This window comes from Saccostrea echinata, unplaced genomic scaffold (genome assembly GCF_033153115.1).
Source record: "Saccostrea echinata isolate AGI-Se365-2 ecotype Australia unplaced genomic scaffold, CSIRO_AGI_Sech_v1 ptg000056l, whole genome shotgun sequence".
Lineage (NCBI taxonomy): Eukaryota > Metazoa > Mollusca > Bivalvia > Ostreida > Ostreidae > Saccostrea > Saccostrea echinata.
In genome coordinates, this window is record NW_026889805.1 from 2,235,001 (window position 1) to 2,287,799 (window position 52,799).

The 52,799-nt window shown below is 32.5% G+C and overlaps 3 protein-coding genes across 7 annotated transcripts in view; all 3 read right to left on the minus strand.

Moving 5' to 3' along the window:
* Positions 1-1,722: 1,722 nt before the first annotated feature.
* Positions 1,723-26,380, minus strand: LOC133173511 (uncharacterized). The gene is made up of 6 exons (XM_061308492.1): positions 26,299-26,380; positions 17,823-17,861; positions 16,334-16,396; positions 15,907-16,038; positions 15,270-15,305; positions 1,723-2,408 (listed from the first exon to the last, which is right to left on the minus strand). The coding sequence occupies exons 1-6, from the start codon at positions 26,378-26,380 to the stop codon at positions 2,257-2,259; spliced, it is 504 nt and encodes a 167-aa protein (XP_061164476.1). The 3' UTR covers positions 1,723-2,256.
* A 15,790-nt stretch (positions 26,381-42,170) lies between these two features.
* The window catches only part of LOC133173126 (uncharacterized), a 22,038-nt gene continuing 11,409 nt past the window's right edge, over positions 42,171-52,799 (minus strand). For 4 of the 5 annotated variants that reach the window (XM_061308061.1, XM_061308062.1, XM_061308059.1 and 1 more), the window contains 5 exons: positions 49,356-49,394; positions 48,172-48,210; positions 46,825-46,944; positions 43,396-43,431; positions 42,171-42,359 (listed from right to left, as the gene is read on the minus strand). In XM_061308061.1, coding sequence (XP_061164045.1) covers positions 42,202-42,359; positions 43,396-43,431; positions 46,825-46,944; positions 48,172-48,210; positions 49,356-49,394 — 392 coding nt within the window. In that variant the 3' untranslated portion in view covers positions 42,171-42,201. The remainder of the gene's footprint in view (positions 42,360-43,395; positions 43,432-46,824; positions 46,945-48,171; positions 48,211-49,355; positions 49,395-52,799) is intronic. The other variant, XM_061308060.1, reaches the window with a different exon arrangement.
* The window catches only part of LOC133173125 (uncharacterized), a 5,496-nt gene continuing 2,627 nt past the window's right edge, over positions 49,931-52,799 (minus strand). Inside the window, exon 3 of the mRNA XM_061308057.1 lies at positions 49,931-51,718. Within this exon, the coding sequence (XP_061164041.1) occupies positions 50,397-51,718 (1,322 nt within the window). The 3' untranslated portion in view covers positions 49,931-50,396. The remainder of the gene's footprint in view (positions 51,719-52,799) is intronic.

A 52,799-nucleotide genomic window follows, 5' to 3' on the forward strand; every position in this document is an offset into this window, starting at 1 on the left:
TTGTATAATGAAGTATCGCAACTATGTCGCTCCTTGATGACGGAAACGTTTAGCACCTCTCCTGCATATACGTTCCATAGATATTGATTGATTAGTCAGGCAAGCTTTTTGAAAAGCTATTACTTGTAAAAACAATACAACTTGGTTGTTATGACGTCGTTATTGTGACGTCATAAAGGCAGCATTATAGGCGCAGGTAAATGTCATTAGGGCGCCAAAAGTAGAGAATTGAACATATGTACATTGTGATGAAATAGACTGCTAATTTTAAGCTATAATGTTCAATTTACATTTAGTTTAGGTTTAAATAATTTTACAAAGTAATCTTCCTTGGCTCTCCGTAATTGTTCATTATTTTCTAGAACTTTATAAAATGGAAATATTAAAAAGTTTCCATTCGCACATGAATCAAAATGTTCACTGCATGGCGTATTCCTGACAGAAGGAGAGACGTTTACTTTTAAATGTGGTAAAACATTTACCGTAAATGCGAATATGTCATGCAAATCTAAAAATTTAATATACTGTATGACTTGTACTTCATGCGGGGAAAACTACATTGGACAGACCGGTAACAAACTAGCTGACCGCGTAAGAGTCCATAAACAACAAATACGGGACCCTTCTGTCAGGAATACGCCATGCAGTGAACATTTTGATTCATGTGCGAATGGAAACTTTTTAATATTTCCATTTTATAAAGTTTTATAAACTAAATGTAAATTGAACATTATAGCTTAAAATTAGCAGTCTATTTCATCACAATGTACATATGTTCAATTCTCTACTTCTGGCGCCCTAATGACATTTACCTGCGTCTATAATGCTGCTTTTATGACGTCACAATAACGACGTCATAACAACCAAGTTGTATTGTTTTTATAAACTATGTTACACTCTGAAGAGCCTCACGGCGAAAGCGCTTAGTGTAATAATTAAATGTGAACTTGTTTGTTTATCTTGGATTTTATTTTAATTTATTTTAGGAATGACTCTAATTCTTGGCCAAATTATTCAAGTATAACCTGGTTTGTGTCAGTTTACGCTTTATAATCCGCGAAGCGGATTATAAAACAGCGTAAACTGACCCAAACCAGGTTATACTTGAATAATTTGGCCAAGAATTAGAGTCATTCCTTATAATTTAATTTTAAAATCATTGAATAACTATGGCTGTAAAATTTCGTTACTTTTTATTAGTTCAAATTTGCCGCTCAATAATACAATTGTAGTAACGGAAGTAACGGAAGTGATGGGAATCGAGGGGAGGTAAAAACTGATACATAGGCCTAGCAGCCATGTTGTTTGGTTATCGTTTGAAATTAAAGGTACATTTATTAAATATGGAATTTTCCATGAATCCCGAGGACTGGAAATGAGAGGATTGTATGGAAACAGATGATTCAGCTGGTTGTCAAGGGGGTGTGTCCCCATACCAAACCAGATTATACAGAAATAATTTGTGTTCCTTTTTGGATATTAACCAATCAGAGGCTAGAATACAAACAAAATTAAATTATATATATATATATATATATATATATATATATATATATATATATATATATATATATATATATATATATATATATATATATACCGGCGAACAAAGTTAAAATATTTTAGGAATGACTCTAATTCTTGGCCATATTATTCGAGTATAACCTGGTTTGGGTCAGTTTACGCTTTATAATCCGCGAAGCGGATTATAAAACAGCGTAAACTGACCCAAACCAGGTTATACTCGAATAATTTGGCCAAGAATTAGAGTTATTCCTTATAATTTAATTTTAAAATCATTAAATAACTATGGGTGTAAAATTTCGTTACTTTTTATTAGTTCAAATTTGCCGCTCAATAATACAACCATAGTAACGGAAGTAACGGAAGTGATGGGAATCGAGGGGAGGTAAAAACTGATACATAGGCATAGCAGCCATGTTGTTTGCTTACATGTGGTAAGATCGAATTATTGTTTGAAATTAAAGGTGCATTTATTAAATCTGGAATTTTCCATGAATCCCGAGGACTGGAAATGAGAGGATTGTATGGATACAGATGATTCAGCTGGTTGTCAGGGGGGGGGGGGTGTCCCCATACCAAACCAGGTTATACAGAAATAATTTGTGTTCCTTTTTGGATATTAACCAATCAGAGGCTAGTATACAAACAAAATTAAATTATTAAATGTTATTGTTTAAATTAAAAGTAGGGAGAAAATCCATCGGTAATATCACATTCTTTTTCTCAATGTCTCTAAAGCGTAAACAGTCTCCCTCCATACAAAAATTTATCTATACAATACATAGAACAAAGGTTCTTGCTATGTCCATTTTTTAAGGCAAGGTTTTGGCAAAACGAACACACTAAATGGTATGGGAAATCCTGATGTCTGCGTCTATGATTTTCTGCAATAAGAATAATGTTGTTTAGTTAAAGTAAAATATAACCCATTTGAATTCATGAAAATTACACACACATCGTTCTTCACAACTACATCAGAACTCTAGGGATCACTGCTGTTCATAATTTATTTCTTTCTCATGTATTTGATTGGCTTATAAGGTGTCTTGTTTCCCCCGTCTGTCCGTCTGTGAGATTTAAATCTATGAAGTTCAAATAAAGATATTTTTTTCCGTTTTACTGCGCATTTTCATTTTTAGAACATTTCAAGAAATGTTGATATTGACTTTCCCTACATGGACCTCGGTTTCTTAGTTTCATGCAGAGTTCATGTGAGAAATTACTTTTCTACTACCTCTTATACGTTTTCGTGAAGGCAGTCAAACTGTCAGTATAGGCGAGGTTTCACTGTTTTGCATGTTTTATAGCCTGCAAAGCAGAGCGACACTTACGGATCACTTTACTCGGCATCTGTCTGTACTTCCTGTCATCTGTTTTTTTTTTAAATTATTTAGATATTTCGACTTCCTTCGGAAGACAATCCCTTTCCTAATATTATTCCCTTTTCATAGTACATGGGATTTCTCGAAAACTACGGACTGATTTCAAAGATTTTTTCAAGAATGATGCATCATGTTCATATCTCCACACCCTTTCTAATTTTTTTTAGAAATCACTTCTGGTCGCATTTTCTGTCGATTTTCGTATTTAAAATTGTTGTTTTTTTCCAGGAATTTTTTAATCATGAAAGAATCATCCTATTTTCAGGGAAGATAGAATATTTCTCTGGGTTATGCATAACATCTTCTATTTTTGTACCCGTCACTTCCGGTCGACACCGGAAGTGATATTAAATTCAGCGTTTTTTTTTTTAAATGAAGAGTTTTGAATGAAGGTATATAGATCTTATACTGATATGAATGTTCGACAACAAAAACAATCAATTGGAAGTATTTCCGGTGTAACCAGAATAGTTGAATAATGAAGTTTTTTGTACAAAATCATTACATTAGAAATTGTATGGAATAATTTGTAAATGTGGTTTAAGTTTTTTTTTGACCTTTGTGACTTCTGACTTCAACCGGAAGTGATGTCGGAAAGTCCGAATCGAAACCGTAAGTTGTCTTGTCGAGAAATGAATCTTTAATTGGGTACTTTTTTCAGGGATTTGTCTAAATGTTATTCTTATAAGGATTAAAAACTCTGAACACATTATTTTCGACGTCCGTCTAAGGCCTACTCATTGCTTGAATCGAGTATTGCTCGTTATTTTTATTCTTCTTACAGACTGGCCGTCACGGTAGCTCAGTCGGTAAAGCGTTCGCTCCGTGATCGGAAGATCGTGTGTTCGAATCACAGCCGCGGTTGATCTAAGTCGATAAAAAATAGTTAGCAACTGTTCCTTCGCCAGGCGCTCGGTACTTTGAAGTGAAAGTTGCGGGTCCTTCGAATAAGACCTTAAAAACCGAGGCCCCGTGTCAAGGTAGGCATTGGCCCGATAAAGAACCCTCACTGCTCAATGGCCCTGGGTGCCGAGTAAAGGTCTAAATTTGGAGCCCTTCACCAGTGTATGGTGACGTCTCTATATGAGTGAAAAATTCTCGAATGGGACGTAAAACAACATACAATTAATCAATCTTACAGATTGTTTGTCCGTGCGATTTCTGAAAAATGGCTGGAAGTTTTTTCGTGAAATTTTCAGGAGAGATGGAACATAAATTGTTTTTGAAATCATTCGGATTCATACTTCCGGCGACAAGATATATATATATATATATAATCCCCCCAAAAAATGTAATATATTTTTAGCGATAAGTAATTTTAGCAATTTTATAATTTCAAGAGAAAAGCTATAACAACATATACAGAATAAATTTTAGCGATATTAAATTTTAGAGATCTCGGAACCTTCGCTAACAATGCAAAAATTGAAACCTCGCTAAAAATTCTGCCCAGAAAAACGCGCTAAAATATAGTGTCGCCATAGGCAACTTCAATATAAATGAGATTTCGTGAGCGATCGGAAAAAAAAGTATAAGGTTTTAAGCCTTTTTGACCCAAAAATCGAATTCAACGGTTAAAAATTTAGTTTAGAACAAACTTCATTTTTAAACGAAGTTTTTAACCTCGTTCTCTGAAAAAGTAATAAATATTGTTTATTTAGTGAAAAGGAGACAAAAATAATTGTCAAGGAAGCGCGTGCGGCGCATGCTTAGTGCCGTTTCTTTCGTACTTAGCCATTTTTTTCCCTGTAAACAAACCAATGAGATGTCATTTAAGCTGAATTAAGATCTTGCAAAAAAATACAGATGCAACTGAATTTCTAAATTAATCTAAAAGAACAAGACACTAACCCTAATCTCTCGGAGAGAGTATAATTATTATACTTAAAAACAATATATGGCTTCTCCTTACAATCCTATTGCTATTAATGATATAGAAAATGAAATTATTTCTTTCCAAATTGATGACCAACAATTTTTGAGCAATTACTTTTAAGCATAAGAGGGGCTACAATTAGTTATTGTTCAAGAAAGAAAAAAGAAAAGGAAAATAAAGTAAAAAAATTAGAAGAAGAAATATCTCAATTAGAAAGTAATAGAAATACTGATAATTCACCTGAAATTATGGAAAAGTTAGAACATTCAAAAAGAAAATTGGAAGATATACGAAAAGAATACATTAAAGGTCTGTTTGTGAAAACAAAAGTTAAGTGGATAGAAGAAGGGGAAAAGCCGACAAAGTATTTTTTAAGTTTGGTAAAAAGAAATTTTATAAACAAAACAGTAACCAAACTAGTTCAAGATAGCGGTAATATAATAACAGAACAATCTGAAATTTTAACAGAAATTGAAACCTTTTCTAAAAATCTATATGCATGTTGTGATGATAAACTAAGTGATATTGACTTGAAAAGCAAATTTAAATATGGAATATGTTAAAATATTAAATAAGGAATCATGGTATCAGTTAGAAGGTGTAATAACCAAAGCCGAAGCTTTAACAGCATTGAAAAGCATGAAAAATGACAAAAGCCCAGGAAGTGATGGATTTACAGCTGAGTTTTACAAATTTTTTGGGAAAGATATTGGACAGTTCCTTATTAGATCAATTAACTATGGATTTCAAAAGGGAGAATTATCTACCACTCAGAAACAAGGAATTATATCAAATTTACCAAAAGGAGAAAAGTCGAGAGAATATTTAAAAAATTGGCGACCAATATCATTGCTTAATGTTTCATACAAAATTGCTTCTGCATGCATTGCAAATAGAATAAAAGGTGTATTAGATTATCTTATACATGACAATCAAAAAGGTTTTCTTAAGAATAGATTTATTGGTGAAAATACACGCATAATTTATGACATACTTCACAGTGCAAAGACAAGAAATATACCAGGAATTATTTTACTTGTTGATTTTGAGAAGGCTTTTGACTCAGTGTCATGGGAATTTATGTACAAAACACTGAAGTTTTTTAACTTTGGACCTGATCTTATTAGATGGATACATGTATTATTTAATCAAACTCAACTATGTGTAATCCAAAATGGTATATTTTCATCATTTTTCAAAATAGGGAGGGGTTGTCGCCAAGGAGATCCTGTCTCTCCATATATATTTAACCTGTGTGTAGAGATTATGGGATACATGATTAGACAAAATAAAAATATAAAGGGAATAAAAATAGGTGAGGAAAAAATATGTTTACTTCAATATGCAGATGACACAGTAATGTTTTTAGATGGTTCAGAAAAAGCCTAAAAAGTGCTTTAGATCTTCTTTTTCAATTTTCAAAATTTTCAGGACTTAAACCAAATATTACTAAAATAAAAGCTATATGGATAGGTTCTGAAATAAATTCCAGAAACACATTATGCAATGAAATAGGACTTCAGTGGACAGTGGAACCGTTTAAAGTCCTCGGCATTACATACACTGCTGATCTAAAAGATATGGAACAGCTAAATTTTGAGAAATGTTTTCAAAACATTAAAAAGGAAACAATATCATGGTCAAAAAGAAATATGTCTCCATTAGGGAAAGTTACAGTAATAAAGAGTTTACTTTTATCAAAACTTACACATTTGTTTACTGTTCTCCCAAAGCCAAACAAAAAGTGGATTAAAGATTTGGAAAAACATTTTTATAAATTTATATGGAACAATAAAACAGAAAAAATCTCAAGAAAAACAATGCAACTTTCCAAAGAGAATGGTGGTCTTAAAATGACCAATATTGACTGTTTTATTAAATCTTTAAAATTAACTTGGATCAGAAGATTAATATTTACAAAGTCTAGTTGGATCCCACTGTTCACTGAAATAACAAAATGTAATATTGTAAACCTATCCCATTTTGGGCCAGAATATTCAAAAGCTAAAGCAAAGAATACAAAAAATAGCTTTTGGAAAGAAGTACTGTATGTATTTTCAGAATTCTTAAGTCTTATAACATGTAACTCGAACCAAGGAGATATTTTGTTGGAACCTCTGTGGTATAATAATAAAATTATGACTCAAAATAAGTATGTTTTTTCAAGGCCATTGTATGAAAAGGGATTTATTGTAGTTGGTGATTTATTTGACAGTAATGGTAACTCTATATGCTTTGATGATCTTGTTAAAGAATTTTCTTTAAAAGTCCCTTTTACTATATACGAAGGCATAAAAAGGGCAATTTTGCATTCTTGGCCAAATGTTAGAAATGTTGGTATAAATTCTGTCACAAGACCTTATCAGCCAAAATTTGTGGAAATCATCAATAAAGATAAAAAAGGTTCTAAAACAATTTATGATACATATTTGTCATTACATGTATATACTTCACCAAAGTGTGAATCAAAATGGGCTAAAGAACTGCAGTTACAGCAGGATTTTAATTGGAAATTAATTCATAAAAAAACATTATTCAATAACAAAAGACACAAGGCTTTTATGGTTTAATTTTAGAATCATACATAGGATTCTTGGTACAAATAAGTATTTGTTTTTGTCAAAAATGAGAGAAAAAAATCTATGTCAGCAAAATGTTGAATCAATTGTACATATTATCTTTTATCGTCCTAAAGTTAACCCATTGTGGTCTCTTTTAGAAGATTGGATATTTGAAAAAAAAAAAAAAACTGGAAAAATAATAAGATTTGATGTGTGCACAGTTATACTTGGTTCTTCTAAAGAAGACACAATTATTAATCTTATATTGCTACTTATTAAACAGTACATTTTTCAACAATCAAGAAAAAACCAAAATATAACTATCCAAAATATCATTAAATACTTATATGTGCATTATAAATTTGAAGAAAAATAGTATAAATTTAACAATGAACTTCATGTGTATAAAAGAAGATGGATTAACTGGAACCAGATATTTGAAAACATAAACATATAGATAAATTTATGTCATCTACATTATTATTTTAGTATATCTTGTGTATTCATATTTTTTTTTTTTTTATATTTCATGTTTATTCCTAAAAATCTGTATGTAAGCTTTCCAGCCGTGGTGTGTCTGTGTTTGTGTATGTGTATGTATGTATGTTTGTTTATGTCTAAAGTCAATAAAAAAAAAAAAAACAAACTAATCTCTCGGTTGGTATGCGAGGACTAACCCAAATCACTCAGGTGGATGCTAGACTAACCCATGTGCGAGGCCTAAGCCTAATTAGTCGAAAACCTGTGCAAGGACTAACCCTAATCTTTCAAGTGGGTGTAAAACTAACCTTAACCAGTCGAAAAATGTGCAAAACTAACCCTAATCAGTAGAGTGACGTAAATCTTACGTCATAGTGCAATGAACGCGCGGATCTTGCGGATCTGGGGACCGGTAAAGTAAAGTCTACCCAAAGTATTTATAATCAGTGGAGCTTTTATTTGGTATCAAGAAAAAGGGGCTGGTCCTCGAGCTCGAACTAGGGAATCAGAGGGGTTAATATCTTTTTTCAATTATTAACGACTTTATTTTGTTATACCTTACTGAAACAAAAACAATCTTAATGATTTGCAACTATATATGATAATAGTTTGATCATATTTTACGTAATTAAGGATCATAAGCGACCAAAGTGCTAACACCTTTACAAAAATCTCGTATATCTCCAAAAACCTGAACAATTTAAGACCTTCACAATAATGTTAGATAAATCATCAGAATGAAATCTATTGCAGGAATTTTCTTTTAACGGAAATCTCAGTCAATATCATATCTCATCTAATCAAAAAATCGGACGGAATACGTACTCGTTGCTCGCAACGAGATTTCATCTAGTTTTCTATGTAATTATATTCATATTAATGCAATAAGTATTTCAATAGCCAATAACCCATAAATTACTTATTTCTTGCCTTAATCTTCTCATCACTACAAACACCATGTCTTATTCTCTTTTAAAGAATAAAAAGCCTGTAAAACAGTTTATCGTGTGCGATATTAAATAGTTTGTTTGAAATTCTCAAAAGCATTATGAACAATGTCATATAATTTTAACAGACACAAAATATAAATATGAGAAATAAACCAATTTTTTAAAGGAAGATGATCCAACTTTTCAGTATTTAAAACAGACTTTACATTAAAAAAAATATAAAAAGGGGTCTGTAAACATAGTTAATGCATTAACTTGACATTCCTTGTGACTTAGACCCTATCTAAAAACAGTATAACATCTCCTTATAGTCCTTCTTTTAAAGTTTGTAAACAGAATGATGTAGATAATAATAATAAATAAATTATGATTCTCATGATCCTAGTATTCTTTTTTTTAAATTTTGATTTTTGAATTTCACACCTCGACATTTAATTCAACTTAGACAAATGCATGATTTGTTGTTTTTCTCCAATTTTTATATTTTCCTGAAGATGACTGTATATATTAATTCAAAAAAAAATTATCTAGTTATAATTATAATTATTTATGATTATTTTTAAAGTCCCTCATATGTGTATACATATCTTTTTTTTAAAGAAAAGAATGTTATTTCGCAAACAAAGTTATCTCTTAATTACGAAAGCGTATTAGTGCCACTTGGACACCTTTTTATTTTTCATTTTCCACACTTTAATCTGTAAAATTTACACTTTAATCTGTAAATTTTACACTTTAATCTGTAAAATTTTCACATTAATCTGTAAATTTTACACTTAAATCTGTAAAATTTACACATTAAAGTGTAAAATTTACACTTTAATCTGTATAATTTACACTTTTATCTGTTTAATTCACATAAACTATTTGGCAACTTCATACATCTTAAGTAACACGCTATAAAGCTAACAGACCATGATAAAATTTAATTTTGATTTCTTGTTAACAATAAATGTGGAAAATAATTATTTATCAGATAATATATGTATTGATATTAAACAAATAATAAGCAATCTAGTAAGACTGATATAAGTGAGACTTTCATAGAATATTTGAAAGAATTATGAATTCCGTGAAAGTGAAGAGCAAACACACATATCTTCTCATCGATCAATGAATATATATTGATATTGATATCATTATTCGCAAATCATTTTATGCGCTCAGCAGTTCAATTATTGATAGCATAAATTGAATTACATTCTACATGTATTACCAGCAACAATTGAATAACTTATTGAATTGAAAATTTTAAATAATCAATTAAAATATTAATTATAAAAGTATATACATGTATAAATCATTAAAGTATGTGAGTTTATATTAATTCGGAACATGCATTTTAAAATGACCGTAATTTTAACTGTTATATTTTACACCATGATCATAGTCCCATAAACTTGCAATATCAATCTGAACTGCAAATGAAAAGACAAAAATATTCGAGATATATATTTTTAACTGTTCGTCACCCTTTACTATAGTGCTAAATAAATATACTGGATTGAAAGCAGATTCCCGATATTTTGCTAAGGGAAAATTACAAGGCCAATGAGCAAATCGCCCATCCTTAATTATCATATATACATGTATAAACTTTTATGCAAACACTTGTGAACATCTCAGTTTTATACTAATTTTTCAATTCTCATAGGTTTAACACCATCCAACGACCGTTCGATTATTACAGATTACAAAATAAGTTTTTCAGGTTAAAGTGTAAAATTTACACATTAATGTGTAAAATTTACAGATTAAAGTGTAAAATTTACACTTTAAAGTGTAAAATTTACAGATTAAAGTGTAAATTTTACAGATTAATAGCCATTCTCTGTAACCACTTAAACTTTTGTGGCACGCATGGTCATAGATTTTTTTTCAAATTTGGCTGGAATTTAGCACCTCATAAACTACTCCAAAAAATATTGTTAGATCATATGAATGTTGAGTAGTTACCATGGAAACGGTGTCTAAAGTTGATTTTTTCTGAAAATATGCAATTTTTAGGAATGTTATTCAATGAAATGCGGCTACTTCAATTCATGATACTCACAGAAATAAAAAGTATGACATCTGATTTTAAAAGACATTTAAAAACATTGTTGGTATTCAGTCTATAAATATGAGAAATCTATGATTAAAATAGCAGACATTCATTTAAAAATTGAATTATCTCCCTTTGATAATTGTGAGCTCTTTAGTGTGAGAGATAAAAAAAATCATTGGACAAAACTGACTGGAAGTTGTGTACAATTGTCAACATATATCCTGGATTTCAAGTAAAATCAAGTGTTTTTTCTGTTTATTTAATGTGCATACAAATTTTTAACCTCTTTGTTTATTTCCTGGATGCAAAAGAGTAATTTTGATGTGTGAACAATGGCGAAATGTACATGATCACACTATAATGTGAGAGAAGTAGGCTATTGATTTTACCTAAATGATTAGATTCAAGCTTCATTTAAATGATCATACAAAACTGGAAGTTGAAAGTTGGATAAAAAATAGACTTGGCAACAACAAAGTACAGGTGTATCAAGTTTATATTGAATGAAGTGATGTAAATTGATGCCTGTCATTAAAGGGAGGACCATTTGATTTGTTTCGGGGGGGGGGGTGACAGATTTTAGAAACTAATAATCTGTTCTTGAAAATGTTGAAAATAAATAATCTGTCCTCTACTGACAGGAAAATAGACAGGAAAATAAATAATCTATCCTTGATAAGTGCTATACAAACCCCACCCCCACCCAAAGGCACTTAATTCGGTAATAATTTTTTTAACCCATAGTATAATAAGTATTATTATTATACTATGGGTTAAAAAATTATTACCAAAACAAGTGCCACCCCCCCCCCCTTCCCACGAAATAGAGTTTGGGCGTATTCCTTTTTTGGGGGGGGGGGGGGCTCTTCAGACTTTTTTTAAGGTGAAACAGAAAATAAATAATCTGTCCAGGATCATCTTGGAAATAAATAATAAGGATTTCACTACTACGAAAATAAATAATCTGACTAGGAAAAAACAAACGCTCTTTACACCCCCATCTAAAATTAAAGAACGAAAAAGTATATTTTATCTCTATTTAAAGGCTGCATGTAGAAAAAAATCCACACCTAAAAACCAGTTTTTAGTGAAGGATGTAACAGAAAATTCAATCTTTTTAATTCCTCCTACTGTTTGCCTTTATCTGTATCACAAAGAAAGAGAAAAGTTATGTGTGTATATTTCAGATTTTGCTTTTTTATTCAATGATTTTGAAAACATTTAGAAAGAAATTGATAATTTTGCTGAAGCAAGAATTTTCTTTAAAGGAAAGATCTTTACCCAATAAAAAAAAAAGGATAAATTGTTAAGGCCAATAATAAAAATGTTTTGTTTGATTCCTGTCGAACAGTCAAAATTATACTTTCATTTTTTTTTTTGGGGGGGGGGGGGGTGCATAGAAATACAAATTGTCTGAATCTTATTTAAAGTTAACGGTTTATCATTTCTCTAGACTAAGATACATTTAGATTGAACCTTGTAGCAGTAAGATTAATTTTAAATCTGTCTAGCTGTATTTTATTTACAACGAAAACATAAATAAATTTCTGACAAGCCCCCCCCCCCCTTTCTACCAAAAAAAAATCATAAAATTAAATTTAAAAAATCTATACCCCGGGAATGGGGGCAGGGTGGGGTTAATCACTTATGAATGAACCACTTCGGAATCCTTTAATTAAATAACGCTTCTTAACGTTTTACAAGGTTTTTTTTTTTTTTTTTTTTTTTTTTTTTAACATGGTTCCTGGAAGGGGTGGAGTAAGTCCTGGCCATTGGTTACTTTACTATATTCATTTTTTAAAATAAAATGAAAACCGTAGGAATAAGGCAGGGACAGATTATTTATTTTCAACATTTTCAAGGACTAAACTTTTGAAATTATGTTTACATTACACACCATAAGGTGTACGATTCCATCAAGCTTACCAACCAACTCAAATTAAGCAACCAACATGAATTCAAGAAAGCACAAAAACAGATTATCCGGACAGGTTCAGCAGATTTTCACAACCGATTATTATTGATTTAATTTTGGGAAAAAGCAGATATATTATGTGTAAACCCATGCATATTTGGGTTGAAATATTCATCATCAATGTCTCTAAATTTTCAAGTTTTTAAGAATAATATTGCAAAGTAATTTAAAAATGGATTTAGGCTTTTTCTGTCAATTTCTCTGGAAAAAGTCACAGGAAAACATAATTTGATTGTCACTGGAAAAGAGTGGGCTGTTGAATAGGGTCAAAAATGTACATTTTAGATTAAGGACTTAGTCTACAAAAACAACAAAAGAGTTCTTACATGCATGTAGCACAATTCTCTACGTACAAGTCATTCAATATGGTAAGTGTATAGGCTTTCAATATTTTGACTTGGCTACATTTTTATCAATAAATGACCTTTAAAAAACATTCTCATAGCATTTTCACATTATATATGCATCAACCTAAAGGTGAGAATGTAATTTATTTACCAGTTTCAGTATAAAACAGGATACGCTTTCACAATATCCAAGTATAAATGCAATACTAACAAGCTAATTCAGAGAATCTGTGTCCCCTGCTTAAGGAAAAAAGAGCATGTACGGATCTAGAGGGGTGGTGGTCGTAGGATGGTGGGGGTGGGGGACGGGACACTTTCAGAGGAGCGGGCTGGACCATAGGGAGTTATGATATAAAATTTCATTGCAAAAGCTTAAAAGCTTCATGAGATATTGCTCAAATATGAAAGTTTTACACACAAACAGAATGTATAAATTTTTGACATTGACCTTTGACCTTTTGACCTCGAAATCAATAGGGGTCTTCTTTAGTTCATAGGGAGTTGTGGTTTAAAATTTCAATGCAAAAGCTCGAAGGCTTCTCGAGATATCGCACAGAAATAAAGTGTTTAAACATACTGAATTTATGAATTTGTGACCTTGACCTTTGACCTTAAAATCAATGGGAGTCTTTCCTAGGCCACAGGGATTTTTTATGCAAAATTTAATTGCAAAGGCTCAAAGGCTTCTCGAGACATCGGGCCGAAACTAAAGTGTTACAGAAAGACAGACTGACGGACAGATGAACGGTCAGACAGACCCAAATCAATATCCCCCTTTTTCAGTGAAAGCGGTGGACAAAAAGGCAATTTTTATATACCATTGTGACCTTGAACTTTGACCTTCTGTCTGTATTTACCAATTCAGGTGATGCTACATGTAGTTATTGCCCACCAGAATGGTAATTTTGTTTATTCATGCTGTTTAAAACAAAAGTATTAGTTGGGACACAGAAAAAAATGTGCTCAGTTTCCTTAAATTTCTATCTAAATCGAGCCATTTTGACCTTGACCTTTGACCTTTTGTCATGAAAATTGATTTTTCTCTTTGTTTTTGCTATTGTGTACCACATAACTAGATTTGGTTTCAATTCATTTTAAAATACTCAGGTATTTATATGGAAACTGATTGTAAATACCTATTGCCCTTGTCTGGAATTCTTTAAAAAAAGCATAAGTTTGTAACCATGGTAACACGAAAACAAAATATGAATACCAAGTGTTTCTTTGCAGTTTATATTAGAACTATATATGGACTTTCAAACCAATGTATTTAATTTTTCCCATATGTCCGCAGAATTTTACACCAGGCTTTTCAAAAGAGCCTAAAATCTACAATTTTTCCACAGAAAAATCCTACCTAAAAACGGGCAATATTTTTTCTATTAGGTAAAGTTGCTCCAATACTAGAAATTATCTAAAGAACTATAGAAATGATGTATTTTGGCAAAAAGATGAAGTCATGTAAATATCTTGTTGTGTTAAAGACTTTTAATTAGTCAAAAAGGGTCATTTTTCATCAAAATTTAGCTTTTTTTAGGCCATGAAAAATGTATGTTGGTTGCCATGGTAACCATGGACCATAGCAACCATTTTATTATGAATTTTAGTTTCATACATCAATATAGGAATGTGTGCCAAGTTTCATAAAAATCTAAGACCTAGCGTGCCACACTCCCTATATAAGAGTTTAAATGCTTACAGAGAATGGCTATTAATGTGTAAAATTTACACTTTAATGTGTCAAATTTACAGATTAAATTATAAAATTTACACTTTAATGTGTCAAATTTACAGATTAAAGTGTAAAATTTACAGATTAAAGTGTAAATTTTACAGATTAAAGTGTAAAATTTACAGATTAAAGTGTAAAATTTACACATTAAAGTGTAAATTTTATACATTAAAGTGTAAAATTTACACTTTAATTTGTAAATTTTACAGATTAAAGTATAGAAATTAAAAAATAAAAACTGTTAAATTGGCACTAATACGCTTCCGTACTTATTGATATTAATGCTTTACATATTTTTTAGCATTGCTTTGTCCCACAATTAAAAAAAGGCACACATCTGAACATAAACGTATCAATTAATTATAATAAATTATAGCTATGTGATTGCCTATTACCTGTCAGTCTGTTTCTGCAGCTTTGAAGCTCCGAACCTGTAAATTTTGGAGAAAAGAATTATATTCCTACTGTGTAATTATTAATTAATATAAACGATCATTTCTTGCTGTATACTACATAAAACGCAATTTGCGAGGTTTGCGTGTTAGTTTGAATGCACACCTTTTATGCTTTTTTTTTATTAAAGAAAAAGCATCCTCTCTAGATAAGCAAGATTCCTATCAAAGCTGTTCAAATAATGACTTCGGGAAAAGGCTGGAACTATAGGCTTATAGGATAAAGACATTAGAAGGACGTTGTCATTCATTTAACATTTGTCTCGTAGACCTTTAGTTTCTTATTACAACAAACAGTATATTTGTATCCAAACGTTTAAAAGTAATTTGTATGGAAATTTAAAAAAAAAAATCATATTTTTTTAAAAAAATTATATGGTTTGAATTATACATGGATCGCTTTTCCCCCTACAAAATTGCTTTGACCTTTAAACTTTGAAAGCACACCTAAGATACACTGAACAAAAAGAGGAAAATAAGTTTTTCTTTAGTTTCACATGAAGGCAAAGGATAATTTTAATTAAACTGAGTAAAATGATTTAATACATTTACATGAGCATGCAGAACCTGGTATACATACACGTATCAAATATGTAACATTTTGCTCCACAGCCGTGATGGCGTTCTTTCTCCAATTTATGACAATAATTACACACTTCATCATGTGGAAAGTCAACTTGAGACCGGGGCTCCTCTCTCAAGGTTCGAAGACCTGAATAAAGACATAAACAATATTGTCTTTATGTTGCATAACTAGATTTTTGAAAAAAAAAACCTCAAATATAAAAAAAAATAATCCGATGCTTCATGTTTAAAACACAACAGATCATGTCGGTAAACAGAGATCAATTGAATGCTAGTTTAACGAATATTTATATACAGTAAAAAAAAAGAAATATATAAGTTGAAGAACATCAAAGTGTATAAGTAGCGTTCATGTAGCTGACCAAGTATATTTTTTATGGATAAATTGGTTTATTATCATGGATAAAATTAAAATGCCCTACCTCCATTGTCTGTAAATGAAGAGGATGTCCACTCGTTGCCTATAGGTGTTGGCCATAAACTACCTTAAAAATTAAGGATTTTCTGTGTTTGATTTCAAAGTTTGCATGAAATGAAATGTGATGATAACAAACATGACGATATTCAAAATACGAACCAGGAGCTGAAACAACACGGACGTCTGAAAACAGAGGTGGGATCAGGTGCAATGGAGGAGTATATATCCTCTACCGAAGAGTTACACCTACCGTGTGCCGCTTGTCATGGTCGGGTAAATGGAAAATCCATAGTCAATTCAGTGTAAAAATAATTGCCTAACAATTTGTATGAAAGACTTCAGTCAATATTTAACCTAACTGTATTTGTAAACAAAGTTATTGTATCAACCATGGAATTTGCGAAATGTTGACTTTAAACGAGATTGTTGATATCTTTGTATCATCAACTTATAGGTCGATACAATGCCTTGTGTTAGAAATTGTTCGCGCTCTTGCCTATCGAATTAACTATGAAACATAAATTCCAAATGCAGGTAATAATGGTTTATTGCTAACAAGGGAAGTTTATGAGAGAAAAATTGAAGTCATCGAGTTTATCATAAAGTTTAGTTGTTAGTTTGCCATCAAAGCCTTTCTCTAGTAGAATATCTAATATAAAACATTCTGTTGTGTCTTTATCTTGAGTTCAATTGGATACATGTATATCAAATCACCGTAGGAATGAATATTAATATTATTAGTTGATAAAACTAGTCTATATATCTAAATGAGGACTTGAAGCTCCCAGCAAACCCTTAAAGTAGAAGTTTCAAATAAATTCTGCTGCATAAGAATACAAAAGCAGACCACAATTAATACCCATCGGAATTCCAACAGATTGTTGGAAGACCTGGTCTCCAAAACGAAAGATATTTTATTCATGATATTTAAATTTCAGAGGCCTAAAAAATTGATTTTTTCTCTGTTCTGTTTGAATGCAAGACTAAAGCTACCCCTACTCTTATAAAGTGAATAAGGTTATGTTGTAAAAATGAGGCTATAGTAGTAAATATGAACATTCTAGAAGCTAAATTAATAATTATGTTCTTAATACATTTCGCACGAAAAGAAAAATTGCAAACTATTGTAAAGTTAAGAAGAAAAAGAAGCCACTAGCAGGTAAAATATCGCTATTTACAATCTATCCTAATTAAGTAAAAGGTGAAGTAAATATGAAGATAACGAACAGTATTCAATCTCGAAAGTCCAATGAAACGATACAAATTTGGAGCAGAGCAAACACGGACCTCAAAATTTAGAGGTGGGATCAGGTGCCATGGAGGAGTGAGCATCCCATGCCGACCGGTCACGCCCGCCGTGTGCTCCTTGTCATGATCGGGAAACAAAAACCAGAAAAATCCGAACAGCGATCAATCTCATGAATCCAGTAAGATAATGAATCTTCGATTTTCCTCTATGACGTAAAGAAAACACATTTTTCATGCAGTCCTACCTGTCGACCAATCAGAGGATGGTAGGTCCCAGACATTACCTAGAAAATAAAAACTTTATGGTGAATCAAAATTAATTTGTTAGGAAATTTGAAACATTTCATAATGTAACATATTTCTGAATTTTGAACATCTAACTCGTAACCTATGACATCTGGTGTAAAGCAAAAGAGTCAACTCGAAATTTACAAGATATAAGTTATTCTCACCCCTTCCTCCCTTTATACCAGAGCATTTTTCAGTCATTATGAGAATTCTGAGATTCAATGGAAATTTTAACACAACAAAATTTTGCGTAATAACACGAATAATTATTTTATAATTGTATTATTTTTTAATAGCCCAATATTATTTTTTACTCCCGTGACTTTTTTTTAATTCGCATAGTTATAGAACCTTGCTTGCGAGGGATAATGTCTAGTATCTATAATCAAAATATGAAGATAATGAAAAGTAACAAAGCTCAAAAAGTCCATTGAAACAATACAAATTGTTGGGAGCAGAGCAAACATGGACCTCCAAAAACATCAGAAGTGGGATCATGTGCCACGGAGGAGTAAGTATCCCCTGTCGACCGGTCATATCCGACGTGGGCTCCTGGTCACGATCGGGCAAACGAAAAATTCCTTAGACAATTCAGTGTGTAAATGATGGCCTTAAACAATTAGTATGAAAAACGTCAGTCAGCATTCGACTTAATAAATGATTGTGTTTGCTGACAATGTCATTGTATCGACCATAGAACTTGCCAAATGCTGATTTTAAACGAGATTGTTGATATCCTTGTTTCATCAACTTGTTTGTCAATAGCTTGCCTCATTTAAGAAGTTGTTCGAACGTAGAGCATGCTCTTGCGTGTCGAATCAAATTGGAAACATAAACTCCATTTGCAAGTGATAATGGAATATTGCTACATAAATGAGCGACGATAGAAAAGTTGGAGTCATCACGCTTATAAAGCTTTGTTGTTATGTTACCATTAACGTCTTTTTCAAGTATAATATCCAAATAGGAAACATATGTGTCAGACTCTGTCGTATCTTTTATATCAAGTTCACTGGGATATATCAAGTCGACATATGAATGGAAGTACGCAGTACATTTAAGGTGCCAAATGGAAATATCGGCGAATTTTTTAGATAGAAAATACATTCTTTACAAGGATGGGCGTTTCTTTTTAGGACTTTAGTATTATCGGACAAATGCAATGTGGTTGAAAACTACATGTTGAGGACGATTAGATTTCTTATTTAGACTTGTCACTTGATGTGGCAGTCACGTATTGAGGTCATCTATAAATTCCAATATTGCAAGGGCACAACCAAGTCAAAAAGCTAAGTTTAACATATAATTATTTTCAACACTCTTTGTAGTTTGTGAAAAGTGCTGCGAACCTATACAGATTCTACTATCTAATTGCTAAAATTACATTTGTTAGATCGTATGTTGAATATTTTGCTGGTCAAGTACATTAAATATGGAAATAATTATTTCATTTGCAAGATTTCAACAGGTTCGCAGCACTTTTCAAATATCTTCATACTTCGTGAGTTTATGTGTAAAAACTTGTCATAATTCATTGAGGGTATGCCCTTGCAATATATCGATTTATTACGACCCTTCTATTACCCTTCAATGAATCTGCATACAAATATACGACAGCATCGCTTGTCTAGGGAATGTACGGGAAGTATATGAATAAAATCATAAAATAGACATCGCATCCAAGTTAATGGCCTCTTATATATCTACAATTTATATTTTATTTAATTACAAAATACATTTTTCATTGTATAAATATAACTTGATCCGCCTCTCACTGCATACAAACTGCGTCAAATTTTACGATATGACGTCACATTGACAAGTGCATTGCGATCAGTGAATTGTTTATATATTGCTGTGTGGGATTTAACCAACGACAATAATGCATGCACTAGTTAGTATTGATGTAGTTTAAAGCTATTCAACAGTTTATAATAGCAAATCATTTCATTTTGTGGTAATTTGAAGAACTTATATTTTTGTGTGATGTCATAATAAGCATTTCTCGTATAAATTAGGTCCCGCCTCCTTACTGCAGCCTTAACTGTGCTGCGTAACTATTGTTAATTGATAATACGTCGTCGATATGGTGAATGCCACAGCAGGTATTTTTCTTCTTCTCGTGTATGAAATATATGGTGATAACGAACAGTATTCAAGCTCAAAAGTCCATAAAACAATACAAAATAGGAGCAGAGCAAACACGGACCTCAAAATTTAGAGGTGGGATCAGGTGCCATGGAGGAGTGAGCATCCCCTGCCGACCGGTCACACCCGCCGTGTGCTCCTTGCCATGATCGTGAAATAACGGAAAAATCCGTCGACAATTCAGTGTGTAAATAATGGCTTAACAATTAGTATGAAAAACGTCAGTCAGCATTTGACTTGAATGATAAATTGTATTTGCTGACAAGGTCATTGTATCGACCATAGAACTTACGAAATGATGACTTTAAACGAGACAGCTGATATTCTTGTCTCATCAACTTATTTGTCAATAATTTTATAAGTTTTTGAATAAATTCTGCTTCATATGAATACAAAAATAGGTCTGCTAATAAGGTGGTGCGATTGGTACCCATGGAAATTCCGACAGTTTGTTGGAAGACTTGATCTCCAAAAACTACATATATATTTTAATAAGAAACTCAAGCATCTTTTTAATATCAACTTCGGAGTACTTGTGTTTACAATCAGAATGTTTTTAACAAAGTAATTTTGAAAATGACCAATAACAATATAAGTAAATTAACGAGTTCCATTTTTATTGAAAGAGCAGCTTTTTATGATGTCAAAAAGCCTGGCCTATAATTCATTTATGGGAAATGGTTGTATAAAGCGTTGAAAAGTCGTACGTGTTGATGATTTTGGTAAAATTTTGTGATTCCAAATTTTCTTAAAGTTCCTTGGAGTTTTTAAATATCCACATGTGATTTACATCACTTCTCAAATATATCGTTGTAAAGTACTCATGAAGTTTCTCCTTCGATGCCGTGAATATTTTAGTGAGGAGTAAAGAAAGAAGCTTCGTGGGACATTTACTGGAACTGGCTATGTATCTTTCTTTGTAAGGATTCTTATGTACTCCAGTAGCTTAGGAATCCAGTGTAAGTATGATAACAAACTCAATTTGATTGTTGGGAATATTAAAAATATTTAAAACTAACATATGATTTTAAAGAATTTTCTCATTAGAAAGGGAGCTATGGGTATAAGGTTACCATTTGTAGAATTCAATCCCAATTCCTCTAAAATACAATTAAAATATGAACCTTAACAAAGACAAAGTTGTAACATGCTTTAAAGTTATAGTGATTTCTTTAGTTTTATCTTCAATACTGAAAAATGTTACCATTTTGGGAAGTATGAATATGAATACACCTTTGAATACACCGTTGGATACTAGTTAAAGCACTTATAGCAAAATAAATAATAAATAAATAATTTTTATCTACCTGTCGACCAATCCGAAGATGGTAGATCCCAAACATTACCTGAAAAACAATCCTCCTGGTCATTTAAAAGTTTACTTTCCTAGGAATATCCGAAATTTTACGTATGCATATTGCTAAAACTTTTTATTCATCCCGGATTCTAACTTGTGACTTGCTATGAAATAGAATTATTAACTCGATGTTCGTGAGAATTCACTAGTGCGCGCTCCTCTCTCCGTCTCTCATGTAGTTGTTCGGCAAGTACAGAGTTTGGAAATTTTAATTCTTTTAATGGAAAATATCTCCAATTTGAGAAGTAAAGAAATTATGTATATTTCATTTTTAGCTAAACTTTGAATACCAGTGACAATCCAAATAAAATATTAATAAAAACTTTTTATAGAAATAAATCTTAATGTGAAAATAAAAATTTCCTCTTATCCTGGGGAAAAACGGATTTTTAGCCATCTAAAGGATGTAGAAATGAATGTCAAGATTAAACATTACATATAATTTGCTGAAATTTTCTTCGATTCAACTCGGATTCCTACTCATAAGCTATTATCAATCTGTATGATCTATACATCTGAATTCGAGTGAAAAACTTTTATCCCGTGTATGAAAATTCATTGTTAAGTCCCCTACCTGTCGTGGAGGATGAAGAATCCCAGGATGGTTGTCCCCAAACATTACCTGAAAGAAAATCTCGCGGTGAGTATGAAATAATTTTCTGAAAACGAATGCCTCTGAAACAGTTGAAAGATGAATACTTTTTAGAAAGTTATTCACCCCTCTAAATAAAATACAATGAAACTTCTCTAAACTGGACCATTCCAAATGACCGGATTAGAGGGGTTGCTGGTTTTCTGAGGTTTACAAAGAATTGAGTGTTCTTTTTATACAGTATCGACTGGTTGGAAGGAATGCTGGTTATCATGGGTCTCGGATTGAAGAAGTTTCACTGTTTATAGATGAAATATATGGCGATAACGAACAGTATTTAAGCTCAAAAGTCCATAAAACAATACAAAATAGGAGCAGAGCAAACACGGACCTCTAAACATCAGAGATGGGATCAGGTGCCATGGAGGAGTGTTGCATCCCCTGCCGACCGGTCACACCCGCCGTGTGCTCCTTGTCATGATCGGGAAATAACGAAAAAATCCGTCAACAATTCAGTGTGTAAATAATGGCCTTAAACAATTAGTATGAAAAACGTCAGTCAGCATTTGACTCAATGATAAATTGTATTTGCTGACAAGGTCATTGTATCGACCATAGAACTTACGAAATGATGACTTTAAACAAGACAGCTAATATTCTTGTTTCTTCAACTTGTTTGTCAATAATTTACCTCATTTAGAAATTGTACATACGTAGAGCATGCTCTTGCGTATCGAATCAACTGAGAGATATATACCCCGTATGCAGGTGAAGAAGGTATATTGCTGCATAAGTAAGGGAAGTTGACGATTGAAAAGTTAAAGTCATCACGTTTATCATAAAGCTTGGTTGTTATGTTACCATTAACGTCTTTTTCAAGTATAATATCCAAATATGAATCAGACTCTGTGGTATCTTTTATCTCAAGCTCACCAGGATACATCGTGTCGACATAAGAATGGAAATAGCCATTGTTAATTGACAATACATCGTCGATATATCTAAATGTCGAGTTGAAGGCCACAGCAAGTGTTTTCTTCTTTTCACGTACAAGATTTTGGACAAATTCTGCTTCATATGAATGCAAAAAAAGGTCTTCTAATAACGGGGCGCAATTGGTACCCATGGGAATACCAATAGATTGTTGGAAGACCTGGTCTCCAAAAACCACATCGATATTGTCAATCAGAAACTCAAGCATCTTTTTAATGTCAACTTCAGAGTACTTGTGTGTACAATCAGAATGTTTTTTAACAAAATAATTTGGAAATGACCAATGACAAGGTAAGTATATTTACGAGTTCCATTTTTATTGAAAAAGCAGCTGTCAATTATATCAAAAAGCCTGGATTTTAATTTATCGTGGGGAATGGTTGTGTATAAAGTAGAAAAGTCGTAAGTTTTTAAGCTGTTGATTCAAAGGCATTTCTCATACAGTCGTTTAGAGTGTTTAGTGTTTTTAATCAGGACGATATAGACAAAAACGTGTAAGTTTATAAAATTCCAGGCAATTTCTTCACTAATTTGTTGTATTATCAAAGAAGATGGGCGAACAAGGCGAGTAAAATGCTTATTGTGTGACAATTAATAAAGCGAAAAATTAAATTTCAATGATGACAAAATTTGATATTTCATTTCACATTAACGTTTACTTATGTAAAAACTCCTCAAATCGCAAAAATTTCCACAAAGATTGAACTTTGCTATGAAATAGCATACATACACGTAAGAGGGCAAACATGATCAATTCTTCATATTAAAAGATAATATTTCCATATGAGTGGTTCTTCGCTCCATTTTTAAAAGATGATTCTCAAAGTATGCGTAAAAATATACATTCTTCAAAAACATGGAGCAAAGACCCACCATACCTTAAAATATACTTTTATGACACAACATTCGTATCTCTCTGAGAAATATTTGAAGTCCATTTAGTCAAAGGTCATATCAAAAACATAATTTAAATGCTGATATTTGTAATAAAGGGAGATAAGAACTTACTCTAAATACTAAATTCACAAAATGAATTTTACTTTTATACTTTCGAAGCTTTTTAGGCATTTTGCACGTGTTGATCGCCCATTCCCTTCACTTATACCCCGTATTTAACCATATAAGATATTGTGAAAAGATAATGAACAGTCTCAATGTGCGGCATTAAATATATTTTGCGTGAACTTGTATGAACTGCAGAATGATGACTACCATACAGACAAAATAATGCTGTTCAACAGCAAGGTTTCTTTTTTAACCATTGAAAATACGGTATTAAATCTTGAGAATCTTATCAGCCAATTAAGAGAAATATAAGTATGGTATAATTGACCTATACGTAAAATACAAAACAGTTGAAAAGAGAAATCTTTATTTATTTATTTATTTATTTTTTCTTTTACATTTTTATTCATGAATATAACAAATTAATGGAGAATTCCCCTCCAGCAAACAATTTCATATTTTGTATACAAAAATTATAGCATACATAATCAACTTTTTGAGTTAATTATTTTGTTTTATATCCACCAGAAAATTATCAATAAAAATTATTTGAAAATATGAGGATTAGTCATTTGTGCCTAGGACATAAAAAATTGTAAAGATCACAAGCATACCTCTGATGTGATAAGGAAAAACCACCAAAACCATCCGTGGTAAACAAAAAAGAGAACAGCAAACAAAAAGAAAGGGGGTCGTCATATTTTGCGGGCAAGTTTTTAAATGTTTGAGGGCGTTGCGAAGAATGATAAATATGTATACAAAAAAAATCCTGTCCAATCAAAATGTAAATAACATTTCTTTTAAAATTATGTTAATTTTTCCGACTTTTTTTCAGAGCAAAGGCATTCAGTTAGTTTAAAGAAATTATTCAGGATTTATCTAATTATATTTTATAAAATTTGAATAAAATTCCTGTAACAAATAAGGGATTGTAGAACCGTTTTAGAACATTAAAAGGCAATATGCGAACCATCAATCGTTCCGTTTTAGCCAAATCGGAAAAAGAATTAGAAAGACTACATGTACAATATGTTATGATTCCAGCAGACAAGGCTTGTAACAATGTTTTCTTTGTTTGTAAGGCTCATTACTATAACTGTATTTTAGAAGAATTTAATTTTAATTCTGCGTCTGGAAATCCAACTTATACTCACACTTCACTCTCTAAGACTGAAACTCTTCAAGATCACATTTAAGTGTTTAATACTTTCAACATTCCAGTCAACCGAGGTAAGTTCGATCTACCCTCCCTATACGTACTAGATTCCTTTTTAAAAATCCTTACAAACAAAGATACGTTGTCGGGTCCAGCCAATGCTCTACCAAGGTCCTATCTTTACTCCTTACAAAAATATTAACTGCTGTTAAGGTGAAGCTTCAGGCGTGCTGTGTTGCAGAATATTCTAGAAGTGATGTTAATCAGATGTTGATGCTCCAAAGAACTTTCAGAAAATTTAAAAATCACCAATATATATTATTTCAACTTTAAAGCAAAAGAAAAAAAAAAGAAATGAAAAAAAAAAATTAAGAAACCCGTGAACATGCTGAAGAATCAGATACATTTAAACAAATTCAGAAGAGATGTCACACAAGTTCAATCTGCATTTTCACCATAATCAAAACTATGTTTGAACTATCGCTTATTTAATAATATAAATTGATAGATAACTGCAAAGGATAGAAGGGGTAAGGTACACATTATAATAAGTTCACAGTACTCAATTAAAATTTATCGTTAAAGAAACATGGGACCGGCTGGTGTTTAAACAGCAATTAAAATCTCGAATTCGAAATATCACTAATTACCCCACGATGTCAATTTGGAGAGGCTTATAGGAGAGGCTTATAATTATCTCCGGATCAGCCTAAGAAATAGATAGGTGAAATCCTAAAATTTCATATATTTTCAGTTATATATTTTTTTTTATTGAATTTTCATGCAGGATGTTGTATTCAAATTTACACATATATGATTTTTTTCCCCGACTTACCGGTTACAGATTTTCTAATTGGTAACCATCGTTCCGACCGAGAAACCGGTTAACCGATTGCAAATTAACATCCCTAATATATATATATATATATATATATATATATATATATATATATATATATATATATATATATATATATATATATATATATATATATATATATATATATATATATATATATATATAAAGTTTTGCGAGTATATTTATAAAAATGTTTTTGCACGCAATTTAAAAACGTTTGATATAATAATGTTTGATATGGCACAGAAAATTAAGAGAAAAATTATTTGAAAATAATCATTCGTACATCCGATTTCAGAGAAATTGTAAAATCAAACGCATACCTCTGCTATGAAAAGGAACAAACACAAACACCCTCCGTGGTAAACAAAACAGAGAACAAACAAAGAGAAGTGTGGTCTTCATATCGTGGAGGCAGGTTGTCAAATGTTCGAGGGCGTATCGAGAAAGGATAAATATGCATATAAATATAACCTGTCCAATCAAAACAATGAAAATACTACCCATTATTTTTTTTTTGCAAATAACACCAATTTGTCCAGCTATTTTTATTCAAGTGCTATCTCCTTTGTTCAGAGCAAATACTTTAAGATATTCTTCATAATTTATCATCCATCTAAGATTGATTTAAATATAATTTTTATAAAATTTGAATAAGATACCTGCATCAAATTTCACACTTAAAAAACCTGAAAGGATCCCTGGTTTTGTTTACTTCAATAATGAATGGTAAAAACATGTTCTATCAATCATTCTACTCAAAAACTAAAAACGTCTTTTTTGGTGCATTATTTTAACTATGTGTTAAATATATACATTTCTTTCCCGCTGACTGAAATAGGGAATTGCGCATTTGTTTCGCTACGTCCGTATAGTAAAGCTAGTAGACAAACAACTGTAAGGAATAAAACTATAGACTATTTAAAATGTCTTGTCTGTTTTCAGTCAAATTAAAAGTTTGCAAGGAAAATAATAATTATATCCGCACTTTCTAAAGAAAGTTCGGGTATATTGTTGTTACCCTGGTCCGTCCGTCCGTCTGTCACACTTTCTTCTTAATCTAACCACTACTACATTTTAAGCAGAAGTCAATCAATCTTTTCGAAAATGATAGGAGATGTCCTGTAGATGTGCAATAAGGTTTTGGAATTTTCAATTTAACCCTGGGGGCAAAACGGGAGTCAAAAAATGATGTATTTTCCACAAAAGCCTGTAGCCCTGTTCAAAAAAAAAATCTAAAGTTTTTGCGTAAGATTTTAAATTTAGAATCTCTTACGACAAATTTTAAGTGCTTTTTACGAACGCATTCGTAGCAGATTGAACTTATGATTTTACTTACGACAAACTTCTTCCCTTGCAACGATCTCAATATGCTTTATAATCCTTAAAAAAGTTGATGATAATAAAAATGAAGCGAAGTTTTCAACACTTGTAAATGAAACAAGCACTAAGCACAACAAAAATCGGGTGTAATGGATTGTGAAGCAAGGAAGTTTGAAATCTGACGTCACCATCACAAGTCTGACGTAAAAGTAGGTCATACTAAAATCTTAAGAGTAACTGCCATCGTAAATATTTTGCAGTCTATTTCATTTAATTTTTCGACAATAATTGTGAAATAATATCAAATGCCATTATAGGATGCGTAAAAAAACTTCTATTAAACGTTTATCTGTGATATTTTTTAATTAAAAGCAGCTCTAAGATACTTACGAGAGGGTAGAGCTTTCGTAATGTTACAAATTTCACAAAAGAATCTCGTAAGAATTTTTGTGAAAAGGAATAACATCGTAAGATTTCTCTTACGATGAAAATTAATCGTAAGATTTTTTGTGAAGAGATCTACTGGTACCGAGAACTCCTACATTTTATGTAGTAACCTAATCATCTTTTAGAAGATGGTTGATGGTGTCCTGTAGATGTGCAATAAGGTTTCGGAATTTTCATTTTCACCCTGGGGGTCAAATGGGGGCAAACAATGATGTTTACTATACAAAAAGACCCTACTGATTTCCAGAACTCTGGGGGGTCAAATGGGGGTCGAGAAATGACGTTTAAAATCTTAATGTCAAAGATTTTATGAATTATGGTCTGGTTGTCGTCTCTCTTAATTTGACCTTAAACGAAGAAAGGGTCAAGGTAAAAAAAATGATTCAGCAAATTTTGTGTTGTCTTCCATCCATGTTCCAAATTTGTAATGTGAAAGGGTTCTCAGATTCTGCCTTCAATTATATTTTCATGTAAAAGATTGACCTTGACTTTATAAATTTTTGGCATGCACCTTTTCTCCATACCACCTGCATCTCCATGTTCCAAGATTAAAATTTTAATGTCAAAGGGTTCTTAAGTTATGGTTTGAAGATGTTTTCTCAATTTGACCTTGAATGAAGAAAGGAGTCAAGGTTAAAATTTTGGTGCAGTGCATCTTGTGTTAATGCCTTCGTTCTATGTTACAAGTTTGAAATCCTAATGTCAAAGGAGCTTGATAAAAAAAAAACTTGGTAGCCTCAACCCCACCTCCATACCACCTCCCCATGATTAAAGTTTGAAGTCTTATTGTCAAAGGGTTGTCAAGTTACGCCTAGGACAACATTTGATTGAAGAAGAAAACTGACAAAAACCGTATGTAGACAAGTATATTCTACTGGTCGAATCAAAACTGCAAAAGGAGTAGAGTTCTGAAAGCAGAACAAATTTGTTTCTACAAATTTATGTAATGAAACTTTCACATAAGATTCAACTTTTCTTGCCCAGTGGTTCTTGAGAAGAAGATTTTTGAAGATTTCTTTTACAGTAAAGCACGTTTATAGCAAACACGCTTATAATGAAATGACGCTTACAGCGAAGCTAATTTCATTCCCCATGACTTTAAAATATATTGTAAACTTAATGGAGCAATTACACTTATAACGAAGCAAAATTGTCCGTCCCAGGCACTTAATTATAAGTGTGTTTTACTGTAAATTCCCATGTTTTCAAAACTTTGATCCCCTAATGTGGCCCCACGTTACCCCTGAAGGTTATGATTTGGACAAAGTTGAATCTACACTAAGTAATGAAGTTTCACATAATTTTAAACTATTTAAAATATTCTGGCCCAGTTGTTCTTGAGAAGATTTTTGCAAAATACCATTAAATTTTCACACATTCTTATCTCCCCTTAAAAGAAGGTTTGACCCTTTATTTGTAAACAATCGTTTTACACAATAAAGAATATTTTACATGAGAAACAAAACTCTTTGTTTTTTAAATATTTCATCACAGCTCTAGTGTGTTTCTTGTTATTTTAACTAAGATAATGATTATTTAATCCTGATTGTTCAATTTTGTACAGGCCTATGTACAGTATGATGCAATAAATATTCGTACAAAATGGCGGCGTGTTCACATTTGCGACGAAAGTAGGTCAGTTTAAAAACGTATATAAGATGTTTTCAAAATTAATAAAACAATTTAAACTTACCTAATACTTTGTCAAATGTCCTTTCAATCTAATTACACTGAGTAATCTGCAAGGAATCGATCGGTAGAGGCAGCCACAGGTTTTCAATAACGTTAAGATCTGGGCTCTGTGCTAGCCAACTCTTGGTAGTAATATTATTTCTGTGAAAGAGCTGTTGAGTACTTCTAGCCCGATGCACCGGAGCATTGCTCTGCTGAAATATGTAATTTTCGGTAGGGAAATGACGGACTATAACTGGCTCAAGTTCTCATACAGGATCTCCTGGTACTTCTCAGCATTAATATTGCCATTTAGAGATGTTATAGTTCCCACACCGTCCCATGTTACACATCCCAAGACCATCACTTCATAATATGGCTTACCCTGTCGTGGTGTCATTAGATCAGGCCTCCATACCTCGTCCCTTTTGCGCCACACACATACACGGGAATGTCCAATCATAATTTTAGACTCATCAGAAAAAATCACTTTACTCCAGTAATTATCAACTGTTAATCGTCTCTGCACCATGACAATTTTTTTTCCGGTTACCCTCTTTTACAACAACTTTTTTTCCTAGACACACGTCTAAAGTACCCATGTTTGTGAAGAGGAGTTGTACTGTGCGTTTAGCAACGTGATTATTAACATTTTCGTTAAGGTAGTATGGGATACCTCCACGTTATGACGTATTTCCGTTTGAAGTATTGTTTTGATTTGCATGAGTGCTTATTATCGGGTCAAAATTTGTAGTTACACCGTTGAAAAGAACACTCTGAAGCCTATTTCAATGCAAGTTCTCACAAGTCGGCATTTTAAGTAAAAACAGACAAAAAAAATCGCAAGTATATAAATTTACTTATAATTGTACAACGGACATTTAAAAAAGCAAACCCCTGTAAAAGGTAGTTTCAACATTGCTGCTTTTGAACACTTTTAAGCAAAAGCTGTATTTCAATTGTTTGAGTAACTGTACAGCACCTTGTGTGCGGTGAGGCATGGATAAGTGTGATTACTTCACATTGTGCTGAATTATCACCAATCAATTATCACGTTAACCACAGCTGGACTTTTTTGTTATTTAATTCAAGAAGTAACTGTTTGGTCACAAATCAGCTAGCTGTTGTATATAGTCCCAAAACGTTCAGATGAATGCAATTGCTCTGAACAAGACACGTCCTGGAAAGCGATTGTCCATGCATTGTTTTCAAAACCGCTCAAAGTTGAAAACTACAAAGTGCGATTTTTTTATGGTTGGGAAAAAATGCTCATCATTTCTAAAATAGCACCCAGGTTTTTTCAACCCTTGGAAAATAAAGAAGGACAACTCTTCCGCTCGGATCTTTTAATTCAAAAAATTTTAAATGCATTTTATATTTTCCATTTATACATATATTTTCAATTTGTTTATTTCACTTTGCTAACATATTAAGATACATTCTTATTGTAGACTTTCATGAAATGTTATCCGTCTGTTTTCAAGAAATAAAGTTTTCCCAGTTTTTTACGCTTATTTTTTGTTGAAAATTAAAAAAATACTAAGACATATTTCTTGTCATTTTTGTTTTTATATACACTTTATATTAGCAAACGCCTGCCTATAATATTAAGCTTATGAAAAAAGAATTATGCAAGGAAAAAATCATTTTTGTATTTCTCATTAAAATAATAAAAAAAATTATTAAAATTACACTTTAATATACTGAAAGGTGGGGGTATTTCAAATCCTTCTAATTTGGGTACATAAATATGTAGGAGAAGTTTCGTTTGGTATCCCATACCACCTTAAATTTGTTCGTAATATCTAACAAACTGTAACTTTATCTGGTTTCACCAACCTTTCTACGGTAATCGGCGGTAATCACGAGCTGTTACTTTCGGAGGCCGATTACTTCGTCTAGTTCTGTTGTTTTCCACCGAACCACGCTGCTCAATACGTTTTTTTCACACTCGAAACAGTAGTACAAGGAATTCCTAATAATTCTGATACCTTCTGAATGGACTTTCCTTGTTCTAAGAGTCTCCACACAGCTTTTTTAACATCATTATAATTTCTTCCACTTTCTACCCATTCTCGTTTAGACTTGTAGATTTCAGGAAATACAGCAGACGACAACAAAATCACATGACCTTTCGATGTCACATGACTTTAGTATGTTAAAAATAGGAAATGAAATTCGATAGCTATTTTTAACCAACTTTTATTTTAGCTAAAGCAGAGAACTTTTCGTCGCGAATGTAAGCACGCCGCCATTTTGCACGAATATTTATTGCATCATACTGGGGGGAGGGGGGGGGGTATGTTTACCTGTCCAACAATTCAGGTGACTGTTCACAGTGAGTACTTTTTAACAATTTTGTTTATATCTGCCTACTCAAAACATGAGGACTGTTATGTATTTGAATTCAAATGGATTTAAATCAGGAACATAGATGATCTTGAAAAATTAGGAGTTCCATGTGAAATTTGTAACAAACCTCGAGAAAAGACTTCTGGCTGTGTCCATTTGTAATTAGATGTAGCTAAAAGACAAGACAGAGAGTAAACTTATTTTTTTTACATTTCTGGAAGAGATATTATTCTAGTTGCAGTATGAGTTAATAAGTGTAAAAGTCAATGTTCCAAGTACGAACAATTTTTTAAACGGAAACAAACTATTGAAATCTTTTAAACCAAGACAACTACCGACAAATAAATTGATGTGACAAGGTTTTGAAAAGTAATGAATCAAATTACAATTGTTTTGCTAATAAAAGGGACTATTTATACATTACATGTCATAGTTGCATTTCATCATCATCATCATATTTGCAGTTTTATCAATCGAAGAACAGGCAGGACTTTTCCTGCAATACTTAAAACTCGTTCAACAGGGCAGAAAAAAATGTAGTTGAAACTTGAATGAAAAGCTATAGTCATGAATGACTTTTTAATGAAATAACAATACAAATTTTGGAGCAGAGGAAGCACGGACCATTTTTCCATTTCTTAAATTCACAGCATCTTGCATAAAGGTGAGGTTGTCGGGAGAGGGTGGGGTGGGGATACAACACACTCAGCAGAAATAACTGATGTTCTAAGCACATGATTTTCCAGAAATGTTATTGGTACTCTCCGATCCTACCCTCTACTCTCCTTATCTTAGCAGCTAAGATAATTTATGTTCGTATTAGATTTATCAATGTGCTATTTTTTTTTCTGTTTTACCCCTCTACAGCCACACTTATAGGTCAACGGTGAATAAATTTCACAAATATCGTAGACTTTTTGTGGTCTTAACTCTTTGTGGTGATACAAATTATAATTTCACGATGATTTGCAAATATAAATTAAATATGTTATATGCAGAAAAATCATGTAATACTTTATAGTATGTTACGCAAGTGTTATCGATTAGAAGGGCCGTTTGATATCAAATTCAAGTTTTTATGAGGGATTTCTCTGCCAGGGGATGAGGATATGCTTTAACTGATTATGATAAATTTACAACAATCCATCTAACTCCATGATATAGAATGAAACATAAAATATAAGTTAATTAGATCTTTCGAAGGTCGACCCAGTTAAGTTCATTTGATTATTTACATATGTCACGTTCAAAAAAGGCAGCAATATTCTGTGAGGCCTGATAAAAAGCGATACTGTGCAGGCTAAGTTCCCTTTCGGTGGAATAGTATTCCCTACATCATTTCTTTATAAACTGATGCTATTTGGTTACCTTATACGTACATATATATTGGTAATGTATGACCAGTTCCGCTTTTTGCCAGTTGTACGGCATAACACAAAATTTATTTCAATACATCAGTTACATATATTTATCTATATTTGTCTTTTCTATGATTTCAAATGAATACAGACACCTGTATCTTAAACCTCTGTTCTGTAATTTTATGCCCCCGTATCGAAGATTCGGGGGTATAGCCCTGTTCGCCTGTCTGTCTGTTTGTCTGCTTGTCCGTAAAAAACTTTAACATAACCCATAACTTTTGAACAGTTGGTGCTAGGGCTTTCATACTTCACATGTGTAATTCGCGCGACAAGACCTTCCTTTGGATACCAACAGTTGTAATCCATTGAACTTGACCTTGGAGTTTGAACTAATTGCGAAAAACTTTAACCTTGGCCATAACATTTGGGCGGTTGGTGCTAGGGCTTTCATACTTCACATATGTAATCCTTGGGACAAGATCTTCCTTTGGATACCAACAACTTTGACCCGCTGACCTTGGAGTTTGATCTACTTTTGGAGAACTTTAACCTTGGCTATAACTTTTGAATGGTTTGTGCTAGGGCTTTCCTATTTAACATGTCTATTCCTTGAGCGATTGGTGCTACGGCTTTTATATTTCACATATGTATTTCTTGTGAGAAGGCATTTCCTTGGACACCATTAATTTTGACCATTTGATCTTGACCTTGATGTTTGACCTGCTTTGATTTTTTTTTAACCTTTTCCATATATATTCAATGGTTGCTGCTAAGGCTTTCATATTTCACAGGTATATTCCTCGAGACAAGACCTTACTTTGGGAACCAACATATTTGATTTGCATTTGAGAAAGTTTAACCTTTGCTATAAGTTGCCATATGGGGGCATCAGTGTTTCAAAAACACATATTGTTTTTTTTAAATTCTGCACATCTTAATATAATTTATGATGTCTTTCTACTATATCTCCAAGATACGAACTACCATTTATTAGGTAAAGTTGGTGCTATCTCAAAGTAAAGGCAACTACTGCTTAGTCTTTTTATGTCTTTTTTAATACATTTTAAAGAATTTATCTGGTGAAAACCCTACTTTCATATCCTTGTGGTAAGTAATGGGCAATTGGTATTCCCTAATGGAAGAGATACCTTTTAAAAAAAGGAAATTCGGAAAAGTAGCATGTTTGTTGCAGAAGAGCAGGGCATTTTCAGGAAAAAGAAGTGTCCATTTGTGGAAAAGTGAAGTAGAGAGTTATCCTTTAACTAACCTAGACAGGGTTGCTCATTTATTGAGTTAATATTTCACTGATCTTGGCAATTGCAAGGTAACAACATGTATAAACCAAGTTAACCTATTGCTGAACTAATAGGGATAACTACTGACCAGAGCTAAGCTTTCACAGATGCTATTAACTGAGTTAACATATCACTGATCTTATTAGTGTAGTAATATAAGCTTATTTGAGGGAATCTGAAGTCTGATCAGTTTGTTTTCTAACTGTGTTCAACACTTTCTATAGTCCCCTTTCCTTTGTTATTTAAATTCTTTTGTTCCAAACCTTATACAAAGCGGATTCTCTGATTTATGGCCTTTCTTTGTTGGACTTAGGACCAAGCATTCCCTCTCTCCCTCTTTTGGTCATTTATCAGGTACTTTATTTCTTATTTTCTTGGGCTGAAGTATTAATTTTTGTTATTTTGTTTCCTACTATTTACTATAAGAAATTATAAATTTCTCTTATCTTTTCATTCTGAAGTTTTTATAGACATTCTGAGAAAATAAACTAACCTTGGTTGATCTGCTGATGACGGACTCTGTCTTTTTACTAGATATGCAAGGTTGTACATTGAGGAAACATATTACTGATCTAAGCAAAGTTATCCATTGAATTAGTCTATCACTAAGATTACATTTTTGTTCATTAAGTTAAATTATCTATGATCTAAACAAGATTGTCCACCGAGTTAACCTATCACTGATCAGATGGATAAGTTAACTTATTACTAACTAGTTATCATTATTAGTTATCAGTAACCTAGACAAGGCTGGCCAATTCCTGTAGATCTGTACCCTTTGTTCCACTGACATGTGTACCCTCCAGGGGAATTTAGTGATCAGATGGATAAGTTTACTAGTCTTATAACTAACTAGTTATCTAGTTAACTAGTTATCATGTTTAGTTATCACTAACCTAGACAAGGCTGACCAATGCCTGTAGACCTGTATCCTTTCTCACACTGACAATTGTACCCTCCAGGGGAATTTACACACTGTTGATTGGAGTAACATCGATGAGTAATACGGAAACATTCATCTATATCTGTAAATAAACAAAACTGTGCTCAATTGTTGTACGAGACTTTGTTCATATCTGTATCATCTTTTTACTAACACACAAAATAAATACCAGTATGAATATTTTGCTTTCCTTTTATTGGAAATTGCAGTTTTAAATAATATTTTGATAAATTTTTCATCTGTAAAAAAATAATCTGGAAACTTCCCTTGTACAAACACTTAGCTACATAGCCCCAAGTTCTTGTAACCCTCACCAAATTAATGATGAAATAAGATTATTATTACATTTTAGTATGAAATGCAATAGCAACATATAAGTCATGAAATCATACAGAAAATTTGAGAAAATATTGACTTCAAATCTGTGTCCAAGCACCTTTAAACAAGCTAGTGAAAACAATACAATACTGGGCAGTTAAAGTAAAAATAATACTTCTCATTACTTCTTATAACTTCTTACAATCACCGTACCTGCTTCTTCCACAGCCAAACGCAGAATGACAATTTCACCTCGGATGCACTCTTATATACCCTAGCAACATCCGGACTAGCCTCGGCTTCCATCATACCTCTAATGATAAAACCCGTTATTAAATGCACACTAGTCAGATCGTCACATTACACACGCCTCGGAGTATCATGCGTCCTCGCATGACAAAATGAAAAATAGACATATTTTTAATGTATGACTGATTAAACATGAAGAATATACATGATGAATGATGGGTCCTTATCACCTACCTGGCGATTAAGAATTTACATGCATCAGCACTATATACATAAACTAGGGAACATGATATCGTACAAAATGTTTACAAACGTTCTTTGTTGACTAGTCTCCATTTCCATAACAAAAAGTTCTTCACTTAATTTCCCAAATGCGCTTGATTCTCTGTCCGTTTTCATTGAACTTAGTTACAGTCACTTCTTGCACCCATCGATGGTATCCTTCTGTCTGAATCCCTGATCCACATGTTGCTGGGTCAGTATGGTATAAAGTGTCTGGACACCTACATCTACACTCTTCCTCTGTAGCAACCCTTTATCATGACAGGTAACTTGGAAGCCAAGGCTGGACTTGGAGCTGTTCGCTTATGGACAGTTCGACCCGTGATTAGCTCTTCACTATTGACAGAAGATGGTCCATCCCCGTTTCCTTCTCTACGGTCTCGATTCCGTCTGCACCAATCTGAACTTCTGGATCTACATCCAAGTCAATATCTTCACTTTCCGCTGCTTCCTTGGATGATTTCGAAGAAACATTGGGATGTTTGGTCCGCATATGTTTCTGCAAATACTCCTTTTTCTTAAAGGATACTTGGCAGTTGAGCTGTATCTGTAATATATTTTGCAAATAACACATTAATGATAAAATGTATGTCTTCTAATGCTAAGCACGCTCACAGCAGTTGTTTTTGATTTTTTGGGGGGCTAATTTAATTTGTATAAATCAAATAAAAGACTTTCATGGAGATGAATGAGGCCATTAATTAAAATGACGGTAGTAACTTATATGGAGGGGATAGGACTCACAACTTCCGATTGTACTTTCGTAAAATATAAGATTGTCGTCTGACCCCCCCCCCCCCCCCCACCACCACCACCAAAAAAAAAAAAACTGAAAAAGGTAATGATTAAACAAGAACACAACATCATAAGAAAAAGTTAGCAAATAGATGGTACCTCAACCAAATGGTCCAAAAACTGCATGCGATACATTTAACATGATAAAAGAGGAGGGATCGCTGGTTGGTGGTGGGTCTTCTAAACAGAGGTGCCTCGTGTAAACGGTGGTCAGAGTGCCAGTATCAAACTGCAACTGATTCTCTAAGCAGACCACGGGACCTTATACCATCAATGGGTAGGAAATACTGATACATCGGTCAAGGCGTGGATCTATGTTTTTTCACAATAAAGGAAACCTTTTACAGGAATCCTACTGATTGGTCATCAGCAAAATTACTTCGTTAAAAACCACCCTGATTATATAAATAACTACTCTGAAGTTGATAGTAAAAGGATGATGGAGTTCCTCTCTGACAATAATTTCGATGGGCACTAATTGTGCTCCTGTATTGCCTGACCTGTTTATATATTCCTATGAAACAGAATTTTTATTCAAAAACTACATGAGAAGAGGATAAAACTAGCTGTGGCCTTTAATTCGACATTCAGATATATCGACGATGTTTTATCAACTAACAGTAGTTAATTTCATTCGTATGTCGACTCGAGATATCCCAGTGAACTTGATATAAAAGACACCATAGATTCTGCCATATCTGTTTCATATTTAGATATTTTTCTGATTTACTCGTATTTGGCTGACTTTTTTCACACAAAAGTTATGCCTTTGTTTTTGTGCTGAATTGACTACGGATAGTTCCGTCTACCTGATCAATACATATAGGGCTCATGGCGGGTGTGACTGGTCAACAGGGGGTGCTTACTCCTCCTAGGCACCTGATCCCACCTCTGGAATTTCCAGAGCTCCGTGTTTTATGCCCTCTACACATATTTTATCGTTTGTGGATTTTTTGTTTTAGATCAATCACTGTTCGTTATCTTTACCTTTTATATTACAGCTTTCAGTTTTTAAAAGATTTGCATTTAAAAAATGAGCAAGGTTTTAGAGCTCAAGCACACAATTTCAATTTTAATAAATACATGTATATATATTAGCATGTAATTTTTAAGCATTTCATATTATATTGTTTGATATCATGTGGAAAATCATCAAGAACAAATTATTTGAAAATATATGTGCCTCTGACATAATAAAAAGTGTGAAATAATAAGCCTACCTATGTTATGAAAAGGAATAAACAGCAAAACCGTGCGTGGGGAACCGAGAGGATAAGAAAACAACGAGAAAGGTGGTCTGCATCTTCGCTAGCCAAAGGTTTCTGATACGCTACTCTCCTCATAACTTATGAGGAGAGTAGCGTATCAGAAACCCTTGGCTAGCGAAGATGGGTGGTCTGCATATAGAGAGATTGTAAAATGTCAGAGGGCGTGACTAGGCACGTTAAATACTCGTATGTATTAAGGTTCATCCTGTCCGATCAAAATATTACATATATTTCTTTACAAATTACGTTAATTTGCCCAACTTTTTTTATTCAGTTGTTTTCTCCTTTGTTCAGAAATAAAAATTTCTGGTACTACCCTACGTCATTTTTTCATTTATCAAGGATTAAATTAATTAAGATATGTTTTTAAAAAAATATTTTCAGTAATGTTTTTGACTTAATATATTTAAGTTTAAATTGAAATATGTTAATAAAGATTTATTTCATTCAAACTGTAAAGGTATGTGTTTTGTTATTTTATCATTTGTTAGGCATTATTTACACACTGAATTGTCGACGGATTTCTCCGTTATTTTCCGATCATGACAAGGAGCACACGGCGGGTGTGACCGGTCGGCAGGGGATGCTCACTCCTCCATGGCACCTGATCCCACCTCTGATGTTTGGAGGTCCGTGTTTGCTCTGCTCCTATTTTGTATTGTATAATGGACTTTTGAGCTTGAATACTGTTCGTTATCTCCATGTATTTCATTATTAAGTCTGACAGGTAAAGCACAAGTTATCCTTCTTTAGGATTTACCTGTAGCTGTGTTACTGTTTATAATTCTTTATATAAACTAAAGTGGTCATTCTGGACTGGTCACGTGACTTTTAGAATTGAATTTTGATTGTTCTTTATTCTGGTTTTTCATGCCCTAGTATTTAGATGGGTGTGAGGGTGTTCTATGAAGTTTGCCGTTTGAATAAGTTTACATTTATCGGCTTGAAAATATTTTTGATTAGGCATTATTCTCCAATCAGGATAGTGTTTAATTGAGGCTTTCACAATTTCTTCATTTTTCCCACTTTACCCACTTTGAGTGAATGTTTGAATGTTAGGCAGTTTGAGGGAGTGAATGATTTTTATGAGATTGTATGAATGCTGTAAATAATTTATGTAAATATAAAAGCATTAAATCATTTTTTTCCCTAAATAATGTAATGAAATTAGAAAGGGAAAAAAATGAGTGCGTTAAAGTTATAAAGTTTTCAAGTTTATATCCTAAAGTATTCATTTTTATAAATTATTCCTTTCATTAAACAACATATAATTTCTTTTGCATTTAGAACACCATATATACTAATACAACAGAAAGACAGATAATTTTTATACCAGACCTTTGCACCTCATGGGAGGTTAGGTTAATTGTGTGTTGGTAGAAAAAATAAGTTATCCATTATCTTTCAATATTGACGTGTTTCTCAAATATTTTTGGAAGTATTTAAACCCACTTTTTCTTATTTGTTTAATTCATGTAGCTTGAAAGTTTTGCATGAGTTATCGATTATTCTAAATTTAATTAGTTTATCAGAAACTATGAATATTACAAGCTTATTTATAATGCGTTTATGGCAAATATTGTTGTATGAAAGGATTATAGATAATTTGGAAAAGTTTGGTTTTATTTTAATTTATTATTACTTTGCCTTGTTAAGATTTGAATCCAAAGTTCTTGTTCTTGCATTCATAACTGTAAAACATATTGCAGGATCATGTCATGGTAAAATCTCACGTACAGTTACTAGTACTTAGTACACAGATCGTAAAAAAGAAATATTAGAGGGAACATTTTTACTCAGCGAATGCAACAAAAACTTATTCTTTATACAATTAATAATTTATGTGAAAGTCTTATTTTGTATTATGTATAAAACACATCATATGTCAGACGTTTTTAATTATATGTACTTACATGTATATATTTATATAAGGGCTGGATTGTTGTCCTCATTATTCCAATTAATTATTAAAAATCATTTAACAATATCATCTCTTACATTTAGTCTATCGAAGAGTTAAATTTCAATTAATCTTATCATTGGTGCAAAATAAAATAAATGACCAAGAAGATTAAACACTACAATAAAACATACAAAATCTGGATTGAATGTTAGTTATTCATTTTATCCCAGTTTCATTTACTTCAATGATGGATATAAAAACATATATTTATATTTAGATATAATTTAATAAATAAAATCTGTCTACTCCCTTATTCGACACCTTTCAAATACTTTACATTGAGAATCCCTTTTTTTTTTTTTTATTAACTTTCATATTCATTTGTCCACTCGATATATACCAGTGAACCTGAAATAAAAGATAGCACAGAGTTTGACACATCTGTTTATTATGTGGATATTTTACAAAAAAAATACGTTAATGGTGACCCAACAATAAACCTTTATGAAAAACGTGATGACTTCAACTTCTCTATCGTCAATTTCCATTACTTATGTAGCAATATACCCTTATCACTTGCATATGGGATTTAAATCTCCCAGTTGATTCGATAGGCAAGATCACGCTCCACGTACGAACAATATCTAAAACGAGGCAAGATACTGACAAACAAGTTGATGAAACAAGAATATCAACAATCCCATATTTCATTTAATTCCCATTTTACTAATTTCCATGTTTTTTTTTTTAAATTTTAATCCGATATCCTGTCTATTCCGACACAAACTTTGTCTCCAAGTACTGTCGAATTAACAAGTTCCACTGTATAACCCGTATTGTTCACAATATGACTTACGTAAAAACGTATACATTCCATTTGACGTTACAGTACAGATAAGGCATTTCTGAAAGAAAATTTTCTTAATTCTCAAACTAAATGATAAAAAATTAAATGATAAATATAATAATAATCCAAGTTATATATTCATGTCTTTGTACTCAAAAAACTGCTTCGTACTTTATTTAGTGTGTGAGTATAAAGCATGTATTTACACATGGATAAAATCTGGAAAGAAAACTCTTACCTAAAATATATAATTAAAAAATATGACTTTCTAAAAAATTAATATATTTGAGACTAACATAAGTCAATTTTAAGTGAATCAAATATCGACAAGATAAATAGAGGATATTCAATGTTTGGGTGTTGCATACAGAATTTATTTCACGATTGGGACAGGATGTTTTGAAATATTCAAGAGTGTGAAGCACGAGTGAATTATCAAAAATCTTGTCTCATGAGTAAAATTAATTTCATATCCAACTACAAATTATTAAATTTTCTGTTTATTACATTTTCTTTGATTTTCCCTTTGCCTCTTTCTTTTCGTAGCACAGTGTTATAGGCTGTAACGTCACAATTAAGCAGTTGAAACATCATAGTTTAGCAATTATGAGATTGAAAACTTTGTAAACATGGATTTCAACAATAATTGGGACAGAATATCACTTTTATTCAATAAATCAACAGTATTTCACCGCTGAAAATGTAATAATATACATTTATTGACTGGGTTCGAGGGCAACATGCGTTTTTTCGGAACCAAGAACCTGGGACCGTTAGGGATCGACAAAACGCATTTTGCTCAAGAACACAGTCAATAAATGTTTTGTTATACCTTTTATTTATTTATTTATATTTTTTGTTATATATGTATCGTTTGCTGGCTTTCATACCAACGAATGCAAATAAGATTTAGCTAATCACGCCCACAGTGTGACGTAAGCGGTAAAATATCTCGTTCACAGGTCCAATATCTCACTCTGCGGTCAAACATCGATTTTTTATGACCGCTCAGTAAAACATTAGGAGTGTTAAACCTTTTTAGCATAGATTTATTTAAGAACTAATTTTTAAAGGTATAACAAACAAAATTTATACATTGAATATATGATGTTAAAACCTCAAAAAGCATATGAAAAAATCAAACTGTTTTGTAATATTCTTTTTTTAATGCTCTAAAGAGTTAACAATCTCCCTCTATTCAAAAATTTTTTAGTACAGTACAAAGAACAAACACGTTCAGGCTCTGGATGTCCATCTCGTCTGGCAACGCATTTGCAAAACGAACACACTAAATGGTCAGGGAAATCGTGATGTCTGTGCCAATGACTTCCTGCAATGAGAAATATGTTGATTTGATTTTCTTAAGATCAGACGACACGCTCTCCAATGATATATAATTTTCCGCAGAATTTTTCATTGAATTATTGCTACTAAACAAGATTCTTCACCAAAAATTGAGGTACCTTACCAGGCAATTGTGCAAGGTACCAGATGATGGTGTTTCCAATATTATCCTATTGGAATCACTTCAATTGCTAATATCACAATTTTAAAACAATTTAGAAATCAGAAGATAATTATTATTATAAATACATGTATTATATATGTATTATGAAAACTCTCTCTCTCTCTCTCTCTCTCTCTCTATATATATATATATATATATTAGGATGACATCATTCTTCACATCATTAACAGTTTCAGGAACACTGTTGTCGATCGAAAGTTTCTCATAAGGAATTTCTCTGTCATGTATTTCATTGGCTCAAAATGCCTTGACTACAGAAAGACATACTCTAGAGACTATGGGATCCACTTTGTTTTTTTAATGGTATTAAGGCTGCATGGATAAAATGTTAACATAATACAACATAATTATGAGATCAACAGAAGGCTGGTCAGCTTTCTTATATATCTAATAACAGTAAAAATTTATTTAAAGTTCCTCGTTTTAACTATGTAAACATAATGATGTAATTCAAAGAAATAATTCAGGTTTATCATGATCCTAGTATTGTTGTTTAAATATGGAAATAATTTTTTAAGTCCACGCCTAGAAGTTAATACAACCAAGCCAAATATGAAGACAAACACGATTTTCTTTTGTTTCCTTTTATTTAAGATGTCTTTATATAAGTTTAAAAAAAATGAAGTAGTTGTGAAGCCCTTAGATTATATATTCTTTTTCAGTTCATTTTCACACACAGTTAACTCCTATTGATACAATTTTAACATATTTTTAAAGATTGCTTCGTCCCAAAAATTAAACAGAATCACTAAATTTCACTTTATATAAAATATATATTAATTATTTAATCAATAATATTAATTAATTAATTAATTATGAAGTTATTATTACCCCTTACCTGTCAATCTGCTACTGCATTTTTGAAGCTCCCGACCTGTAAAAAAAATTAAATATTGGAGAAAAATATCTTGTTCTGTACATAATTATTAATGAAATAAGAAGATTACAAACATAAATCATTCTCTATAGTCCGGTACAACAAATTCTGAGCAGAGAAAACACGGACCCCTAAATCATCAGAGATGGGATCAGGTGCCATGGAGGAGTAAGCATCTCCTATCAACTGCTCACACCCACCATGTGTTGATTGTCATGATCAGGTATTTAAACGGAGAAATCTAAATCCGCCTGTTCAGTATGAAACTATTGGACTTAAAAGTTTATAATGTTTACATATGACAGCTATGAAACTGTATTAAGCGCCATTTTTGTGTGTATTCGCGCTGTAGAAATATAGGAGATATGGAGAAACTCGCGCTTAAGTGGCATCTCAAAGAGCTAAAGAGACGATCAGAAAATGTAACAATATAGGGCAGCGAGAAATTCAAACATTAAGTGTATTTTTTTGCTGCTATTTAATATGTAAAATATAAATATAAGGAATGTTTTGGTTTTGTAGTGAATTATTCGCGTGTAATTCACACAGACTTGCACGAAGACATAATTTTTTTTCATGAAGCGCTAGCGTGCTTCATGAAATATGCTGAAGTGACAGATCTGTGATTTACACATCAATAACTCACCGAAAAACTTAAAAACGTTCCCTGATGAAAGATACAAAAGACATCAATTGACATTCGACCTAACGGCAGATTTCTTTTGCAAACGAGGATCATAGTATCGACCATAGATTTTTTTTTCTTTCATTACAAAATTCTAAACAATACCCATTTACAATGACCAGTTAACCAGTTAAAATCAGCAACGTATTACCTATAAAAAACATAAGCATTTTTATAATAAATTTGAAAGACATTTAACTGTTTCTTACAACATATTTCTTTTTGAAATGTTCGGCATAAAATCCATTTTCTTGTATATCGAATTTTTAAATTGTTCTAACATTGATCTTCTTTTTTAAAGTATTTTGTATTTTACGTACAATTATAAATCAATATAGTTTATATGCTAAATATGAAATAACGGTATAATAATAACGTATTTTGAATTTGAAAAATAGGATATCTTTTATGTTCAATATCAATTTTACAGTATTCGCATTCTGCATTAATTAATAATTTATATTTTTGTAAAAAGTAGTTACAACATAAAATATCATTCAATAATTTATAATTGATTTCACGAAGACGTTTGCCATTTCTGTAAACACTACGCCAGTATTGTTCAGACAAAACTTTCGAGTCAATTTTGCCGGGTCCAGCAACTGCTCTACCACGCCCCTATCTTTACTCCTAACAAAAATATTAACACCTATTAAGAATAAACTTCAGACTTACTGTGCTACAGCATATCTGAGAAGTGGAGCAAAACAAATGTGGATTCTCAAAAACCTTAAAGAACTTTTCGAAAACTTTGAATCACAAAACTTACTGTGATATATCGAGTCGATATATGAATGGAAATAACTATTGTTAATTGATATACTATTATCTAAATGTTGAGTTGAAGGTCACAGCAAGAGACGTCTTCTTTTCATGTCGAAGCTTTTGAATAAATTCTGCTTTATAAGAATATAGAAGCAGGTCGGCTAATAAAAGAGCAAAGTTAGTGCCCATCGGAATTCCAACCGATTGTTGGAAGACCTGGTTTACAAAGGCGACACAGATATTGTCACTGAGGAACTTCCTCATCTTTTTAATATCAACATCAGAATACTTATTTGTAGAATGAGAGTATATTTATAACCAATCACAAAATATGCAAATTTCCGAGTTCAATTTTTATTGAAGAAGTATAAAAAAGTATAAAAGTTAATGGTAACCTAACAACAAAACTTTATGGTAAATGTGAGGACTTCATCTTTTCTAGCGTCAACTTCCCTTATTTATGTATTCATGTAGCTTTATGCCATTATTATCTGCATACGGAGTTTATGTCTCAAGTTGATTCTATACGCAAGAGCATGCTCCACAAACAATTTCTAAACGACTAAAACGAGGCAAGCTATGATAAACAAGTTGATAAAACAAGAATATCAACAGTCTTGTTTAAGGTCAACATTTCGCAAAATCTATTGCCGATACAATGATCTTGTCAGCAAATACAATAAGTAATTTGAATGTTGAGTGACGTTTTTATGCATACTGTTAGGTCTTTATTTTCAAAATAAATTGTCTACTTTGGACATTGAGCTTTGAAAGCATATCTTTCAGATGCATTGTAAAGAAAAGGTAAATAATTTTAAGTATTTTTAAAAAAGAGCAAGTTACTATGCAGAACTGTTAAGGCGTACTACGAATAAATCAACGGAATATAAACGTGCATAAATACATACCATTTTAAACTGAATTAATTTTTGTAAAGCTTCTATATTATCACATGACTTTTTATATTAATTGAAATAACATTGTATACCCCGCTCGGTACAGAATTTGGTTTGGTCACGTTATTTGACAGTCACGTGATAAATGCATGTAATGTGTACTGTATGTAGGTCATAAACAACTTTCAATATCGCAAGGGCATACCCTAGTTATAATTAAAAAAAATCAGTAATAAATTGTATCTACATAACTTGTAGTTTATGAAAAGTGCTGCTGCTTTAAATAGAATTCGCATTTTATTAGTTTAAATTTCAAGTTATTTGGCTACAGTCGAAATATGTGTGACCTTTACCATGTATTTTATTTATTTATTTAGTAATGCTTTCGATTTCAGGAAAGCAGCAGCACTTTTCAAGTTAAGGAATGTTTCCGTTATGCATATTCAAAAAATGGTCAAGATCTATTAAGTGTATGCCCTTGCGAAAAGGCGATTTAATGAGGCACCTCGGAGTGAAACATGCACGCCCTGTACATAAAAACACGGTAGAATTAATTCAATACATTCTCTCGATAGTTTTTAAATAATGGCACTAAACAAAGGTTTCAGATTTGTAAAAATGGTCTACCTAAGATTTGCAAATAATATTCTGTTTAATAATAAAATGCGTTTTTCACTGTGGAAAAATAACTTGATCCGCCTCTCACTGCACATAAAATGCGTCAAATTTTACCATGATGACGTCATGTCAACAAGTGCATTGCGATTAGTGACTTGTTTATATCTTGCTATGTGGAATTTAACTAGCGACAAAAATGAATGCAGTGGTAAGTTTTGATGTAGTTCATCACTCTTATGCAGTTTAAAACTGCAAATTATTTCATTTTCTGTTGTTTTGAGGAATTGCTATATTTGTGTGATGTCACTGTAGACATTTCCCGTATAAATTAGGCCCCGCCCACTTTATGCAGCCTTAACAGAGCTGCGTATAGTAGAAATCGGATTAGATACATTTACATGAGCATGTATATCCTGGTATACATACATGTTTGAAATTTGTTACATCTGTCTCCACATCCGTGACCGTATTTTCTCTCCAGCATATGACAGTGATCACACACTTCACTGTGCAGTGACCGGGACTCTTCCCCCAAGAATCCATGGGCTAAAAAAAAACGAAATAATATTGTCAATAAATTGCATAAATAGTTTTCTTAAAATATTTTTTTCTCCAAAACAAACAAGCAAAAGAAAACAAATGAAAAAAGGAAGACAGAGCAAACAAGGTCCTCTAAAATTATCAAAAGTGGGATCAGGTGCCATGGAGGAGTAAGCATCCCTGTCGACAAGTCCCACCTGTCATGTGTTCTTTGTCATGGTTGGGCAAACGGAAAATCCGTAGACAATTCATTGTGTAAATAATGGCCTAACAATTAGTATGAAAAAAGGCATTCAGCATTCAACTAAATGATAGATTATATTTGCTGAAAAGGTCAGCCATAGAATTTGCGAAATTTTGGCTTCTAACGAGACTGGTGACATTATTGTTTCATCAACTTGTTTTTCAATAGCTTGATTTTAAAAATTGTTCTTACGTACAGCATGCTCTTGCGCATCGAATTCGCTGGGAGACATTAACTCCATATGCAGGTGATAAGGGTATATTGCTACATAAATAAGGGAAGTTGATGCTAGGAAGTTTGACGTCATCACATTTATCAAAAAGCTTTGTATTGTTTTAGTGGACTTTGAGCTTGAAAACTGTTCGTTATCTCCAAATTTCATCGAGAAGACATATGAATGGATGATTCTGTTGTTAATTTATAATGCGTCGTCGATATATCTAAATGACAAGTTGAAGGCCACAACAAATGTTTTCTTCTTCTCATGTATAAGTTTTTGAATAAATTCTGCTTAAAATAAATATGAAAATGTCTGCTAATAAAGGGGTGCAATTGTTATCCATGGGAATTCGGGCAGATTGTTGGAAGATCTGATCTCCAAAAACTACATAGATATTGTCAATGAGAATATCAAGCATCTTTTAAATATCAACTTCGGAGTATTTGTGTGTACAATCAGAATGTTTTTTAAAAAATAATTTTGACAAGGTAAGTATATTTAAGAGTTCTATTTTTATTGAAAAAGCCTAAAATAATTTATATGATTTCTCTTTTATTTTAAACTTCACATAAAAAAAAAATTTGATTCGTGACGTTAGATTTCATAGTACAAACCTTCAAAAATATCCTGCATAAGGTCTATTTTGCTTGACAACACGTTACTAAATATTTCTAAAAACACTTCCTTAATATAGTAAATGATCTTGTATTCTTAAATGAAGAAGGGAAATATAAACATTATAGAGACTGCAGTCTTTATACAGTCGTACCTTGCGAACAATCCGAGAATGATGAGTCCAAGACATTACCTGAAAAACAAAATCCTTATCGTGAATCAAAAGTTAATTTCCTAAGAAATCTGAAACATTGCATATACATTGCTGAGGCTTTGACATTTCTAACTCATGATTTAAGGCATCTGCTATCCAGCAGAATTATTAGCTCGAAATTAATAACAATTGACTTATCCACACCCCTTTCCTCCTTTTATATATGTTAGAGCATTTCTAAGTTGGTATAGGAATTCTGGGAATTCAATGTTTAGAAACTTACACTGGAGAATAGGTTTACAGTTTCAACTTTAAAACGAAAAAAAAATCACAACAGAATCCTGCATAGTAACTTAATTAATTGTTCAATAATTTTAGTAGCTTAAAATATTTAACTCCAATGACTCCCATTATTTTATTTTAGTGTACTCTCTGGATGTCAAAATGAAGGGTGGAACACTTGTTTACTCTTTCGACATCAGTCTTGAAGCAGAACTTCGTGTTGAAGACCTCTTTCTGATTGTTCAATCTCAAACCCATCTAACTGAAACTCAGGAGGATAAAGACAATAGGAAACTGAATTTGAAACTTCTAGTTCAATCACCTGTCACGATAATCTTGGAGGTAGAGCGTTCGCTTCGTGTTCGGGAGACACGGGTTCGATTCTCGTTCGCGTCACGTCAAACCTAAGACATAAACATAGGTAAGTGACTGTTCCTTCACCAAGTGTCCGGCATTAGAAGTGAAAGTCACGGGTCTCTCGAACGAGACCTTATTAACCGAGGCAGGAAAAAGAACCCTCGCTGTTCAATGACCCTAGATGCCGATTTGGGCCTCACTTTAAAGCCCTTGTCCGGTATATGGTAACATCTCTAGATATGAGTTAAAATTTCTCCAATAGGATGTAATACAAAATACATTAAATCAATTACTAAAGTTCATGCTTTTGCACAATGCAGAGGGTATAATGCCGCGCTCCAGTACATACAATTAATAATAAGCGATACTATATTTGACATTTTCTTATATTTTTAAATATATCTATAAATCTAAATATATCATATCTCAGCAAACTTGAGCGTGTAGAATATCATCTCTTGCCTTCTGCCTTAATTAAGCTAATTAAATAAAAGTTTTACTTTCTTCTATGTCGTAATGAAAATAGATCCTTTATACAGTCCTACCTATCGACCCATCCGAAGATTGTGAGTTCCAGAAATTACCTGAAAAAGAAAATCTTTATTGCGAATCACAAGTGATGTTTCAAGTACTTATAGCAATGTGAAAATACAAATTGCTACACAAAGTACAAGGTTAGGGGAAAAATGAATCATATCCCGGCAAACTTGAGCGTGTAGAATTGAAGATTTTATGAGGGCTTATTGCCCGAAATGAAATATTGATTATATGAAGAAAACTCATAAGATATAACATTGCAATGCCTTCAAATTTAGCTCAAAAATCAGCTGTTTAAAGTGACCACCCCTATAAAAGTTTTTTTGACTCGTCCATTTACAGGTGAATAACACACCTGAGTGACCACTAAACAATGCTTTCAATTTTGCAACTGTGATATATAACCTAACACAATATTACTTATTTCAATACTTTAATAATTATAATATAACATTTTTCCCAGACAGTCTTTATATATCTCCCAACTTCATTCAATTTTCATGCAGCTCTCACAGGATTTCTTCACTCTGAAATATATTTGAATTATAATTATACCAGTGTAACTCAGTAAACAAAAAATGCATGAATAAAAGCCAAATATAAAATTGCTCTCGAATTCCTATAAAGTCTGATTATGGGTGGGTTGTGGTGGGATTGCAATGTTATATCTTATGAGTTTTCTTCATATAATCAATATTTCATTTCGGGCAATAAGCCCTCATAAAATCTTCAATTATATTTCAGAAAACATCATAAGATATAACATTGCAGGTTCAAAGCTCAAACTAACCTAAAGTCAAAACTGCTTTGGAAAATCCATCAGATTTATCAATACATGTAGCCCTACAATAAAATTTGTAAAATGTTCCAGCATGTGACCAGTCTGCCATTTCTAAGACTTCATTTACGGATGTACCTTTTTTAAAGGCCTTACTGGTTGATGCACTGCGAGCTGAATGAGGCTTAAATTTAGTGGTATCAATACCTGCCATGGCCATAACATCTCTTATCCAATTTGAAACTGTATTAGCTGTTAAACCTTTATGTGGCTAAATAACTGACCGTAATAATGGATCACCTGATTGCTCATTAACATTCCTAAATGTCTTTGTTCTCTGTAAATACTCAAGTAAACATTCAACTACACAAAATTTTTTGTTATCTGGAAAACGTGCATAAAACACTTCTTTTGAATGGCAATCTCTTTGTGTCTTTGACAACCCTGGCAAAAGGAATTTGACACCTGATGGTATAACTTGCATGAAACCCTTATCTAATCTTGCTATTTCTGAAACTCTTTTTTGGGCAGCAATAGCTAAAAGCATAGCCAACTTTTTTGACAAGAGTTTGAGAGACAGTTCCTCATTACTTGGGAGAGAAATAAAATAATTTAAAACCTTATCCACATCCCATGTCTCTTTGTATCTCGGTAAGGGGGGATTTCCTCTTAAAATACCTCTCATTAGAAGTTTTACCATGGAATGCTGACCAATGGGTAAATTATTGACATGAGGCATCACAGAGGAAATAGCAGCTCTGTGAACATTAATTGTTCTATATTGAAACCCCTCATAGTACAAATGGCTTAAAAAATCTAATACAAAGCCTATAGGGGCTGAAAATGGATCAATCTCCCTTCCCTTCTGACACATAGCTAACCCACTTTTTCCAAGCTGAATTGTAAGAAGATGTTGTGCCCTTTCCCCATGAGTTACAGATGAGGTCTTCAGTCTCTTGTGATAAATGCATTGTTTGCATGGATCTCCTGAGACAACCCATCCGACTAACTGGAGTGAGTTTTTCCTCACTAGTGGGTCAGGTTCCCCCTTGTCTGACATAAGGAGATTGGGAATTATTGGGAGGAGAATGGGATCCTGAATGCACATCTTCAGAATTGTCGCATACCATGGTTGGGCTGGCCATGCTGGGGTTACCAGGAGAATTGTTGCTTTTTCCCTCTGAATCTTGCTCAGACATTGAGAAATGAGACAAAACGGGGGAAGTGCATGCCCCTTTATTCCCACCCAGGGATGCAACAGTGCATTGTGTGCCACTGCTTCTGGATCTGGCATCCAACTGATGAATTTGTCTAGTTTGGCATTCGTTCTGTCTGCAAACAGATCTACCTTGCAATCTGTTGTTTTGTTCATTAGAATCTGAAATATGTATGGATCTAACCCCCAACTGCTTGAGTCCTTGTGATGTCTGGTCTCCCAGTCTGCTATGACATTTTCCCTTCCCGGAATGAATTCTGCTCTCATTGAGATACTCTTCTTCAGACACCATTCCCAGAGATCTAATGCTAACTGATTGCACACCTTGGATACTGTCCCCCCCATTTTGTTGATGTAAGTCATAGCTGTCTTGTTGTCTGTTTGAATAAGAACAACCATGTTTGATTCTTGTTTCAGAATAGCCTTTACTGCATGTGTTATTGCTAAAAGCTCTAGAACATTTATGTGATAATGAATCTCGCTTTGTAACCATGCACCCCCTATTCTGACATTTTTGCAAGTTGCCCCCCAACCTAGATTGCTTGCATCTGTCTGAATAACTACTGATGGTTGGTTCATTACAATACTCTTCCCATTTGTGTCGTTTAAATGGTGAATCCACCAAAGTAGATCTCTCTGGGCTTCTAGAGTTAAGAAGACTTGTGCATTGTAATCTTGATATAGACTTAAAATTTGGTTCTTTGCCATTTGTAGATGGCGATAATGCAGTGGGGCTGGGTATACTGCTTGTATGCTTGCTGTGAGATTTCCTATCACTTCTGACAATTTCCTTACTGAAACAGGATTTGAACTGATAACCTCTTGACAAATTGTTCTTATCTTCTTTGTCTTCTCTGATGGTAAGGAGAGTGTCATTATATTAGAGTCTATCATGAATCCCAGATATTCTAGAACTTGGGAAGGGACTAGGTTTGATTTCTTGAAATTTATCAAAAACCCTAAACTTTCTAGCAGATTGACTGCTCTCTTGCCATCTATCAATGCCCCTTCCTTTGTCTGATTCATGATCAGAATATCGTCCAGGAATATCACTAATCTCACCCCAAACCTTCGAAGGTAACTCATGGGAACTTTCATTAATTTGGTGAAGACCCAAGGGGCTACTGTTATCCCAAATGGAAGACAAAGGAATTGATAAACTTTCCCTTCCCAAATAAATCTGAGATACTTTTGATCTTCTTTTATAATTGGGATGGTGAAATAGGCATCTTTCAAGTCTATTTTTATTAGCCAGTCCCCCTTTTGAATCATATCTCGAACTAGGTTGATTCCCTCCATTTTGAAATGTCTGTAAATCATGTAACCATTTAATTCTTTCAGGTTTATTACAGGTCTTTGCCCCCCTCCCTTTTTCTCTACAAAAAATATGGGGCTTATGAACCCGTCCATTGTGTATTCCACTTGTAAAATTGCTCTCTTTTCTAACATGTTGAGAAT

Excerpts from the sequence above, each read along its gene's own strand:
- LOC133173511 (XM_061308492.1), bottom strand. The coding sequence starts at position 26,380 with ATGAAGACCACACTTCTCTTTGTTTGTTCTCTGTTTTGTTTACCACGG. Across the intron at positions 16,039-16,333 it reads TTCATTTACAGACAATGGAG|GTCTTCGAACCTTGAGAGAG; the intron begins GTAGGGCATTTT and ends GTCTTTATTCAG. Across the intron at positions 15,306-15,906 it reads ATGTTACATATTTGATACGT|GTTCGGAGCTTCAAAGCTGC; the intron begins GTATGTATACCA and ends CAAAATTTACAG.